Source organism: Sinohyriopsis cumingii, chromosome 13 (genome assembly GCF_028554795.1).
Source record: "Sinohyriopsis cumingii isolate HCF-2022 chromosome 13, ASM2855479v2, whole genome shotgun sequence".
Classification (NCBI taxonomy): Eukaryota; Metazoa; Mollusca; class Bivalvia; order Unionida; family Unionidae; genus Sinohyriopsis; species Sinohyriopsis cumingii.
The window spans coordinates 22,959,337-23,031,425 of NC_142973.1; the positions used below are offsets into that span (position 1 = coordinate 22,959,337).

At 36.1% G+C, this 72,089-nt stretch overlaps 1 protein-coding gene across 2 annotated transcripts; it reads left to right on the forward strand.

Moving 5' to 3' along the window:
- The first annotated feature begins 5,122 nt into the window (after positions 1–5,122).
- Positions 5,123–39,970, forward strand: LOC149785049 (uncharacterized). Of its 2 annotated transcripts, XM_089978761.1 has the most exons (4): positions 5,123–5,352; positions 19,908–20,073; positions 24,339–24,624; positions 30,268–39,970. In XM_089978761.1, the coding sequence occupies exons 2-4, from the start codon at positions 19,930–19,932 to the stop codon at positions 32,511–32,513; spliced, it is 2,676 nt and encodes an 891-aa protein (XP_089834887.1). In that variant the 5' UTR covers positions 5,123–5,352; positions 19,908–19,929; the 3' UTR covers positions 32,514–39,970. The 2 variants fall into 2 exon arrangements, with proteins under 2 accessions (XP_089834887.1, XP_089834888.1); XM_089978762.1 differs by lacking the exon at positions 19,908–20,073.
- The last annotated feature ends 32,119 nt before the right edge of the window (positions 39,971–72,089 follow it).

Genomic DNA, 72,089 nt, shown 5'->3' on the forward strand with positions numbered 1-72,089 from the left:
TATAAACTGAGTACTGGATAGTAGATAACAGGGTGCAGGTAGTAGCAGGGCTGGCCTTAGGCTGATTGGACCTATTTGGCCCAAATGGGCCCTCTGCTCACCCTGTGCATTAGTAATTTTTAAAAATATATCTTTTGAGAAAAAGTAATTTTAAAGTGATGGAAGAAAATTTAAAGTTCATTATCATATAAAACTTGTTTAAAAGTTTATTTCCAAATGCCATGGTCACAGGGGTCCCTGCCAAAATGATCCAGAATGGGCCACATATTTTTTAAAACCAGTACTGGGTAGTAGATACATGTAACAGGTTGGTGGATAGTAGATTGATAGCTGGTAAGCTCTGGATAGTAGATAACAAGGTGTTGGATAGTTGATAACTGGTTGGTTGATAGTCGATAAATGGGTGTTGATAGTAGATAATTGGTTAGCAGATAATAGATAACTAGGTGGTGGATAGTAGACAACTTGGTGGTGGATGGTAGTTAACTGGCAGTTAATATGTAGGGATTATAAGAATGGTAGTTTTGTTTTTCAAAAAAGATAACAAGGTGTTGGATAGTTGATAACTGGTTGGTTGATAGTCGATAAATGGGTGTTGATAGTAGATAATTGGTTAGCAGATAATATATAACTAGGTGGTGGATAGTAGACAACTAGGTGGTGGATGGTAGTTAACTGGCAATTAATATGTAGGGATTATAAGAATGGTAGTTTTGTTTCTCAAAAAAGAGGTTAAGAGATAGGGATAATATAGAATGAGGTGGAAATATTAACTTTATAAATGGAATAATAGGATGGTTAGGGGAAATAAGAAGTTTTGTTATCAAGCAAAACAAGATGTATCATTTCATTAAGAGTGCAGACAGACTTCCATTTTCTCCAGTCAACAAACTTGAACCAATTACATTTCCCACCAAAACAGAACCAACATGTTACAGACTTTTATATGAAACATTTTGTAATATGGCTTTTCATTTAGAATGCAAACTTGCATTTCCCTCCCAAATAGAACCAACATGTTACAAACAAACACACTGATACAGGCTAGATTGAGTTCCCACCTAAACAGTACCAGCAGACCAACCCCACATGTGAAACATGATATAATAATACCGGTAACATGGTATTTCATTTACAGTGCTGACAAACTCACATTACCTTCAAATAGAACAAACATGTTACAGACTGATTCAGGCTAGATTTAATTCCAGCCTAATTAGAACAAAAAGACCAACTTCTGATGTGAAATGTATGATAAATGTTATTTCAGTTTGATAGCAGACTATTACTTCATGCTACACTGTTGCAGAACCATTGTTTTCAAAATGGCAGCCTCCTGCTGATTTCACGTTGGTCCCCAGATATTTTCAGCCCTATTTAACATTATGACTCTCTTTCATCCTGTGAGTAACGTTATACTACTCATGAGTCTTAATATGGTATGGTTTGATGTTTGTATGCATGGTTTGCACATTAATTTCCTGCACATCTTATTTTCTTGTGTGTGAGTGTTTCATTAATATCTTAATTATTCTTTACTTAACTGCATACTATGCTATCTCTGTCTCTCTCTCTCTCCTCTTTCTCCCTCTCTCTCTCTCACACACACACACAGTTTTAGATGGTACTAATATGAATGGGGAAAAAGATATTTCCAATGTTAGGCTAAAATATACTATTACATACTGTTCTATTCCAATACATATTCATTTTTAGTGTGTTATTCCATAGATAATTTGTCCAGTGATTTTCTGAATGGTAAATCCAAAGAAGCCTGACCTTGGCAAGCACTGCCTACACTGTGTACAACAACACAATGGGCCCCAGGTGGCTGAGTAGTTTAAGGCACTCGCCTTTTCAGATCAATGAAATATTACATAATCCATGTGGGTTTGAGTCTCATTCACAGCCAACGGGGGCATGTGAGAAAGTTTGCTAGTAACTTTCCATGGGTTAATGGTTCTTCTGGGTTCTTCCTCCACCAAATATACTGTCTGCCATGTATAGCCTATCGTGCTGAAAAATGGCATTAAACCCATAATAAAAAACAACAATAACACAAAACTAGTCAGCTGTTCTCTAATTATTATTGATGATGACTCACAGAACTGAAGATCTCACATCTGCATGAACTTCATGTTCCCTCTAGATGCGAACTGTGAAAAAGAGTGTTATTTATATTTGTAAGTTGAGTAAACAATGATCTAAAAATAACGTTTCTGCTTCTATATAGATCGGTCTGGTGTTCCTAAACATACAATTTACTTAAACCATGACTAATTAAAAATATTTGCCCTTTCACAGTCTAGTTTCCCGCTTCTTATGCTCCCACAACATTGTATTCTGCTATGGTGGTGCCCTACAGCTCTGCATTTTGTGTAGGGTTAGATTTTTAAAGAAAAATTTTCCTGGGTTTTCCTCATTGGCTGTACTGGTTATTTAAAAAGGACCTTGTATATCTTAGGTACGTGTATTGTTAAAAGAACTTTTAATTGCCTTTTATTTGGTCTATGATTGATGGGTGTAATTTGAGTTATAGAGTATACAGCTTGACCTTACTTCAGACGTTCACCTATTTTTAAAAAAATTGCTAGCTCCACTTGGTCATTTTTGCTTCCTCAGTGTCTGAGGTAAATTGTAGAAAAAAAAGGAGTCAATAACCTTTTTACATTTTATATATTTTTAATTCCCTCCTTGCACTTTCAGAGGCTGTTATTGACTAGTGTAGCAAGATTCATTTTCCTTATTTTAATAACTGCTAAAGATAATCAGGCTGATTTTTCAAGCACATGGGATCAGTTACTTTAGTTAACTGTGTGCTTAGATCATGTACAATTTTCACAAGTACAATATCCCAAAATATTTCAGCCAGAGTATATGAAAGTTACTTAGAGGTACGCCAACATTCTCTCCACTGTGCATGTTGGAAATGGAAACAACTTCACCTTACGCTTGTCACTCTTTCAGAAGTTCATAATATCTGTAGAGCACCCCCATAAAAACTGCAGAGGTGGTATTATTGTATGATTTAATTTTGGTTGTATAACTGAAAGATTTAAGCTGCAAACATCAACACATTCCTTCTGAATAATTCTCATGGGTTTTTTCACCCACAGGACAGTATTCATGAGATCTAAGCAAAGCCCAGCTGCCACTCTCTAATGATGAAAAGTGAACTACTTTAAAACTCCACACTGCATTTTCTCAACATAGCAACCAATGTGCTGAAAAACATATAACTTGCCTCAATTATTCCAAAGACGTCACTAATAAATGTTACAGTTTGAAAAAGGATGGCACAGATCAGGTTCATGGAGGTCAGTGGGTAAAATGTTAACTTATTCATTTAACACCAGGATATGTGCATTATGGAAGAAAGAAAATTATTTATTTCTTAATTTCATTAAAAAGCAATTAAAAGAAACTTTTTCACTATATATTTCTCTACTTAATGCAACAGTTTTAAATTTAAGTTGACTTCACTTCTGTCTTCTAAGGTCTATTACATGTATTTCCCTATAATTAAGGTCATAGAGCACACAATACTGCCACAAGGCACATTATGTTTTTAGCAAGAGCAAAATTAGCACAATTTTTTTTCAAACTTCATACAAGACGATATGAAAATAACAAAAATAATTGCACATATTTTTATGTTTTCAAAGCATTTCACCTAAAAGGTATCACGGTACCAATTGTTTTTCCATAGACCTCAATGATAATGTTTTATAAAACAAATATATTTTCTATCCTACCTCAGCATGCATTTCACACTGTCATAGAGAACAATGCTTGATTGTCAGTTTGACAAGGACAGAACTAGGTACTCCACTGCATTTAAGAGAGATAACTCTGTTGGAACTAGATGGGTAAGATTTATCTAGTCACACCAGCCACATTTTCAGTCCTGTGTACCACATTAAAAAAAAATCATAAAACACACAATTTATGATCTAGATATGAATGAACATAATCTCACATGTTGCCAAGAGGCTCAACTTTTTTTAAAGTCTAACAGAAAGTACAGCTCTTACATAATGCACCAATCACAGCTAATTCTGTTGTTTATTTCTGAATACAGCTCTGCCCACAGTGGGTTGTACAATTCTAATCAGGCCACAATTAGTAATTCCAGTTCAGTATCCGATGAATGTAGTTATAGTCTACTTTTATAACATTTTTTCCTCTCTCATTTTGAAGGTGATAGAATAGTCATATTTATGCATTTTGTGTAGGGATTTAAAGGTAATTGTCTATTCTTGAGAATATAAGCTCAGGGTATGGTTTTCCATATGTATTTCGGCGACAGTGCACAGTGAGTAATAAGGCCTTGGTGATGATCCGGAAGTGAAATATGTGTTCTGTTTACATGTTGCTCTGTTAACAGCCCAGCCTCTCAAAAAAATGCAGGTCAACCTTTGACAAGAACTTCACCGTGAAGTCATCTCTGAAGGTATTTTAGATTAACATATTATATGTATTGATGTCACACAGCGGAAAGGTCAGTATTGAGAAACAAATGTAGAGAACATATAGTAAAATTAATTGTGTTCTATGTCCATTTGGTACTGTTATACCTACACCTGTCACCCTCTGAAGGTGACAGGGTCCAGTTTCGTAAATTGGCCCCTGCCGCAAATTTCTTAACTTAAGGCTATGGTGCGACTCTTTTAGGTACTATTGTTGACTATTTAAAGATATGAATATATCTGTGAATGAAACGACATGTTTCGAGCTTGTGTTGTTCTTGAAATTGATATCTGGAATGTACACCTTTCATAGCTACTATGCGGCATGTTGATGGTGAAATACCAATAGTCGGCTAGGAAGAAGAGCTAGCCTCCCATAACAGTAAACACTTGGGTTTGGGGAAAGTGGAATATCTACAAAATGGCTTGGATGACAACATTTTTATCTGCATCAGCCTGTTTAGTACACACTGTTTTGCAGAAATGTGATCTAGGAAATGAGCTTGTGTTTGCACTGTGAGCATCACATGGTGTCAAAAATGACCTTCTGACATGAAAATTCCGGTAGAAATTTGGGGTTGGGGTGCAGAAACTTCTGCTATGAACTGCCATTGACTTCTCTGGTCAAGTGGATACTATTCTGATGCTTTGTTTTAATATAGGTATCTAAAAATATGGACCTTATTGACCTAACTTTTGTATTTGATTTTTTATACTAGATGGCCTATTGTGGCATTAAATTTGTACATAAAATCTGGCTCCTGCCCACTAAAGATCCATAATATTTGTAGAGCGCCCCCTGTACCATAAGAACGAGGTAGAGAACCATACTGCCCCATACATTACAACGGGCGTCATAGATCTTAAGGAAATAATTCACAAGGTTTGTATGTTTACTTTTGTATACAGAAGAACATATCATCTGGTGACACTGTTTTTGGGCATATTTTTCCACTGTCTCAATGTAGATCATTTTGTTGTGTCGCATTCACTGGAAAGTAACGTAAATTCGTTTGACAGTTAGGTTGTCACAGAGTGATGTATTTTCGATTTCAAATAACATTGTTGTTTAAGATTTGTGTTACCACTTCGGTCATTATAACATGTTTTGTCCATATGACTTCAGAGGAGTACAAAATAAATTATACGACCACACCTGAATTGACTATATTTGTTTGTATTATGATACGGCTGATAGATTGCTAACGCAATCCCTTTTTGATCCATGTCAGAAAGGCGACATTACTTCTGGACTTGCTTGTAACGGCTGTCAGTGTATTACTAACACTCCAAGAATTTTTAAAAAATCCAAATTTAGGTAGAAATAACTTTTAACTGGATTTAATCCATGCTCGAATTAATAATTATTTTTATTATTAATATGTTGCTAACCACTTTATTTAATGAGGGTTATATATTTGACTAATGCTAATGTTTCATTTGGTTCTTATGGTATTCATTATGTCAAACCATTTTGTTTAGGGTCCTACTTAATACTGTTAAGCCTGACAAAGCCATGCAAAGTTAAATACAAATGTATATTTATATTGTTAATAATATTGATGAATAAATTAACCAAGCGGAAAGACTGGTTTTCAACATATTTATGCAGAATTATATGACCAAAAATTGGTCGACAGAGTACAAATTCAAAATCAAATAATGACAAAATAATAACAAAGTCTGACAAAATCACACGTAAACTGGTTTTTACTTTATAAATTGTTCATTTAACTTATTATCCAAAGAAAATACAATTTTTTCAACATATCTTAATCAAAGTCAGACAAAGTCATACAAAGCATTACAAATCCTCACAAAGCCTGACAAAGTCATATTAGACAAGTGTGATGTGATGTGATTTGGATTTTTAATGTAGCTTAAGAAATGTGTCAGTTATATTGCTACGATGTCTGCATAGTGGCAATTTGTAGTGATGTCTAGCACTGGGGAATCATGCCGCAGAGATGTAGCATGATGTTCCACCTAGTCACATTATCCTGACACCAGACTGACCAGTCCTAACAATAACCTCTTAATGCTGAATGCCAAGCGGGGCAGCTGTTAGTACCATTTTTATAAGTCTTTGGCATGACTCAGCTTGGGATCAAACCCATGACCTCCTCCATCCAAGGCAGGCGCTCTAACCACTAGGCCACCGGAGTGATATTAGACAAGTGTATTTATGTTGTAAATTGATGAATAAATTAACCAAACTGAAGGATTAGTTTTCAGTACAATTATGCCGAATTAAATAACCAATAAAATTTGGCGGCAGAGTTCGAATTCAGATAACAAAAAATTGTATGTAAAATGTTTATTATTTGATACATTTTTTTTATTTTTGAATGATTATTGAAAGAAAATGCAATATTTCATTCTGTCCTAATTATGCAATGCCTGACAAAATCATACAAAGCTCGACAAAGCCACACAAAGCCTGACAGTCGTGCGAAGTCATATTAAAAAAATGTATATTGTACATTATATTGATGAATAAATTAACCAAACAGAAGGACTAGTTTTCAACATAATTATAAATAATGATAAAGTACTAATAAAGTCTGAAAAAAAAATATTTGAAATGTTTTATACTGTTCATATGATTTATTATCGAAACATAGGTTAACAAACTCAACAAACCTTTTGATGTTTCATAAGAAAGGCATACAAAGCCTGACAAAATCATAGAAAGTGATAATAAAACTGTACTATTGTTGTATGCAGTTTTTGCCACATAAATTACAAAAGTAAAATGTTGGATTCACTACGCACACCATAATGAATGACAGGTAATTGGGAGACAAATTCCAAATTTACTGCATCTCCAAAAAGGCATACAGAGCCTGACAAAGTCTTAACTGGAATGTTTATTATTTTTAAAATCTCTGTATATGATAAACTATCAACATAAATGGTTATTTTTCACACAGGCACACAGTGTCAAAGAATGGCATAATAAAAATGTATTAATTGAGTTAAAGGTAGCACAGTCCTACTCACCTACTTGTGATTGTAACAAGTGTTGATGAAAGTTAATACATTAACCCCTAGCGACGACTTTACGGGGCATTAGGTAGTAGCCTACTGCCGAGCTCTGTAGCATCATGGTCATGCATGATACACTGAAGTGGGTGGTATCATAGAAAGGTAGACAGATGTAGCTCTACAATGATACCAAATAATCTGGAATATCTAGTTGCACTACAAAATACAGATAGAAAACCTCATTGTTTGGACCCGACTTTTTTTAATGCAAAATTTGCTCATGGTCGGAATCCGATCTTGTGTCTGGATTTTAGACTTTTTGGTCTCAGATCTAAGGCAAACTGGTATGAACTGCAAACAGACAGATGAGCTTTTGCAAAAAGTAAGATAAGATGGGCATTTGGAATAAAGAGTGGTCTCCATACAAAAATAATGGCTCCATTAAGCAAAAAATTTTTTTAAAAGCATTTCAACTTTTACCCTTCTGCTCATGCATGAGTCAAATAGCCAACTAAAAACGATGTTTCTAACACAACTAGGCAGTATGTTATTAAAAGATGACCGGGAATTTAGTGTTTTCAAGTCTATTCAGAAATACATGTAGCTTTCAATATGTTTCCTACTCGATTTTCAGGCAAAAATGACAAAAAGCTCCAGGGGTTAATGTGTTAATGGAATACAGTAGCATTTGTCTACCATAGATTTTATATCAACAGTAAATAATTTCCAGTATTGTAAGTTTAAAAACAGTTCTAACCTTGTACTGATAAATAATGATCATAGACAAAGCAAACATTTTCCAATCCTTTTCAGAGATCTCGGAAATGCTTAATTACGCATATTTGGATGACAATTTTTGATGTGAGACGCAGAAAATCACTGAGGCGGAAGTCCTCTGTACACATGTAATAGGTGTGCGGCACAATTCAAAGACTTGCCAGTCCTACTTCAGCCACCTGCTTTGTGGGAAAATGTGTTGATCAGTTAGAATGTAGTGATTGAAAGACCCTTCAATACATTCTTTGCCATTGTATAAGAGTACATAAAAAAGAACATGATGCAATAGCTGGGCGGCAAGTTCAAAGGCTTTGACTGGCGGCTGGGTGGGAAAATGTAGATATTTACAGTGATTGAATTCAGAGGCAGAAAGACCCAGAGATGTACATGTGATCATTTATAAAAGTACATCAAATAAACAACTTTATCTTTTGTTATTGTGTTCATTTCCGAATCTAGTGGAATAAGCAGTGCACGTGACCTCAGAATCAAGACATGTTGAGACTTAGACAAAATGCCATTCATAAATTGGGTGACAAGTCGCTTAAAAATGTAAACTCTGCCTTCTTCTGTTAGGAAAGCAAAAATTCTTTGCCCTGTGATTATTTAAGAGGTACATTGACTGTACCATATTATTTTAAAATGCCCCTCATCTTAGCCTGGTTAGTTCTAGTATTGTAGCAAAATGTATTCATCACAGCATCAGTAGTTAGGCCTAGTTTTTATATCAATTACATTGACAAACAAACTCTTGCCCATTCACAAGCTTTATGTTTTGATAGCTGACTGACCATTAACCCTTTACCAAGTAAGATAGCAACTATCAATTTCCTGCATGCTATCCTTTGATGACAAAACATACAGACTTGTGTTCTAAGATCAGAATCGGTGATCTGGATATATTTTAACTGCATCTTATACACTATTTTGTCATAAAATTAGTTTCAAACTGTAAGTGAACCAGTAGGCCTAACAGGAAAAAATGGTGGACTTCGCTAAGTCTGGGATGTACCAGTTTATTAGATTGTCTGTTAGCTTAAATCATCAGGCAAATATATTCAGAAAAAATATACAAATCATTGAAACCAAAGCCTAGGTATTATTTTATTAAAGATTTAACTTTAAAATGCAAATTATGTAGGTCAGAAACATGTGGGACAATGCTATGTTGTGGAATTTGTGAGATGCGCTTTAAAGTCTAAGCTGTTTTCTGACTTGACACAGGGAAAAAACAGCAAATCAGATACTATTTATTTGCCTAAAATTAATACAAGTACGTATACAAATAAATAAACCATAAATTTGTGATCCTGTCACTGGACTGTTGTAATGAAGCTATATTATAATGAGTGATTACATTATGAAAACCTCTCCATCTAAAAATAGATGCACTCACATCTGTATTGATTCTGTGGGAAAGAAGGGACTGCAACGTTTGATGGTGGGACTCTTATTTTTACCAAATTGGGAGTCCTGGACTCCTAGTTTTAAAATCATAGCGAGACCTCTGCTGTTATATTTATTGATATAAATTTTGTATCAACACTATATATTTTCGAATATTGTAAGTAATTGCCATGTATTTGCCCATCATGATCCCGTCATTTTTTTATCTTCCAACACTTAATGTAATTAATAATTTTTTTATAAACTGACATGAGGATGTTTCACTGTCTTGAGAAAAAGAAAAGAAAATATTTCATTTAAAAAGATCATCACGGTCAAGAGATAGAAAAATAAATTGTGCTAGATAAAAAGCATTGAAATTGAACCAAGTAATGTACAAAATATCATTCGTCATAATGGAATGTGTACACATCCTTGGGACCTATCTAAAGTGTTTATATAATCAATGATACAGAGTTGCAATTGCCAGTTGACACAGTAAATATCTTGGTTACAGGACACACATATGTAATGTATTTAAGACTTTGTTGTTGTTGTTGGATATTAAACCTATCATATGGTTATAAAAATCAATTATTGTTAATTAAATTTTACAATATCCAGAAGCTTCTCTCTCTCCCTCTGTTGACCAAACATGTCAAGATAAGGGCAAAAATCCATGAAAAGACGAGAATAGAAGATCTTTGCTTGTGAAATACCACACTGTCTCTGGACCTATGAAGAATGATGGTAAATGTTAAGTCAAACTGATCAAAGTAAAAGAGAGAGAGAGATAATTTTATGGTTGGTAGTAATGTTAATTAAGGCAGAACAATGATTTAGATCAACTTCAACTTTACATATATTAAAATGTTTTAATTACCTATTGTTGGCTCGTCATTTTGCTTAGATTCTATTCCACACTAGTATTAATGGGCCTGCACGTTAATGAATTGATGAGCATTCATTACTGAAGAATCTGTCTTTGTAGTCCGTTGCTTTCATAAATCATAAGTGTGACTTACATTGATTTAATCAATGGGAATAAAAATAGAAACTCAAAAATGTAAATATTCAATTTATCAATATGCAGAGGTGATTGTGAATAGTCATAAAAGGACATCACATTTTGTAGTGGACACACTCGGCTGGGATGTGAGTTCATTGTGATCATGTCAGTACACAATACACAGTTGCCTGTAGTCAGTCTAAACTCCATTCAGAAGGCAAATATGTGTATTTGTATGTGATATAAATAAAATATATTCATAGTATGTACGCTGTATCCACAATATACTACTCGTTGTGCAAGCCTCATTTCCATTTAGTGAAAAATTTATACATTTTGTGGTATATCATTGATACAGCATACATACTGTACATAGATTCTGCTGATACACTGTTATCCTGATGATCCTTTATAAATAATCAAAATAAAATATGTGATAAAACACAGCCTTGCCTTACCTTGGCTGGGCAGTTAAATATTTATATCAAAGCTATTTGGCGTTTTCACACATTCTTTAACATTTGCATATATTGGTTTCAGTATAATAAGCATTTTACTACTATTTTCATTTACTGATTAGTCTAATTTATGATATTGAGTTTCTGTCATGTTGATACGGACAAATGCTTTTTGATAATCAACATAATAATAATAGTAATAATAACCGTATTTGGACTGTTCATTGAGCTTTCATAGTTGTACACTCCACTGTCATATGTGCAAATGCACACATGATACTCATAAGGGTATTAAGTTGATGCTACCATCCAAGGTGTAGAGAGGTGCATTTCTGATGTGAAATCATGGATGACTTGTAACAAGCTGCAAATGAATGATGATAAAACTGAGGCCATTTTGATCACAACACAAAGACTTTCTCATTCACATCCTTTACCTAAAACAATAAATATCAGCAACACCAACATTAAATTCACACAAACAGTACGAAACCTTGGTGTTACTCTGGACAGTACTCTCACATTGCACCAACATGTCATGAACATATGCAAGGCTGCATATCTTGAGCTGAGACGCATCAGCTCAATTCACAAATATCTTTCAGTTGATGCCACTAAAACACTTGTGTGTTCATTAGTACTTTCAAAACTGGACTATTGTAACTCAATTCTGTCTGGTTCATCTCAATATCTACTCCAGAAACTTCAAAAAGTTCAAAACACAGCTGCTTGGATCATACTTAGAGTACCACGATCAGAGCACAGCTCCCCGCTGCTCTGTACCCTACACTGGCTATCCATTTGATCCAGAATCAAACACAAAATTTGTTCTCTGTGCTACGTTTCACTGTCGGACTCTAGTCCAACATACCTATCTGACCTCACCCATGTGTACACACCAGCAAGATACTTACGCTCCTCTTCTGACAACCGTATACTCATTATTCCAAGTATGAAAACAAAGTCATATGGACAGCGTTCTTTTGCATACCAGGGCCCAGCCACATGGAATGAATTGCCCACTGAACTTAGACACAAAGACACAGTGATCACATTCAAGAGGGCTCTCAAAACTCACTTATTTCGACAGCAAGAACAAACTTAAAGACCTAATAATGTTTCCTACCTGAAATATTCTCAGCATGTTTTTTATTTTATTTTTTTAATGTTTTTCTAATTTCATGTTGTTTGTTTTTGTAATAATATTATTATGTTTCTTATCTTATAGGTGTTGTCTAAAGTTGTAAAGCGCTTAGAGCTTCTAAAGATTAGGCGCTATACAAAGTCCTCATTATTATTATTGTTATTGTCCACAAATAGTTTTTGAATCATCAGATGTCAACCCGTCACACTTTGCATGCATCAAACACTTGCATTTATCACAACTAACAGCACGATTATGTCCACATACCGCACAAGGCCAATTAGTTTTTAGTCTTTTTTGAGCAGAAGCACTAGGCATTTTGGAATTTAAACTTAAATTGATGTTTGTTAAATATAAACAAGAAATGTAATTTAGAGCAATGTAAAAGATATCTCTTGAAACTAACACGGAGTAACTTTTTTTATATTGATATACATGTACCAATATTTATGTGTCCCCTAGTGTAAATAGGCATCATTTGGCATGTTGCATGCTTCTAATTGGTTAGTTATTCAAAGATATACAGGTGTTAAATTTTGGGGGTTTACTTTTCAAGTTAGGAATGATAACAATACTTTCTATGATGACTTTGCATGATTGTGTATGCCATTGTATGACATTGTGTGCCTGTGTGAAAAATAGCCATTTTCTGTCAATAATTTATGGAATATATATATATATATATATATATATATATATATATATATATATATATTTTAGTTAGACCTCTCCATTGGCCTAGTGGTTAGAGGTCATGGGTTCAATCCCCGGTCGAGTCATACTAAAGACTTACAAAAATGGTACTAACAGCTGCCTCGCTTGGCGCTCAGCATTAAGAGGTTAGTGTTAGGACTGGTCGGCCTGGCGTCAGGATAATGTGACTGGGTGGGACATCATCCTACATGTCTGCGGCAAGATGCCCTAGTACTAGACATCACTGTAAACTGTCACATTGTAGACATCATAGCGATATGACTGAAAAATTGTTAAAGCTACATTAAAAATCCAAATCACATAAACACACACATTTTAGTTATGATTTTGTCATGATTTGTGTGCCTTTGTTATGCTTTGTCAAACATCGACACATTTGTTGAGTTTGCCAAATATATGTTTGATAACTTAATAATACGTACTGAAAGATACAGCATTTTATTTCCATAGTTTATCCAAGTAACTCATAAAAATACAAAACATTTCAAATATGATTTTGTCTGACTTTGTTATTATTCAAATTAAATAATCTTGCAATTGGTGGTCTATTAATTGGGTATGTGTATAACCCTAGTCTTTCGGTTTGCTTGATTTATTCATCAATCTGATATTGTATCATAAATACACCTTCCTAATATGACCTTTGTTATGTTGTGTCAAAGATAGACAAAAGTAATGATAAAAATTGATAACTCGTTATAACATATTGGAAAATTGCATTTTCTGTCCATAATCAGTCAAAAGAGCAATTTATAAAATAATAACAAACATTTCAAATATGATCGTGTAAAAACTTTATCAATACTTAATCATTGTTTGAATTTCAACTCTATCACCCAGTTTTCGGTAATTATTTTGGCATAATTTTGTTGAAAACTAGTCTTTCAGTTTGGTTAATATATTCATTAATATAATTAACAATATAAATATCTTTTTTTAAATTTGACTTTGCATGGCTTTGTGAGGCTTTGTGTGGCTTTGTCAAGCTTAGCAGTATCTAGTTTTGCTTACAGTCTGATCCTAATATGACATTAAAAAGCACATTACGAAAATAAAATGTATATGAATACCATAAGAATCATATGAAACATTAGCATTAGTCAAATATGTTGCCTGGAATGCTGTATTATTGTGGTACTTAATGATGTAATCAGTACATATTAAACCTTTCTACTATTGTTGCTCACTTATAATTTGTGAAGTTTCTATGACTTTCCCTCGTTCTATTCCTATAAAAAATCTTTGTCAAAATAAAACAGCATTTGGTGGTTGACACAGATTAACATACCATGGGAGAACAACACTATATTATCACAGTATTTGCCTAACTTAGGTTTGATAGCATGTACATATTATAATAAACATATAATGCAACTTACCCAGGAGAAAGAATGTCTGTGCTTGCACTGGCAGAATATTTCCACAAAAAAAACACCAAAAGGATCCAGTGATCAAATTGAACACACAAATGTAATTAAAGTTTAAATCCATGAATAATAGCATTACAAATTAAAATCAAATATTATTTAACTTTATATGAATTTTAAACGCAATGTGGGCAAATAAATATAAATATATAAAAATTATTGTTATTATTGAAACATTACTGATTTCAAGAAAGGTTAACTGTTATTGTATTCTTATTTATGTACGAGAAGCATAAGCAACATTTTGTCAGTTTGGTCCATATTGGCTACCATGGAATGAATTTCCAAGCTAAACCTTGTAAGGACATGTACGTAACCATCTGGGTATTACCTGTAATCATCAAACATCAGACAATACACTGGATATTTAATAATCAAAGCCAATGCTGGTATAGCAAGTTCGATAGGAATTTTGTATATGATGGTCAGTGGAATTGCATGCTCTTTACAAAAAAGGGCTAACATTGTTTTTCAATGTAAACTTATAGAAAAATATTGACATTTTAGAGGAAATTGTGCAGTAAGATATTTATGTCCTTATTGGCTACAGCTTTACATTTGTAAACAACCACTAGATGGTGCATGTCCAAAACTAATCGGAAAATCCTATTTGCCGTGATAATATAGAGCCCACAATAATACAGAGTTGGAGTGTAACCCTCATTAAATATAAAGTGGTTAGCAGAATAATTATAATAATAATCATATATTATTATTATTATTATCATTATTATTATTATTATTATTATTATTATTATTATTATACAGTGTGACCCAGCAATAACATGGTAGTTGGAGTCCATAGAACCCAGCTGTGTTATAAACGAACTGTGTTACAAGCAACTGGGACAGTTGGCTGAAGAAAGTGATGCATGTAACAAAAAAAGATGGGGTGGGGTGGGATCATAAAAGCTAGTGTAATGCGTGATTTTGATTAAATGAAGACAAAACTAGTCTGAAATTCACTTGTGTGTGTGTGTATATATATATAGTAGGTAGTCCACATTTGATCCATATCCCATTGTCAGCAAGTGTCACTAAACAATTCACTATGATATTGACACCAGTAGTATGTGGCTGTAGTTGTTTACCTGCTACATGTACATGTACTTAAACTGGCCTAGATTTTGATCAACTCTAGAAGGTATCATCTTGCTGAAGCTACACAAGTGATGAGGCTGTTCATATGGAAATGAAAACATATATCCATTGTACCAGAATCTCTGTTATTGTTTTTAAAAAAATACTAAACATGAAAATGAAAATGTTTTAAATTGTTGCTTTGCATAACACTTCGATCGTAACATTTAATTGTTACACTGGGGCTAGAAATCTGTTATTTTGTTGGGGACTTCGAGGAATTTCCTTGGGACCTGACATTTGTGGAGCCAGGAGTCTGGACTCACTATTTTCAAAATCAGTGTAAATCCCAGAAAAAGTGATACAAGCGTTTTCATCAAAGTTGATATGGTTGGAGTAATTTTTAAATGCTGACCATTCAGAATGAGTCTTGTTTTTAGCATTTGGTTGGTTGAAGTTTAGTTCATTTTTGATAAAACCATTTCTGTCATTGACACTTTACTGGTGATCTTTGGCACATGAAAGTCACCCATAGGGTGCACAAAAAGACTCCAGGAAGTAAAGATAAAAGATCATAATGATCAGTGTTAGACTGACTGAATTGAAAACATACCAAGCTGTCATGCAGAGCATCACAGAGCATTCCATGCCAAAAATGTATAAGACAATCATTTTCATTAACTGACAGAAATGCCTTGATGACTTTGGTTAGCTGAAGCACTAATCAAGAATACACAGTCGATGATCATGGATAAAAAAGGTGAAGAATAGCAGATGAAATCTTCAGCAAAAAAACTGCTGTATTTGTTTCCAAAGGTGTATATATGAAGGAAAGAATGTATTGTAAATTTACAAAAAAAATTCTTTAGGAGAATTGTTACTTGAGCATGAGAGATTCAAATCTCAGTTCTGGAGTGTCAAAATGGGGAAGGCTAATAATAATTTGTGTTTTTATCAGCTTGAATAAATAATAAGCAGGAGGGGGTACTGGTAATTTGTGATCCATTGTTTCTAAATGATCTTTTTTTATTTGACCTGGTAAGGGTCTTGGGTCCCACTTTTTGTAATCATTTTAATGCAAATAGCTGCACCTCGTGTTAATTTGCAAATGAGAGAATGAGGAATGCAAATAGTGGAGCATATTTTTATTGGTTACATTTCTTCAGAAAAAAAGAAAACAAAAAGCACACATAAAAAATAGATACATAAATGAGAAAGGAGGAGGAGGAAAAATATAATACCAAAATGGTGACTAATTAGTTGACTGGTATTTAGACCTGAGAAAGGTATATATATAACATATGTACATTTACTGAACTTACTGACAATGTTTTGGTTGTACAGACTATTGATGTTGGTGCCTTGGCAGTTTATGTATAGGTCATGAGTTTCTCTTTGTTCAAAATAACATTGAAACAAATATTTTTATTAGGGTTATTGAAAAAGATCAAATGGCCAATAAATTTGGCAATGGTCAAAGGCTATTCCTCCTTGGCAGTCTCATATTTTCATGTGATCATGGAATCATTGTGATATATAAATAATAATAGTTATAATTCACGTAGAACACTAATTGAATAAAAACAAGTTTCATTTGTAATTATGTGTGAAACTTATCAAACACAAACACCCATAATAGCCTACAGGTCCAGTAACTTTGATAATCTGCTGGTCAGAGAAGCTACTGGTTCTGTACATAACTATCTGGTCCTGTTATTGAGCAGGTGTTACTGGACTGGATCAGTTGTGTAATAATGAGAACAGCATAATAAAAACTAAAATTGTATATAATATAAAATATAACAAAATGTTGCATAACATTTAAAAATAAAGCACTGCATAATTTGATAATATCAAACACACCATTCAGCCATTTCTTAATCATTTGACAATTAAGTCACACTTAGGACTAAATAGTTATTATTATTATTATTATTATTATTATTATTCTGTGGTCTTAAACTAAGTTACAGGTGAAGCAAACCCGAATATTTTAGTAAAATTCATCAAGTAATTTAATTGCCAATGCTATAAAATGAAAGAAGATCCTAACAGTATTGTGAATTCAGTCTGAAATATTCAAAAAGTTCTATCACAAGTCCTAAAGTATAGTGTTCCAAATGAATCCCAGTGGTGTTCCAAATTCCAGTCTTGAATATGCTGATGTGCCAGTAGTCTGAAATGTGCTGATATACACTTAATTTATCACTATAATATTATCCAGCAATTCTTTGAATGAGTCTTCAATAATCCTAGAGTAGTGTTTTGTCCAAAATCAATGAACACTCTGTAATTCTAATGAATAATTTTTAACTTAAAGAATCCTGTGAAGTTATATCTGTACACAACAGTAAATACTTGTACTGTACTTGCATACAAAAATTAAAGGAGGAGTGAATAGTCTTGTTGATCTCAACCTTATATCCATCCCCACTTGATGAATGTCATAATTTTTTTTAATAAACTCAATGATTCTAATGAAAAATTTCACTTCTAGAATCTTCTTGGATCCAAGTTAGGTCCTGAATTCAATTTCAAGTAAACAACCTATTTATAACTTATAAACAAGACAGACAGAGACTAGTCAGGTATTCTTCTATCTTCAAGTATAGACAAGTCACAAGGGTCAAGCACACAATACAAATTAAATATACATAACAATTGTAAATAAGATTGGTAGATTTATCAGCTCAGAAAATAGGAAAAATCAGGAGAAATTTATCAGCTGCCATTGTTTTGAAAACTTTTCTGACTGGTTCATTGGGGTAGATGTCCAACACTATGCTGACTCTGCAAATTACAGTTACTCATTTATATTTAAGTACTTGCTTTGCAAGAAAAGAAGTTGTTGTTGTTAATGTGGGGTTTAACGCCATTTTTCAGCACACTATAGGCTATATATGGCAGCCAGTATTAATGGTGGAGGAAGAACCCGGGAAAACCCCGGAAAGAACCACTGACCCATGAGAAGCTACTGGCAAGCTTTCTCACATACCTACATTGGCTGAATCTTAGACTTGAACCGCCGCAGACAGAGGTGAGATGGCAGTGATCCGTAGCGAAGAGTGCTTTAGACCACTTGGCCTCTCGGGACCCTCAGAAAAGAAGTATTTGGAACTCAAAGTAATAACCATGAAGGCTTGAAAGTGGATCCCGTATACAACTTAAAAAACTTTGATAGTCCAGTAGCCAGATTTTCGCAAGGGTTTAATGTCAGAATAACTGCCTTGAACTAATGGTATGGTGGTAATTCTCACATGGATTGCAAGTTTTGTTTTTATTCAATTTCTTGTTTTATACAAATGTCTCCCACTTGTTCCCCTCCCCTCTCATTTTTCTGGGGCAACTATATAAAGACTGGCTTAAATATTTCCTACATGTAAGAATAGTATTGTTATACATTTTAACATAGAATCAGATTCTGCAACTTTCCTATTTAATGCAATCACAGAATAACATAAATATATACCTACTAACCTTCCAGACATCATAGTGTACAGTTTGAGACCCAAAAGTGTCTTTTGTCGCCCCAAGGTGGAAGACGTGTGAGTGCACCTGATCCAAAATTCAGCAAGGTTGTACAATTGATGAAAAGTCATCTACTTGTATTAGCCAGTAGAAAATGAAAGGAATTCAAGCTTGAATAAAGTATAAAATATCAACTTCCAAACATAGCTGGTAGACTTGGAAAAATGTAGTATATCATCAGAAAGACAGAAACATGCAGGCACTCACATAATCATAACAACACACACTAAATTAAAGAAGAAAAAACAGTTTTCTGTTTTTCAAATCATTGGAATGGAATATAGTAATCTGTAGTTGCAGATTTGCTGCTCATTAGTTCACTGGAAGATTTAATGATGGGGCAAGTGTCATTTGTGTTCATCTTGGTACTGATAAGAGACTGGATGGTACTGTTCAGACTTCCCCAAAGATGTTATTGATTTTTTCTTAGCATTGACAATGCTCCACCGTTTTGATTAAGAGTCAAACACTGTGAACCAGGAGTTCTGAAACTCGGGTTTGGTGGGCTTTGTTTATTTCACAGATGGCTTATTTTTGATTTACCTGATTTCAGACAAATAGGGTTGTTCCCCTTTGTGTACATTAACAAAGCAAATTAGCCTAAAAAGGCTCTCCCACAGCAGTGCTGAAAGGATTTATACAAAAATATAAACTGTCACTGGTAATAATTTTCCTTGTGTATTAGGTTTAAATACATGCAAATCATATTTGTTTACTGTTTGAATGTGCTAGAGATGAGTGGCATATATTGTGGTGTCCATGAGATCTGTTGATAAATACAGCCTTGTTGTGGGGGGGGGTGTCAAAAATAATATTTTTAATGACAGCACCATGATATGGTAAGCATGTAAGTGTCCACCATATTTTTGCTTGATTGGAGCAGTAGTACCAATATTGAAACTTTTCTACGCTATTTTCTGTATGCAGCTCAAAGGATCCAAAATCAAAAATGTCTCACCTGGATGATGAAGAAGGGTCACTTAGGGATGACTCAGGCCTGCTACATGAAGATGAACCTGTAAGGTCAAGGTTATCACAGTGGTGGCACAAATTCTTCAAAACTCTTTGTTTGTCCTTCTCCTTTTTCGTCCTTGTAAGTATTAGTAAGGTCCCATTTCTTTATATGTAGCATAGATTAAATGTTGCAGGGAAATGACAGAGTAAATGTAATGTTTTTTTGTTTGTGTCTTGGTATCAGACAGAATGTTCTTAGATCTCTTATCAAGAGATTAATGTTATGTGTGATTCACTTCATCGCATTTCAGACTGTAAGTGTTCTGTCAGTACACTAATTGGAAACAACCTTCTCGATTTATATCCCAGCCTAGATCTGACTAAATAGTAGTACAGTATAACTGGATAAAACCAACTGATTTCTTTTCAATATTTAAAATTTTCAGAATAATGTTATGTATTCTAAGACTTATGTATCCTTTTCCATTAGATTTCAAATGTTTAGCTCAACTGGTCATAGACCAGCTTATGGGATGGTCTGTTGACTGTAGTCTGTCATCCAATGTCCATCCATCCATTAGCACAAGTTTCTTATTGCTAATTGTCCTAAACTACATGGAGGATTGCCAAAAAAACTACACATACATTCATGCCATGGTATAATTTGTCCTCAGTGAAAATGGTGTTACTCAGGCATACATTATGGCCACCACAACAGCTTTCTTGGAAATCTTGTTATTGCTAATACTCTTGAACATCAAGGCATATTGACATTGGGCTTTTACCAGAAGATTTCTTATGATGTCTAGTTTGTCCAAAATGAAAATGGTCTTTTCAGAGTACAAACATTTATTTGTAATATTTTTGGGGAGTACCGACTGTACAAAAAAAGGATTCGGACCCAAACAGTGAGTGACACACGATACCCCACAACATCACAGCACAAACAAAAAAATTAGCATACATTTTTTTCGGGGGTGGGATTCTCAACCTAATTACAATTTTAAAAAAGTTCTTGAAAAGACTTTTGTTGTTATTGATGAATATGTGTGTACATGTTGAGAGAAAACAAAAACATCTCAGCATGAAAGATAATATGCAGAGCATATTTCTTTGTATGGCTATTATGGTGTGTTATATTCACAAAGTTATTACATTGATCCAAGTCGCAGGGGCTCATAATTGCCCGCAGTTTATGTACCTTTAAACAATGCATGTACTGTCTATTATGTACCAATAAATAATGCATGTACTATCTATTATGTACCTATAAATAATGCATGTACAATCTATTATGTACCAATAAATAATGCATGTACTGTCTATTATGTATCTGCAAATAATGCATGTACTGTCTATTATGTACCAATAAATAATGCATGTACTGTATATTATGTACCTATAAATAATGCATATTCTGTCTATTATGTACCTTTAAACAATGCATGTACTGTCTATTATGTACCAATAAATAATGCATGTACTGTCTATTATGTACCAATAAATAACGCATGTACTGCCTATTATGTACCAATAAATAATGCATGTACTGTCTATTATGTACCAATAAATAATGCATGTACTGTCTATTATGTACCAATAAATAATGCATGTACTGTCTATTATGTACCAATAAATAATGCATGTACTGTCTATTATGTACCAATAAATAATGCATGTACTGTCTATTATGTACCAATAAATAATGCATGTACTGTCTAGTATGTACCTATAAATAATGCATGTACTGTCTAGTATGTACCTATAAATAATGCATGTACTGTCTATTATGTACCAATAAATAATGCATGTACTGTCTATTATGTACCAATAAATAATGCATGTACTGTCTATTATGTACCAATAAATAATGCATGTACTATCTATTATGTACCTATAAATAATGCATGTACTGTCTATTATGTACCAATAAATAATGCATGTACTGTCTATTATGTACCAATAAATAATGCATGTACTGTCTATTATGTACCAATAAATAATGCATGTACTGTCTATTATGTACCAATAAATAATGCATGTACTGTCTAGTATGTACCTATAAATAATGCATGTACTGTCTAGTATGTACCTATAAATAATGCATGTACTGTCTATTATGTACCAATAAATAATGCATGTACTGTCTATTATGTACCAATAAATAATGCATGTACTGTCTATTATGTACCAATAAATAATGCATGTACTATCTAGTGTGTACCTATAAATAATGCATGTACTATCTAGTATGTACCTATAAATAATGCATGTGCTGTCTATTGTCTTCTTACACAAAAAGTTTCAGTAACCTTATCAAATTACACACAAAAATATTAACTCCAACAGACTTTTGAGTTTTAGTGAATTTGTATATGAGAACGAGAGCTGACAGTGTTGAGTCTGTATGTAAGATTGTATGCATTCAGAGCTGTATTTTATTTTAGCTATTTATTGGAGATGGGGGGTGGAAACAAGGTAATTGTATTCTTGCTTGTTCAGCAGAGACATCATGGGGGGGGGGGGCAGTGGGGCATTTGCCTGCCCCTCCCCCCACGAATATGCATGTGCTGTAAAATTGCTGTAGCCTATATACAAAAATTAACAAGCCCGTCAAGTTTTGTCCCACTTGAATCAAGTTTTGTCCCCCCCCATCAAGTTTTGCCCCCCCCCCCCCAAAGTTGAAAAGACATCTCTGTTGTTCAATACCTGATGATTGAGTTCTTCCTCTTTAAACATGTGCAAGGGCACTGTTATATCCCATTGTTAGTTAACACCATAATAAATAGATCATTCTTGTTGTAATTACAACATCCATTGTCACAAGAACCACATGGCTATGCAAAGGTATTACTTGGTAATTAAATATGTATAGAGATTTATCTTGGTCATTTTTAATAAATACAGGATTGAGAACCAGGTTTGCATCGACTGATTACTGTTGTGTTGCATCGACTGATCACTGTTGTGGGGCTATCAGTGGGGAGTAGATGCTACCTATAGGGATCCAATGATGAATGAATAAAGAAATTGTTTTTTCTTCAAATCTCCTCATCAGTAATTCTAAAACCAATGCAAATGTAATGCTCTTTCTGATTTGTTGAATGTCAGAGTATCTATCAGTAAAATCTTCCATGTACAGTCAGAATTTGGACAACATTGTGGTAAAATACCTGCTGCAAGTGTTAAAACTCTATGGTCTTAAACAATGTAACAGATAAAAACCAAAACCAACAAGTTTTGTACAATTTAACAAATAATTTATTTCCATTGAACACAAACTGAAAATATAAGAGGAACTTATTGTTGTGAATTAAATCCCAAATAGTCCTAAAAGTTAAATCATGAGTCCAGAAGTATGGAGTATTCCAAATGAATTTCAATGGTGGCATAATGAGCTCCAATCTTGAATATGCTGATGTGTCAGTAACCTTGAATGTGATGATGTGCCAACAGTCTTGCTGTATAACTGTGATATAATCCAGAATATCCTTGAATGAATTCACAATAATACCAAAACAGTGATTTTGTCCTAAACTCAATGAGTATTTTGTAACTCCAATGAATAATTTAAATAAATCCTCTCACAATATTACTGAGCACAACTAGATGACAGATTCCACTAGACAGATGTTAAGCTGAGAATGAATAATTCTGAAGTAAACAGCTTTTATACGAAAACCTAAGACACAATAAGAGGACCTGGATGAGTGTCAGAAGTTCATAGCCAGAACATTCTAGTTGTAAACAAGGTCATGTCTTTTACTTAAATTTTAATAATGAACATGACAAATGTCATTTAGACTAGGAATTTGGAAGGAGAAAGCCAATGTCCTGAACTCAGATCCAGTGTTAAGAAATATTATCTTAAAGTTGTGTCTACAATTATGGGCAAAATTCAGCCATGTAATGTTGTAAATGTAATATTGTTTACAACATGACCATTACAATCTACAGTCATGGACTCACACAATATAGGTATAGAAAACACAAAGTGCTACACATTATTACATTTGCTTTTAAAACCAAATTTTCTTAAGTGTGTGTACTGTGTTTTCACTGTTTTCTAAATTGTGTCAAATAGAAACAATAGAGAAAAAATTTGATGAGGAGGAACTTTTTATTGGATTTATTCCTTACTATCCCATAGAACAGCACCAGATTAAAGAATACCTGCCTTCTTTTGCTGTTACAGAGCTTGTGGTGTCCAACTCTAAAAGAATGCCTGCCTTCTTTTGGTATCCAACTTATATTTTATCACTATTGGTACTTAGTAATGATACTAGTTTTGATATTCAGAGATAATGAGAATGTTTGATTATCAGGCATTGATGTCAAGAATTTAACAAAGTATTAGTAAGTTAACAGTAATTTACATCGACTTTTATTTTGGATATTTTTCAGGGCTTGTGCATTTCGATACCTGGTCCTACCCTTCTGGATTTAGGCGAACGAGTCCATGCTGATACAGGGCCAATGACTTTGGTCTTCACAGGGAGATCTTTGGGTTACCTTGTAGGGTCCATTTTGGGAGGATTTCTGTTTGATCACTTTAACAAGCAGCTTCTGTTATTTTTTACCCTCTTTGTGGCCTCATTTGCCACTGTAGCTGTTCCTTGGTCCCTTACCCTTACTGTTTTGTCATTGCTAATTGCCATCCAAGGTATAGCCATGGGAGTCCTAGATACAGGTAAGATATTAAAAAAAGAGGATTTTGTTAGCTCACCTGCATTTAAGATCAGTTGAGCTGATGGTATGGTCTTGCATCCATCATGCATCTGTCAACATTGCTATACTTAATTTTTTAACTTCATTTCAGACATCACCGGACCAATTTCAACTAGACTTGTCAAAAAACATCCTGGCATGGAAGAATTTTAAAGTTTGTACAAATCCCAATCCACACTCAATTATGGATACCATTACTATAAGATATAATTTGACTATATTTGAGAGAAAGCATCCTCACATAGTGGTCTTTTACATTTGCATAAATTATGCTTTTCTGACATCAAAAAATGATTTCAAATGACTTTATCTCAAAAACTGCTCAAACAGCATTTGCCCAAATTTGGTGGAAAAAACTCTAACATTAATACTTTTGGTTTTATACAAATGATGCTGATTTGCCTTCGTAATGGCCCCCATTACTAAAGCTAGAAAATCTTTAAAGGACATTTTAGCTCTACTGGTCACATACCAAAAGAGCTTATGAGATGGCCTGATATCAGTCATCTGTTGTTTATCGGTATGTTAGCACAAGTTTGTTATCACTATTCCTACTTGTAGGATTGCCATGAAATTGTACATGCTCATTCATCCCAAGATCCAGTTGGTCTTAAATGAAAATGGTGCTGCTCTGACTTCCAATATAGCAACCACAGCAGCCATCTTGAAAATCTAATTGCTACTAATCCTGAATGGATGCTCATATCAACCTTGGGGTTTTCACTTAAGACTTCTTATGATGTCTAGTTGGTCCTAAATGAAAATAGTGCCAGTCTGATGCTAAACTATTGCTGCTATGGAAGCCATCTTGAAATTTTTGATATCACAATGTCTGAATATAAAGTCCTGTTGACATGGGAGTTTCACCAGAAGACTTCTTATGGTGTATAGTTGGTCGTTAACAAAATTGATGGTGACCATCTAGTGTGGTCATTATGGAGTGGGGTACCATTGTGGTTTAAAGTATTGACATATATGGAATCTTTGTAAGCTTGAATTATGTAAGCAGTTAACCCACTAATAAAAACAAGTATTCTGAGGTATATTCACTAATAAATTTTAATAATCAGTGAGTTGCAGAAGTATAGAAATTCTCATGCAAGTTTTGTCTTTGACATCATTAATGAGGGAAACATTAAAGTTTCTATTCAGATGAAAGTATAGCTGTCCTGTAGAGCATTAGTCTCTTCAAAGGAACATTTTCGGACATTATTCTGTGAGGTCTGGCTAAATAGTCTGTAACACTGGGTTTTTTGTCGAGGGATTTTGTTTTTCTTCAGAATATTCCATGTACACCTCTCCCTTGACAACTCTGTACAATGGGGTCCAAACTGCAGTTTAGATGAGGGCACTACTCATTAAGGGACCTCTGAGAAATTAAGAAAGGGGCTGAACATTGACAGAGAGAAGATGGGGGGAGCAGTATTTAATGATTTAATACCTATTTTATAATTGTGCTGGTAATACTTGTCCATAGAAAGCTTTTTGAAATTAAATTGTTTGGCTTTTCTATCTAAATTACTTTTATTTTTGAGATATCCAACCTCTGATTACTGAAAACACTATTCCATGAGGTTTCAGCATATGTACCTGAAAAAACATTGTGTATTGTGTCACTGCTTTTTGCCTATGCATGCAGATATGTTTGAAAGTTATTGCTGATCCACAACAAAACAAGATTTCCTTTTTTCAAAAACTATGGACATTTATTTTGTGAAACAAAAACTGCCAGCATCAAAATGCCATTTTTTTTCAAAATTATTCTATTTGTAAAATACTGATGCCATGGTTTCATTTGAAGTAACTGTGAACATTCTTGGTCATCTTTGAGCAAACCTTTTAGTGTCAGTTTAGGAAATTTAAGTTTACTACAAAATTTAGAACTTGCTTCTCCATTATGAACCATATCTATGAAGCAATGCTTTTCGTTCAGCAAGCACACATTTCACTTTCTTCCCGTGCTGTCCTTGTTCACATTTATGAATTAGCATGATAAACCACTGATTAATATTAGATACTTTATTTTACTTGCATTATAATATATGTAATCGTGTTTGATTGGTCAGTTGAAATGAGTTGACCTTTTAACCTCTTTATTCTGCCACTTTATGCCAATTTATTTGATTTAATATAAAAGACATAATGTGATTATTCAAAGGCAGTAAAGTTTTAATTGATTTTAACAATACAACAAACACTTCTGCAATTCAAAACAGTCTGCTCTTAATTAGGTTCTCACTTGCAGACATAGCCATTATGGTAGATTTATACTTTTTAGATTTGAGGATTTCAGTAAACCAAATTAAAGATAGGAATTTAACTTGACAAATTTATTTAATTGTTGTTTATTTTTAAGTGATACCACCAGTAGGCATTACTGACATATTCACGGATTGACATTTTATTGAATATCGTTATTTTCAATGCACTGATTATTCATTTTTGTTTTTTTGTAGAGAAAATTTAACAGAATGTTGACTTCTTAAAACAGTTGTGAAATAACCACTGTTTTGACAGTAAACTGAGTTGTTTATCAAGGTTTCATTTACCAGGTTTGATCACAATTTTTTTCACGTTCAACATATAGGGGCTGATTTTGTGTGTATTTTCTGGGGAAAATAAATCCACACATAACCCTACATTATAACCAGGTTTTAGAGGTATGTGGGTGTGAGTTATCGAGGGAGAGGTGAATATTAATCCAGATTTTGACAAAATGTTATTTAAATCAATTTTATAAGATGAGGACATGTTACATACTGCTTGGTGTCTGCAAATAAATCTTACCAAAATTATGCTATCTTCATGTTTGGCTTGAATGTATCCTTCAGGCCTGTGGCATGCTCTGTATTCCTCCGTAACTCAGTTGGTAGAGCTTTGGTCTTGTAACTGATGTAGGTTTAGTAACCACCCATGTCACCTATGCTTAGCAGCCATTAGAACCATGAAAGCAAGGAATAATAATAATGGGTACTTCTCTATTGATAGGACTTTTTGCCTTTTGACACTAAAAAGTTAGAGCAGGTTTGTAAAAGGACAGACCCCACATTCTAATCCTAAGAGGAAATGATTTAAGTAAGAGTGGTTACCTCCCTTGATTTAGTTTTACGTTTTCTGTTTTGTACTTAACCAATGCATTATGTAAATAGTCTATGCTAATAAATAGGTAATTCGTTAAATATTTTATCCCAAAATATTTTATGATTTTTGTAATCAGGTCTCAACTGAGACAAAGAGAAACAAAAACACATTTGGTTCAGATTACATGCATTGAGGGGAATATTGCTTGAGCTTATGATCATGAAAAGGTACATGATTATCACAAGATTTATCTTCATTCCTTTGATCCTGTTTAATGACCACATTATCCAAACCTCCTACCTTTTGTTTTCCAAATACTTTGACTTTACAAGTTACATTAATATTGGTAAAGCTGCATATTGTTGCAAATACACATTCAAGTATTTGCTTAGATGTATGTACTCAGTCTATTTACTGTATGTATCCATAAATATATTGAGAAGGAAACATAGCATAATAACTTTATTTTTTTCAAAAGATCAAACTCCAAGTGTGGGACTGAGATTTTAACTAACTCAGAGATTTTACAGGTACGCATTTGCACCATGTAAGACTACACATTTCTAAATAAAGACCTTTTAAGATTAACCAGGTTGCTTCATAAGAAAATCACATTTAACTTAAAATAAAACTAGGCTCAGCCTTGGCTCAAGCCATTTTTTCTAAACATTCATTCCTGGGACAGGTCAGTTGCAATAGGTACTGGTCACTGTCTTCACTTTACCGAACACAGTACACTTATTCACTACAGTACTTACTACAAAACCACAGGCATCTTACTACACTGCTTACTGCAAAACCACAAGCACCAAGTGCAAGCTTGATACTTAAATGGGCCTAAACCTTGAAAATATGTCCTGTGTATAGATAGATAGTATAAAACCCTTCTAATACATGTCCCACTTCAATAAAAAATATTCATCAAGCTTTCTTACATCTTGTAATATGTCTGCACATGAGATGTAGTTTATTATGTGTGGGAAGCTTAAAGCCAGAAAATGTCAAAATGGCCAAATGGTGCAGCATTCTACACAGTTACCAATATTTTCAAGACTGTGAAGTTTGCTTGGTACATTTTCACAACAAAATTGAATTTGCAAGCAGATATGTTAGTGTTTAATTATTTTCACATGGAACAAATGTTGCTAACCCACATTTGAAAGAATAATTCCAGACATCTCTGCAGTTATCACTAATTTTTATACTGTTTAATTGTTGTTGTTGTTGTTGTAGGGTTTAACGCCATTTTTCAGCACAAGATAGGCTGTACATGGCAGCCAGTATAAATGGTGGAGGAAGAACCCGGGAAACCCCCGGAAAGAACCACTGACCTACGAGAAGCTACTGGCAAGCTTTCTCACATAACCACATTAGCCGAATCCGAGACTCGAACTCACGAAGACAGAGGTGAGATGGCAGTGATCCATAATGGTGAGCGCTTTAGACCACTCGGCCACTCGGGGCCCCTATACTGTTTATTCAGTTTTAGTAAAATCTCCATTTCTACATAACTACTATAGGGTACCTATCAAACTTGATATTTCTGATTGGCCAAAAGTGTTGGAAGTGTATTACATCATGACCCCTCTTAAATTAAGACCAAACAGTTCTTGTCTCAACATTGTTTTTTTCTAATTACTTCATGAAACCTGGTGGAAATCAGTGGAGACACTTAAAATGCTTCTTTCATATGTAACTCCACACCATTTTTCTTGTGAAAATTAATTAAATACTTATAGAAATAATTGCAGGTGTTTTCACTTTACTCTGGCAATGTACCAATAAAACTGTGATCATGATAATTCCAGTGACCTAGAGTGCATGTAACTACTGTCTTACAAAATGAAATATAAAGTATTCTGACATTCTCTGGTTCTTATCTTATCACAGGTGTAAGTCAACAGGATCTGTGATGGATCATTGAAAAGGAAAATTTCACCATATTAGAATAAAAGAGTACCTAAAATTGCCAGTGTTAGCATTAATAACATTAAAAACTCAGGGCTTGGTTTGAAACTGATTTCTCAATTTAGTATACAAATCTTGTGCTATCTTATATAGTTAAATGGGGGGCTGTGTTTGAGAAGTTTTTTTCTTCTTCATGATTTGGACCATTTTAGTATCAAGTTTGCAAAAGGTAAATGTGTTAAAAAACAAAGTCATGGTGACATGTTCTGGACGGTTGACAGCGGGTAAGCAAGGTAGGAATAAGAAATTGATAATTGATATATGTTAGATTTTTAGCAATGTTGAACTTCAGTGCTCGTTAATGGCATCAGATGCATACAGATTTGTTCTCAGGGTACAAATCTGCATCATCTTCACCCTGGGAGGAATAAATAGTAACGTTTTCCTTGGTTTTCCTGAGCTCTGCTCAATGATGTGTTAAAACATTATAAGACAAACATACTTTTCTAGGCAAGGTACTTTACTCCCGTCTTCCTCTCATGTGTAGTTCAAAGCAGGAAAATCAATCAATCAATCATTTTAAGTAAACCATGCTCTTTATGATTTCTCTTTTCAGGAGGAAATGTGTTTTGTATCCGGATCTGGGGAAAAAAGAATGCCCCCTACATGCAGACCCTCCATTTTGCCTTTGGAGTGGGAGCCTTTATAGCTCCCCTTCTTGCAAAGCCATTCCTCTCTAACCAAGGGTTTTTGGAAGGGGACAACTCTACAAGGGTTATCAAGGGATTCATACCAGTTGTAACTGATATATCACACTTAGTGAACCATTCCAAAAGATTTGCGGACTTGGAGTTGTATCCATTCAATATTAATTCAGATGTAAGTTTTCGTTATGACAATGCACTTAATAGTAAACTGACACTGCACAGAAGAGAGGAAATATCAGTGCCGGGCAATAGTAGCTCAGAGCTTTACTTGAGTGGTACAAATTCATCTTCACCATTAACACCCATTCCAGGTAATAGCTCAGGTTCAAATGAAACATTGTTGTCAACTAACTCAGGATTAACAGCCTCTACTAACAGCGTTCCTGGCTTTAATTCAACTTCTGTTTCTCTAACATCTTCAACATCACCAACAAAGACCACACTTGCTAAAAAACCAGTCCATTCCTCTGATCAGTATTTAAACAAGGTACATGCTGATGGTGGGAACATACCTGGTCATCTCAACAATAATAAGCCTGGAGCAGTCATCCATGAGCCATCAACACCAAAAGAGCCAACAGAGAAGAATAGATTAAGGGATGTAACTCTTTCCCCTGGAGTTAATGAGACAAGTAGTCTTTCCAGAAATGAAAGTCTTCACACCAGTGTAGTTCTAGAATCAAGTAAAGTGAGTAATGGTTCCACTGAGAATAATTCCAGTAAATCAGAAGAAACTGGTGTTAATGCTACTGACTCATCAGAAGTTAGTAGAATAACCCAGAAAGTGACAGCAGATCCGACAAAATTGAATGGCACTCCAACAACAAAAACCACTACTCCAGTGACAATAACGAAAAGTTATGTGAAAGAAGAGACAAGCAAATCAATACAGACTACTCAGAAAACACTACCATCCACTAAATTACTTTCACATACAAGTGGAATATTACCAGTTACAAGCATGACATCACAACCAACAACAAAAATAACACCATCACCAGTAAAGAAAGGAACAACAACAACTGAAACTATTTTAGCGACATCCTCAGAAGTTGCACAAAACAATAAGCCAGGTGACATAGCACCAAATCCTTTGCCATCCACTGATGCAGAGGATAAAACAAATTGGTCAGAGAAGGTAAAACCTAAGAAAAATATGGATACGGGAGGAGAAGGTGAGGATACAAATAGTACAAAGGAGTCAGCTGTTGGTCCACAAAAACCCAAGCAAACAGGGATAATGGACCATGCTATAGAGGCAGTGAAGAACATATCCAAAATTCAGTTTGCTTACCTAATAATAGGGTTGCTGCTTCTGTTAAATTCGATGATGTACTTGGTCATGTTTTGTCGAGACAGGAACCGATACCAATATGATGATTTACATGACATTTTAGGACCAGTCTGCAAAAGCAGACCATTCTACAGAATTTTTCTGCTGACCCTCCTTTTCTTTTTCTTTTTTGCTTATGTTGGAATGGAAGTTACGTATGGAGGTCTCATTGCAACATTTGCTGTTGAATTCAGTCATTGGTCAAAAGATCAAGGCACAGTGGTGACGGCAATATTTTGGGGTGCTCTAGCCACTGGAAGAGGATTCTCTATTTTCGTATCAAAATATTTTCACCCACCATGTATGCTTGTCGTTGATCTAGTGCTTATGATTTTTGGTTCACTAGTTCTGTGTACAGCACTGTATGCATATGAACCTCTCTTATGGGTTGGAACTCTAATTCTCGGTCTGGGAATGTCATCTGTATTTCCAACCGGAATTTCCTGGGCTGAAAGCAGAATGCACTTGACAGGAAAAGCTACTGCTGTTTTTATTGTTGGATCAGCTCTTGGAGAGATGGTGATACCAGCCACTACAGGGTATTTGTACGACAAGTATGATTATATCAAACTCATGCAAGTCATGTTGTCATTAAGTATTTTCAGCACAGTTATTTTCACAGTACTACAGTGTGTTGCACCACAAACAGTGAAAACAATATTTTTAAAAGATGAGGCTGTTTCTTTCCCACTGGAAGATAGAAATGAAGAAACATGTGAACTGGAAGAAGTTACGCTTGGTAGAAGGAATGAAAATGTTAGGTTTAAATCAAAGAAGGGGAAAGAATATCAGAGATTGATTGAGGATTTAGATGATGATTAGTGTGTACATTTTCAGGAGGATGAAATTTTGTTGAAGATTAGTCAAAAGAAAAATCATTTTATATTCTGCTGTAGTGGTTGTGGGATAATGGGACAGTGTATCAACAGCAAGATGAAAATAATGATTTAGAGAAAAGGGGATTGGTGTTTTTAGGCAACGGAAATCATTATCATGTCATTTATAATAGTAGTTCTGCTATTATCCCTTAGCCCAGCCCACCTTCATTGGCACAGGAAAATCTTTACTAATCACACTGAAATTTTAAAATTTGACAATTCCTAACATTTTAATCTACTTTGTGTGACTTTGCTTGTTTATGTCTCCTTATGTTGTATTGTATAATATATATAGATACTCATGTGAGGAAACAGCTGGTTACCTGGCTGTTGGTCCGAGCTAAACAGATTAGAAGGGTCTAAGTAAGGTTGGTTTGCATGGTGGAACTATTAATTGTATTTTACCATCATTTTATACTTTGTTGTTGTCAGAACTGCTTGATTGTTAATATTGTGTACCTAATTCAGTTTAAAAGGAATAACATTTGCAGATTTATGAATTAATTATTCATTATTATTTTAAGTCTGTAAGACTCAAAGTACATGTGATATTGTTGTGTTTTTGTACCTATTTTGCTTATTTAAAAGATCAAAGTACATGCTCAATCATACAATCCATCGACTGCATATTTTATATATATTTGAACAAAGTTTGAAGTTTTGAGATGATACATTGAATGTTTTTGTGTGTACATTTTTAAAATGTGCTTTTTATCATACTGATGTACATTAATGATATTTTACATTATAAATTTTATGTATGTTAAGTTTGATTCCTGTGTACCAAGTACAGATCAGCTAATGCTATACTGATGATGTTAATGTCTGGTCATTAACTGTCAAAGAAGATCCATCAAAAGTTCTATAAATTCAGAAAATGTGAAATTTCAAGCTTCATTCTAACTGACTGACTGACTGGCTGGCTGACTGAGTGAGTGTGTGAGTGAGTGAGTGAATGAGTGGGTGAGTGAGTGAGTGAGACATAGAAATAACTTGTCCAGTGTCATTTCTGTTGTTGTCATCATTGTTGTAGTTAAGTTTTTGCATTTAGCTCAGTTACTCTGACACTGTTGTATGTATAGTTTTGCTTTTAATAGATAGGCATCTTGATCTTAGATGGTTATACTTTCCATGGGCAGGTTACAGTGACCTACTTTTTAAGCTCCAACATTTATCCTTTCTATTTAGATTTTCACTTGCATGTCTTGAAAGAATTGCAGATGTTGCTATTCATTTTGTAAATGCTTCCAAACTGATATTTGAACAATACAGTAAAACATAATTGGAATATCAGTAACATTTTAACAATACAGAAAACATAATTGGAATATCAATAACATTTGAACAATGCAGTAAAACATAATTGGATATCAATAACATTTGAACAATACAGTAAAACATAATTGGAATATCAGTAACATTTTAACAATACAGTAAGACATAATTGGAATATCAATAACATTTGAACAATGCAGTAAAACATAATTGGATATCAATAACATTTGAACAATACAGTAAAACATAATTGGAATATCAGTAACATTTTAACAATACAGTAAAACATAATTGGAATATCAGTAACATTTTAACAATACAGTAAAACATAATTGGATATCAATAACATTTTAACAATACAGTAAGACATAATTGGAATATCAATAACATTTTAACAGTACAGTAAAACATAATTGGAATATCAGTAACATTTTAACAATACAGTAAAACATAATTGGATATCAATAACATTTGAACAATACAGTAAAACATAATTGGAATATCAGTAACATTTTAACAATACAGTAAGACATAATTGGAATATCAATAACATTTTAACAATACAGTAAAACATAATTGGAATATCAATAACATTTTAACAATACAGTAAAACATAATTGGAATATCAGTAACATTTTAACATTATGATTAATTGCATCAGTCACTTTATCATGCCATGATTGACAGAAAATATGACAACTAGTACCCCATTTATAAATTTTGTTAAATGTTTTCCTCTTGCAACATGAATGTTATATTAATTTTTCAAGTTTTCATGACAAGATAAAGAATTTTTATTTAAATAATTGAGTGAAATTGTAAGTTGAGTCAACTCCAAACAACATTAGATCCTGATCTGCCATAGCATATTGCACCAGCAGATCAAAGTCGGTGTTATTTGTTTTACTGAGTAATTTATGCAAATTGTGCAGAACTTGGTCTTCCAGTGCATTAGGCATCAGTGGATCTAGGTCTTTGCAGTTTGCAATTGGACTCAACTTGTAAGGGAGTATATATGGTATATAGAAATTAGTACAAGGTATGTATTGTTAAATGTACTGTTGGAAACTTTGCATTGTAATTTGTATTGCATTGTGATATAAGTTGTTATTATGCACTATTTGTATTGTTCATACATTGCCTTAGGCTTTGCACTCAGTAGTTGTAATGTATGAAGTATTTTGCTTTAAATTAATTTATAACTTAGTTTTATGATTATCGTCATAATTTTTCATTTTTCATGGTGTAACTTTCTGATGCAGCCAATATTTCTACCAGTAATGTTATCTGCTATAAATAAGAAACATTTTCTTCAACTTCAATTTTTAGAGAGCAAATGTACAATTTTGGATTTAAAGGTAATACAAAACATCTCTCATATAATGTGATAAATCTAAAATATGTGTGAAGTATGCAGATATTCAGTTAATTCATTACATGAGTAATTGACCTGAATGCATATCCCCGACAAGAAATTAACCTAAATGCTTATCCCCCATGAGCAATTGACCAAAATGCATATCCCCCATGAGAAATTGACCTAAATGCATATCCCCCCATGAGAAATTGACCTAAATGCATATCCCCATGAGAAATTGACCTAAATGCTTATGCCTCATGAGAAATTGACCTAAATGCATATCCCCTAAAAATCCCATATACATACTTGTATATAAAAAATCCCATATACATATTTGTACTGTAGCTGCTGCATTTTGAAGAGGTCAGAGAATTTATATATATGATTAAAACGGACTTTTCATTGAATGATATGTCAAGTTATTTGGCATTTTCATTAATTTGTAATTAGTTTATCTCTGATAAAAATATGAAGATGCACCAACCTTATGAGACTGAAAACTAATTAAATATTAAAAACAGTACTGTTGTACATTAAGGATGTCTCAGGAAATGAAACCAAAATTTTTATGTCTCTTATGAAATGTTTATGAAACTCATTTTATACACTATGCAAACAAAGTAGATTGGAGTGTGGGTAAATACTGAAGTCAGCTTCTTTATTCATCCATCCATCAGACTTTTGTTTACTTTTTATCTCCTGAACCCTTTGGGATATCTGAGATATCTTCATGAAACATGGTATGCATTTGTTTCATGCCTATGTTGAAATATGGAGTCTGTCTGATTCGCATTTAAGAGTTACTCATATTTTTTTGTGATTTTTTTTTCTCCATCCACCCCCACTTTTATTAAGTGATATCTTAGAACCATTGGCATATTTGCATGAAACTTGGTACGGGTTTATATTTTGACACCATGAGTTGTGCCCCTTTTGTGCTTTTTGTCAGATTTTTACTTCTAGAGTTGTCTCACAATGTTGGAACAAATTAGTTTGTATTTACACTTAGTATCATGCAGGGAGAATAGTGGTTGGATAGGGTATTCTGGATTTACTTGTTTGCTTACAGATCTACTTTAATATGGCAAATAATGCCAATGTCCTTTCAAAAAGTTGCAGAATGTCACCGCAGATTATCGCTGGCTTAAAAACAAGATTTTTTAATAAGTACATCTGAAATGCACCTTATGTTCATATTCTGCTGATCTTTGGGATTTCTGGCCACTTAGTTTTTTATTAACCAATATGATAAAGTTTGCATTTCATGTTCAAGAAATTTATTGTCTTTAATTATTTGTTTTGAGTGAAGTTTTCCACTTTTGTCAAATGTAAAAGATGTGGATCAAAAGGTCAACATAACATGACCTGATATAGGCGTCCATCAGATCTCATTATGCCAGAGATGTTAGATGTCTGATATGTCAGAGATCTTGATTCTAATATGATTGGTAATTTTCTTTAAAAGTCTTTGAAATTTGTAAAGTACTTCAACTAATATGGCCTTATTTTCCTTTAATTTATAATATGCTTAAAAGATCTGAATCACACTCAAATGCATGTACTGGTACTTGCAGAAGATGTGTCACCTATAAATTACTCTGAGACAGCAATCTAATAAAAACAATTTCTGACAATCAATTTTTAATGTGGAAAATTGTACAAATATAATTTAACTAGCTAAAGTGCTTAAATTGTTAATTACATCATCATTCTTTTAAGGGATAGTCACAATAATACCACAGAATTATTTCTCTTGGATAATACAGAAGTGTTTTATATATATGCATGTCAGTAATGATTATCTTGCATCAGTGCCATCCATATTGTATGTTTATTGTTTATGAGAATTTTAAAGTTTAGTAATTATGCTTTGAGTTAACCTCTAAAAAATTAAAAAAATTGTTTGCTGTAATATTGTATGGAGATATTTTATCATTTGAATACAATAAAAAAGCTGATCTTGACATTTCTATTCATTTATGAATGTGCTGAGAAGTGAAGGTATTACAGTTCCAGGTATTTCTCTGTGTGTGTATGTGTGTGTGTGATTTGGATTTTTAATGTAGCTTTAACAATTGTTCAGTCTTATCGCTATGATGTCTGCAGTATGGCAGTTTATAATGATGTCTAGCACTAGTGCATCATGCTGCAGACATGTAGCATGATGTCCCATCCAGTCACATTTTCCTGACACCAGGCCAACCAGTCCTAACACTGATCTCTAAATGCTAAGTGTCAAGTGAAGCAGCTGTCAGTACCATTTTTATAATTCTTTGGTATGACTCGACTGGGGTTCGAACCTGCAACCTACTGCATCGGAGGCAGATGCTCTTGCCACTAGGCCACCGTAGTGGTCAAGTATTTCTTGTACAGATGCTGAAAGCATAGCCTTCCATTATGTGATACTTTGGACTAAGCCATTCTGAAATAATCACCTATGTGAGTCATAACTAGTTAGCCATTCCCATAATTCTGATTTCAGAGTGAAGAAATTCCCATGAAATTCATAACTGCTCTTGGGCATTATTATAAGATTTTTTGAAAAAAACTTCTTGATAATAATATGACATTAAAAAGGGTTCATTTCACTGAGCTATGTGTAATGTGATAGCTATATAGAGAAAATTATTAGAGGATATTTAACTACCTAGTATTTTTCATCATTCTCTTACTGACTCATTGGAAGCCACCAACACTGGCTGAGTGACCATGAAGCTGAGGGACCATGAACCTTGCAAGTTTTTCAACTGGAGTGCAAGCACTTGACTGCAGCAAACTGAGAGACAGACAGCACACACAACCATTTTTACACCAAATCTGGACTGCTCCGGTGGCCTAATGGTTAGAGCATCTGTCTCATATGCAGGAGGCCACAGGTTCAAACCCTGGCTGAGTCATACCAAAGACTTTTAAAAATGGTACTAACAGCTGCCTCGCTTGGTGCTCAGCATTAAGAGGTTAATGTTAGGACTGGTCAGCATGGTGTGAGGATAATGTAACTGGGTGGGACATCATGCTACATGCCTGAGACATGATGCCCCAGTGCTAGACCTCACTTTAATAAACTGCCACACTGCAAACATCGTAGCAATATGACTGAAAGTTTTTCAAAAATCCAAATCACACATCACAATAATACCACAAAATTATTCCTCTTGGATAATACAAAATTGTTTTATATATATGCATGTCAGTAATGATTATCTTGCATTAGTACCATCCATATTGTATGTTTATTGTTTATAAGAATTACAAAGTTTAGTAATTATGCTTTGAGTTAACCTCTAAAAAATAAAAAATTGTTTGCTGTAATATTGTGTGGAGATATTTTATCATTTGAATACAATAAAAAAAGCTGATCTTGACATTTCTATTCATTTATGAATGTGCTGAGAAGTGAAGGTATTACAGTACCAGGTATTTCTCTGTGTGTGTATGTGTGTGTGTGATTTGGATTTTTAACGTAGCTTTAACAATTGTTCAGTCTTGTCGCTATGATGTCTGCAGTATGGCAGTTTATATTGATGTCTAGCACTAGGGCATCATGCCACAGACATGTAGCATGATGTCCCATCCAGTCACATTTTCCTGACACCAGGCCAACCAGTCCTAACACTGACCTGTTAATGCTAAGTGTCAAGTGAAGCAGCTCTCAGTACCATTTTTATAATTCTTTGGTATGACTCTACTGGGGTTCGAACTTGTAACCTACTGCATTGGAGGCGGATGCTCTAACAACTAGGCCATCGAAGTGGTCAAATATTTCTTGTACAGATGCTGAAAGCATAGCCTTCCATTATGTGATACTTTGGACTAAGCCATTCTGAAATAATCACCTATGTGAGTCATAACTAGTTAGCCATTCCCATAATTCTAATTTCAAATTGCAGAAATTCCCATGAAATTCATAACTGCTCTTGGGCATTATTATAAGATTTTTTGAAAAAAACTTCTTGATAATAATATGACATTAAAAAGGGTTCATTTCACTGAGCTATGTGTAATGTGATAGCTATATAGAGAAAATTATTAGAGGATATTTAACTACCTAGTATTTTTCATCATTCTCTTACTGACTCAGTGGAAGCCACCAACACTGGCTGAGTGACCATGAAGCTGAGGGACCATGAACCTTGCAAGTTTTTCAACTGGAGTGCAAGCACATGACTGCAGCAAACTGAGAGACAGACAGCACACACAACCATTTTTACACCAAATCTGGACTGCTCCGGTGGCCTAATGGTTAGAGCATCTGTCTCATATGCAGGAGGCCACAGGTTCAAACCCTGGATGAGTCATACCAAAGACTTTTAAAAATGGTACTAACAGCTGCCTCGCTTGGTGCTCAGCATTAAGAGGTTAATGTTAGGACTGGTCAGCATGGTGTGAGGATAATGTAACTGGGTGGGACATCATGCTACATGCCTGAGACATGATGCCCCAGTGCTAGACCTCACTTTAATAAACTGCCACACTGCAAACATCGTAGCAATATGACTGAAATTTTTTCAAAAATCCAAATCACACATCACAATAATACCACAAAATTATTCCTCTTGGATAATACAAAATTGTTTTATATATATGCATGTCAGTAATGATTATCTTGCATTAGTACCATCCATATTGTATGTTTATTGTTTATAAGAATTACAAAGTTTAGTAATTATGCTTTGAGTTAACCTCTAAAAAATAAAAAATTGTTTGCTGTAATATTGTGTGGAGATATTTTATCATTTGAATACAATAAAAAAAGCTGATCTTGACATTTCTATTCATTTATGAATGTGCTGAGAAGTGAAGGTATTACAGTACCAGGTATTTCTCTGTGTGTGTATGTGTGTGTGTGATTTGGATTTTTAACGTAGCTTTAACAATTGTTCAGTCTTGTCGCTATGATGTCTGCAGTATGGCAGTTTATATTGATGTCTAGCACTAGGGCATCATGCCACAGACATGTAGCATGATGTCCCATCCAGTCACATTTTCCTGACACCAGGCCAACCAGTCCTAACACTGACCTGTTAATGCTAAGTGTCAAGTGGAGCAGCTCTCAGTACCATTTTTATAATTCTTTGGTATGACTCTACTGGGGTTCGAACTTGTAACCTACTGCATTGGAGGCGGATGCTCTAACAACTAGGCCATCGAAGTGGTCAAATATTTCTTGTACAGATGCTGAAAGCATAGCCTTCCATTATGTGATACTTTGGACAAAGCCATTCTGAAATAATCACCTATGTGAGTCATAACTAGTTAGCCATTCCCATAATTCTAATTTCAAATTGCAGAAATTCCCATGAAATTCATAACTGCTCTTGGGCATTATTATAAGATTTTTTGAAAAAAACTTTTTGATAATAATATGACATTAAAAAGGGTTCATTTCACTGAACTATGTGTAACGGTGATGGTTATATAGAAAAAATTATTAGAGGATATTTAACTACCTAGTATTTTTCATCATTCTCTTAATGACTCAGTGGAAGCCGCCAACACTGGCTGAGTGACCATGAACCTTGCAAGTTTTTCAACTGGTGTGCAAGCACGTGACTGCAGCAAACTGAGAGACAGACAGCACACACAACCATTTTTACACCAAATCTGGACTGCTCCGGTGGCCTAATGGTTAGAGCATCTGTCTCATATGCAGGAGGCCACAGGTTCAAACCCTGGATGAGTCATACCAAAGACTTTTAAAAATGGTACTAACAGCTGCCTCGCTTGGTGCTCAGCATTAAGAGGTTAATGTTAGGACTGGTCAGCATGGTGTGAGGATAATGTAACTGGGTGGGACATCATGCTACATGCCTGAGACATGATGCCCCACTGCTCGACCTCTTATAAACTGACACACTGCAAACATCATAGCAATATGATTTTTAAAAATCCAAATCACACACACATCACCAAATCCCAGGCATGTTTGTGGGATACTCAGGCCAATTGGTAACATTAGCTAAGAGCTAAATTTGTTATCCAATCTAATGTAAATGAAACTTTGTGAATGTGTTTTTAAATCTGGGGTGACCTACAGCTGTTGCATAACTTGATTTTAATACAAATTGAGAAGATGCAATCTTGGGCCACAGTGAAGATAAGTGATGGATTACTTTTTATTTCCTTGAAAATAGAGACTAGATAATCATTTGTGCCAAACGTAGGTAAGGTAATTTATATTGTATTATTATGTTGTCTGTCCATTCATCTTTCACTCCATCCATCTGTTGCCTATTTCTTTTCCACACAACTTCAATCATCCAGCATCTATGATTAAAACTTTGTGGATAGCTTACATTTGGGGTAAGGAAGAACTCAATCAATTTCAGGGTCAGAAACTTAGTGGACATGATAACTATAACTGTAAAATGGTTTTGGATAATAACTTGAGTTTTTCACAAGCTAGTTAGCAAACTTTGCAGATGGCTTTGTACCTGGGATAAGGAAAATCTCTTTGATTTTAGACTCAAAAGGTCAGAGGTCAAGGATGCTAACTGAATTAAGAAATATGGTTTCTCCACATTAGCTTGAGTTATGCATTATCTACAATTCCTAAAATTGTTACATGGATTGCATTGGGTATAAGGGAAAACCATATCTGGAAATCATAAGGTCAAATGTCAATGTCAGCCACTGAAAGAATAAAAATTATTTCATCACAATAATATTAGTTCTACATAACAAACCTTAACAAACTTTGTGTATCAGTTGCTCTTTTGATATTGAAGAATGCTGCTGATTTAGGGATCAGAGGTCAAGGTCACTGACTGAAAGAAGAAAAATTGTTTCCACTCAATAACATTAGTTCAAACCTGACTTAAATCTTGTGGATGGCTTGCACCTAAAGCAAGGAAAAAGCCTATCAATTTATGGGTAAAAGGGTCCAGGTAACACTTGCTACAAGAAGATCAACGATTTCTGCGCAAAAGTTTCAGTTATCTACATTGATGTCTGAGACACATGGTGGACATATAATGTGCTGTTCCCAGTAAAGAGAAGTTGCTACCCTTTGATAGCAATTCATTCTTGTACTGAAACAATTTTAACAGCATTTGAAACTATGTTGTGTTTCAAAGACCTGATACTGAAGTACAGAATGCTTGTATTCTATCCAAGCATTCATCCTTCTGTCAGTTTGTATGTTTTCTACCAAATGTGTTTCTAGAGGGATTAAACAGCATCTTTGGGGGAATTATTACCTATTTTTTTCTATAAATTTTAGATCACTATTTCAGTAGTTGCTTTTTAAATCATAGTAAACCATTCAGTGTCAAACCATGCAACTATTCAAGTAAACTGCTGTTAAATGATACAGACTGTAACCAGTGAAAAATTCTGCAACCTGTTTTCATTACTTGAGACCAAACCAGATGCAAAATCTATAAAAGATTATGGTATACTTTGTTATTTTGTCTTTATTTTGGTCAGTGATGGTCCAGAACTTTAACTTGTTCATTTTATGTTGATTATTTCTGGTCAACACAAAAACTAGTATAATGACTAAAATATTCTTTGTTCTTTTTCACAATTGAAGAAACTATGTTTTAGTCTCAGCTTGAATAACTCAATTTCTTGCCCCCTATGTGCATTTCTCAGTGGATTAACATTATGCTGATCACCTGGTGACTTCTGTCCACTTTATATACATCCACCATAAGGCAGAGCATATTCTGTGTTATGATGCTCATCTTTTCCGTTGTTTCTGTCTGTAAAACAACCTGAGTTTTCACCATCTGCCTTAACCAGACATTGTAAATGACTTGCATTTTGCATATTAAAGAAACCTATCAATTTGGTGGTAAAAAAGGGTCAAAGGTAAGGTCATTAACTAAAGAAGAAAAATGGTTCTTCATATTCACATTTTACATAACATACATAGACCAAACTTTATGAGTAACTAGTACTGAGATAAGGCCTCTTGTTTTGGGGTCAAGGATACTGACTGAAGGAATAAAATGTTTTTCTGCAAAATGTCTTTAGTGCTACATCACATACCTGGACTAAACTTGGTGAATGGTTTGCATGTGGAATCAGGAAGAAACCTATCAATTCTAGGGCAAAAAGGTCAAATGTCAAGATAATTTCAACTCCAAGAAAAATGGACGAAAGTTGTGGACTTCACATTTAAATTAAGGAAGAAGCCAATTGATTTGGGTGTCAAATGTCAGGGTCACTGTAACTGAAAGAAGAAAATGTGTTCCTGGACAGTGAAATTCATTCTACATCACAGGCCAGAACCAAACTTTGTTCATGGCTTATATTTTGGTATCCATGGTTAAGGTCACTGACTGACAGAACAAAAATAGTTTCTTCACAGTAATTTTCGTGCTAAATCACAGATCAGGATTAATATTTGTGGATGGCTTACACTTGGATTAGCTTTTGGTTTTGGTTCAAAATGTCCAAGTTCATCACTGCAGTTGAAGAAAGAAAAGTGGTTAAACAAAGTTTGTGGACGACTTGCACTTCAAATATAGAAGAGGCGTATTGACTCTGGGGTGAAAGGTAAAAGCCACTGAATAAATGAATATAGTGTTTGCTCAATAATATTAGTTATACACCCAGACCGCTCATGTGGCCTAGTGTTTAGAGCGTCCGCCTCGGATGCGGGAGGTCGTGGGTTCGATCCCCAGCCGAGTCATACCAAAGACTTACAAAAATGATACTGAAAGATTCCTCGCTTGGCACTCAGCATTAAGAGGTTAGTGTTAGGACTGGTCGGCCTGATGCTACATATTTGCAGCATGATGCCCCAGTGCTAGACATCACTATAAACTGCCACACTGCAGACATCGTAGCAATATGACTGAAAAATTGTTAAATCTTCATTAAAAATCCAAATCACACACACACACACACACACACATACTGCACCCAGACCTGGATCAATTTTTGTGGATGGCTTACACTTGGTGAGGAAGAAGCCAATCAATTTTAGGTCAAAACGTCAAAGGCCGTGGTCATTGTAGCTGAAAGAAGAATGGTTTTCAGTACAATAACTTTACTGCTAAAGCACAAACTAGATTTAATATTTGAAGACAGTTTGCACTTAGAGAAATGTGGAAGCTTACAAATTTTGAGAAAAACAAAAGGTCACTGCGCCTGGTTGCAAAAGAGACAAATGGTGTTTGCATAGTACCTTCAGTTCTAGATCACATACACTGACCACATTTTGTGAAAGTCTTGTATCTAGTCTATGGAAGAGACCTATTGATACTGATACTGGGGTATAAAGGTCAAAGGTCATTGTGACTGAAAGAAGAAAGAATTTCCACATAATAACAAGAGTTTTACAATGCAGACCAGGACCAAACTTTGTGAATGATTTGAGGTCAAGAGGTCAAAGGTCATGTAACTAACTGAAAAAAAGAAAAATGATTTTCTGCACAATAAATGGAGTGCTTTATTAGAGGCCTGAATTAAACTTTATATGTGACTTGCACATTGAGTACGGTAGATGCCTGCCTATATTGGAGTAAAATGTCAGTGTGGCTGGCTGAAATAAGAAAATAGTTTTTGGCTTCATAACGTTAGTTCTGGACTGAGTCTAGTGATCAAAATTTATACAAGGCTTTCACTTAATGCATGGAAAAGACGTATCGATTTTAGGATCAGAAAGACATAGTTATGGAGCATTGCAAGTCAAAGAAAAAATTGTTTCTGGACAATAATTTTTGTTCTAGAGTAATTTCTTTGGTCACGCTTTGTTTTCTAAAGGTCATGCTTATGGTAAGTCAAATTTCAAAAGATGGTTTCTGCACAGCAAGTTTAGTTGAAGACCGCATACATTGACCGAAGATATAATGTACCGTTCACGGAACTCGTGTTTTTATTATGAGCTTATGAAGTTTTAACAGTGTGCACTTTGTCCATACTCATAATCATAAGAATAAGACTTTTAAATAATAGCTAGAATATCGATTTTTTAATGCAAATGAAATCTAACAATCGGGCGGTTAATCATTCAGTCATGGAAAGGTGGTTTTGTAAATATCTTTGTGTCCCTCCCTTGTGAAGATAAAGGGTTTTTTTTTCATCAACGATAGCTTGTACGTAAATTATTTTAAATGTTAATTGCTCATTGACGTAATTTCCATCCGTTGCCAGGTTGCCTTTCCCAGAACTAATAAGTCTACGATAGATATTGAAACTATACATTTTATCTACCTGCCTACCTTCTAATCAAACAGTCATCTTTAGAAGACCAGTCTATCTACCAGCCAGTTTGTCTACCCACATACATGTACACCTCTCTCCCTCCTTCCCGACCTTCCTAATAAATTTTTAATTTACCCACCTACGAACCCACCCACTCATCTTTCCCCTCTGCTGTTGTGATTAAGTTTCGTGCTCCACAAGAACTAACCACAGTAATTTTAACTTTCAAATTCATCCTGACATGGTCTTTAAAATCGCATTTGTATTTACATTTGAATCATTTAAAAAAAGAAGATATTTTAGAATATTTTTATCAAATACGAGGAATTTCACTTTCATCTAGGTTCATCGTAACAAAATATAGATTTAAAAACAATAGCATGTTTATCGCACAAGTTCGATTGTTTTCGTAACGTAATCCTCTGCGCTAGCAAGCGTGTGCCTCGGAATGATTATACATTGAGTAGATCTCTGAATCCTTGTACGCTAATGCACACGGAGAGAATGGATGATTCAAAATACATGTACACAAGCAATTTCAATTTACATCGATTTAACATTGCGAGCCAGGCTTCATAAATGACTTTTTTTTTCAGTCAGAAGGATGATTGTGTGAATGGATAAAGCAGCGCATAAACTGATTACAATATCAGTTAAAAGTTTATAGAATAAGAATTTTTAAAGAAAATATTTATCATTAAAATTGTTGTGTTGTCAGATTTGTATTTGGATGCAACGTCATCCTAATGGAGAACAGACAGACTGATTGGTACATGCTATGCACTAGCACCTTCCTATCTGATCTCGATTTAACTCGTTGGGCTTTGTTCTTTTGTCGGCAGAAAGGATGGACGACTGGATGAAGCACGGCAATAATCTGTTATAAAACGCATATAGAACAAGTAATGTTAAAGAACGCATTTCTTTTCATTATTAAACTTATTGTACAGTCAAATGCATAAGTAGGTTACCAACGTCGACCTCCGAGTTAACATTGTCAGGAAGGAAATGAATGGCACATGTACTCAAATAAATCGAATTCGGCGTTAATATGTATGAGGACTTCAACATTAATTAAGGTGTTTCAGGTCAGTGTTAAAGGAATTACAGCCAAAGGCACGCGACTAGAACTAATTAACGTGTTTCAGCACAGTGTTAAAGGCATAGCACCTAAAGACTCGTGACTAAAACTGTCAGTTCATTATGCCAAACCTGGCTCTGAATTCACTAAGCTTCTCGGCTTAAATTGAAACTCGGACTGGAACAAAGTAATTAAAATACAAGAGATTATAGGATTCACATCTTGGCTGACTTGCCATTTCTTGAAAGTAACAATTTTATTTTGGAAGGCATTATTAGTAAGAGATGAAAACAATGAGGAATTTGCTTAATTTTTCTAATTGTTTGTGACCGAGAATGCAGAAAAAGTCATGTACCTTTTGTTAGTGGTAGACTTAAAAAGATTTCAAAGGCTGTCTCTATAATTTAACTAATTATAATAACTTAATTATTCCCCAAGTTTCATGATTGCAATAAAGGTGATATTATTAAAAGTTTGAGTCGAAAATTTAAATCCTTTACGAAGAGTATTCATCTTCAGTTTGGCCCATTTGCCATTGGAAGGTTGAATTTAGAGGCCGTTACGTGGTGGTGGTTTGGTTTGGTTATCGTTATCTAGAGGATGTTCGAACATGGTATTGTTTCCACCTTCCTCATCAGCGTTCATGGCAGAATCCACTTTGAAAGGAATGACACAGTAACGGTAAAGAGGTGTGTCCCACTACGTTGTACTCCACCACATCGAAGTACACAAAGATCAAATTCAGTCCTCGGTTCAGTTCTACTGGGAATCAAAAATATTTTGCAAGATCCATGTGGTTGGTAATGGTTGGTATGGGTAGATCCTGGAGTATCTTGACGTCTCCACCCAAAATGTCAGGACAAAATCTAATACCTACCACTTTGTCCTCCTTAAATTTCATCAGTAGGTGATAAGCTGTTTCATGGTACTCAATGGTAACATTTTTTTCTCCAAAAAAGGTTTGTCATTAAACTTGGTAGCAATCGTGCTCACCAAATGTTGACTGCTAAAATAATAGCCTGCATTAATTTTAAACAGATAGGTGTACCATTTAAATTTGGGGGTTGGTGGATTTATCATAGTGTCAGTAGCAGTTACAGCAACTGGGTGATTGTTCAAGTACTCTTGGACTTGCGGGTCATAAACTTTGACCACAAAAGTGTCTTGCTTTTCAGCGATGTTTAGGATTTGTGTAGGGTGAATAATTTCCACCAAAGCCACTTCCCAATGTGCATCGTGATTCAATTGGATGGCCCGAGTTAATTTGGCCGTGTAACTATACAAAGTGTCATTGGGAAACACCTCCTTGGAACTGTCACTGGGTATGGTTAAGTAAAATTGGTTGTTGTTGTTCATAATTCCAGAGTTCTGCTTCTGTCCAAAGGGCCACTCTAAGTAGGAGAAGTGTCTAAAAGAGGATTCCTATGGTGGTTGTTGTTGGGGTGGTGACTGATGTTGGGCACAAGGCTCCTGTTGTTCCCGTTTGAGGAGTATTTCAGGGAAGTATTGGGAAGAAGGTAACCGATGCAACTGCTCAATAAAATGGTCCACATTTGTTTGTCTCTTTGCTGCAAACACAAATTGGCAATAGCCTCACTGATGACACAATACACCACAAAGATTTGGCAGGCATACATTCTCCACATCATGGTCACTTCTTTATATAGGCGATGACTCGTGGAGCGTCGATCCAAGAATAAAAACTGGGAGGATATTCTTTCCAACGCTCTTTGACTTCTTTGACACGGCGTTTTCCCACTTAACGGGTTCTTCAAGAGTGCTTTCGATGTCGTACACTTCGTCTTCTTTTTTTGGTCAGGCGTTGTAACTCGGGTAAGTAAAAGGTTCCTTTTAACACTTCCTTGTTCATGTCTTCCAATTCATTGATGGCAGGATAACGGTCATGCTCTTGTCCAGTGACATGAAATAATTCAGTGGTCCAGTTGAGTGAGTAACCTTTGTCAAAAGTACGTTTGGTCTTGCCAATGCGCACCCAATCTCCCCTGCTGCCAACACTCCACTTTTCTTGGGGACATTTACCGTTGGGGACATACCAAACAGGCGCTCAAAAACGGTCACTTCGTTGTCGAGAGTCACTTCTTGGCTTGGGAGGCACGTCCGATACTTCAGTGGTAAGATTGGTTGTACGCTTGAACTAAGTGCGTTAAGACGTCGATGTACTTGAGAGTTTGTTGATGCGCAAAATATTTCCACATGCGTTCTTTCAAGGTGTTTTACGTGTCCGATGTGCCACGAGAGTAGACGTCGAGGGAAGTGGAGGTGGCAATGGGATGGATTTGGTCTTGTTTTCTATTTTCACTTCTGGTTTCCCTTCTTTCTTTTTTACTTCTGTCAAAGGAGGAGTGGACGTCATCTTTTTAACCCAAGCTTTAAGTTCTTCTCGTTGGGGAGTGGGGGAAGGGCTCAACGAGTACACTACAATCTTAATAGGAATGGAAGCTGCTGATGGTGTTTGAACGACTTCTCGTACCTCTTCTTCCTCAGGAATTTGTGGGGCAGCGTCTGTCCTAACCGATGGGGGTGGTGGTGGTGATGGACTTTTCATTAGGGTCTTAAAATCTTTCAGAGTGGGCAAAGCTGTTTTGTCTAAAGTTTTCTGGTGAAAGAGTTGCAGTCGTTGCAAGAGTTGACTGTACTTTTGTGATTTTTCTCTTTCGGACAAATCGTTGTGATCCATCAACGACTGCAATTCGTGTTGTAACTGGGACATCTCAGTCAAATGAGGATTGGGAGGCAAATGCGGGGTCCGTTGTTCTTGCCAACGATGGTATTCCATCCATCGTTTGTAAGGCACTAAAGCCAGTTTTTGTCCTTCCACCGGAATTCAATGGTCACGTCTGAAATTTTTGGACCCAAAAAGTCCCTTTTATCCTCTTGGTCCCATGAGTCCTTCCAGCATTGTTCCCAATACTCCTTTCAGCAAGGGTCCTAACAACATGAGCAAAATTCACCCGCATTGCACCAACATCTTTTTCTTTTGACGAATGGGTATTTTCTTTTGAACCATTTGGCGAAGAACGTGACAATGTTTGGCTAAGCGTTTTGTCTGGTGTTTAGACAAAGGTATCGTGCCTTTCAAGACGTTCAAACAACATTCGCACACGGTATTGATGACGTCTTTGGAGGCTGTTTGAATGAGTTGTTTTCGCATGGGTGGAGAAGCTTTGGACAGGACGGACAATATCTCCCCATGTTTGACTAAACGAGGAGGCAGTCATTTCCTTTTCTTTCTTTTGGGGTTAGAAGAGGGTTGGCTTCTGGGGGTGACATCTTTGGGTGTTCAGGATCACAAAAACACTGATTCCCCTTCTTTTCCTCATGACTTTTTTATATACTGGAATGCGTCGCCACTGATTGTCTTTACGTCGTATTAACTTGATGACAGGCATCACACGTCGTGGAGGGGTTCGCAACGGACAAAATCGGGACAGTTCTTGTTTGGACAAACCCAGTAAACTCTGTAATATGCTCGATCTCTCTTGGACTTTGATTTTGGGAGCAGGTACTTTGTGAGCAGCTGCAACTGCAGCTAAAGAGGTGGATGGTGTCACTGATGCAAGAGAAGTCTTTGGAGACGCGGGTTTCCACTGTTTCATCAAATGAGGAAGAACGGGTGTCAACTTGGTTTTGGCAGGCATCACCAACAACGGAGAAGTGGAAGAACCTGAGGCTACAGGAGACGCTGTCACCGTTGCTGCAGGTCGTGGTTTGCAAATAAAAGGTAGCGTCCTGGCCGAAGTGTCTTTCTTGCGGGTAGAAGCTGTTTTCTGTGGGTTTGAGTGGCGTCGTCTTCTTCGTCTTCTAACATGTCGTCGAGAATGACCAGATGGGTTTGCCTGGGGTCAGGCACGATCCCGTCGTCTTCGTCAGCAATGCCTTCCACAAACATGATGGAATCGCCTTGACTTTCTCGCAAGAGACTGTACGCCGATTGCCACTCTTTGTAACACAACGCAATCGGTCGAGGTGGACGATCGACAAATGATGTTTATATTCGATCAAACGTTTGACAAATTCGGTTTTGCCTGGACCGCTAGGCCCAGCAATGAACATGTTAAAGGGATGGCGAAGATACAATGCCTCCCAACTGGCACGATCTAAGTGTTCGTCAATGACAATGAAAGTGGAGGAAGAGGGAGTAGAGACAACAAAGGTAGCCACAGTGCAAGGAATGTCACTTTTGACACGAAGACAGAGAAGACAAGACGTTTTATATTATTTTTTTCAGGACACGTTTATTTTTTTTAAATGGAATAACACGAAAGACAAAAATACATAAAAGCCAAATGGTTAAGTACAGCGATAAAATACACATCAAAACGACCAAAGTGGAATATAAACAGGTGATTGTACAACATGTTTTTGGTAACAAAGGTGTCCTAGGGACAGTGTGTAATGTTCTTAAAGTTACTACAATAAAACCCCAATTTTTATAGTCACGTACATTTGTCCAGTGAGGATGTAAGTCACAAGCTACACACGCATCGTCGTACACATCTTCAGTACCTATAAGTTGACGGTTCTTTTTTCCCCGTAGACGTCGAGAAGTATCCAGATGAACGCAAGGCTTTTAACAAAATGAGTTTCTTGTGCTCATTTAAAAGGACCACTTTCATGTTTTATTTAGTGGTAAGTACTGTTCGTAAAGAGTCCACAAGGAATAGACTGGTAAACGAAATCCCAGAAAGCAAGTCACTAAGACACACACCACACGTCCACTTCAATTCATGGGACAAAGTTCTCGTAATAAGTGTTGGTAATCCTCCAACGTTTGAATACTCTCATTTATTTCCTTCCACGGAATCTGTTGTATCACCACTGATAAAGGTCGTGGCATGGTAGGTCGTTTTTATACCTCTTTTTGTCATAGGCAATAAGTGTACTTTCTGCTAAGAGATGATCGTACTTCAGAGACGAATCTAAATGGTTTAGCCACTAACTTGCACATCACAATACACCGTTCAGAAGTTTCGTCTTGAGCTAAGTTTACGTTGTGTAAAAGACTTCGGTAACCCTCTAACTCTTCCTCTGGAATTCGTTGCAGTAAGTATGTCTTGTAGTACACACAATCAGTAACAAACCAATCTTTCTCGCCCACGAGTACTTGATCAATGTCTTACCTTTGGAACACTTTCATCTGAATCAGTCCTCTTATAGGACTCATGTACCAGTGGTTTAAACATCGGTGACAAGACGTATGCAATTGTTCTTTGCGTTTCACTTGTATTTTGACCAGCTCAGGGTAAATGCATTCTCTCAATTCCACATGGAAACCACGAATGTTCTCTTGTAAAGTATCCATGATCATGTCAGTCAGTATTATTTTATTTAAAATCTTCTCCTAGAGCGAAAGTAATGGACATAATTTCTGACCACTGCCATTCAGGGTAACTGTCAAGAACGTCAATAAAATCTTCTGATGTAAACGGTCTAAAGCGGAAAAATCAGATGAACGCAGACTTGATCCAGAGAAATCTGACGAGTTTGTTGACTTTTGGCACTTTCCTCTTCTGAATTTCTCGACACAAAAGTTCTACAGTTACCATTTGAGATTTTGCTCTGGCAAGTCCCTGCCAAACATCCTTGTATATCTTCTGTTGCAGTTCGTCTGGTAATCTTTGAATATTGTTTTTTAAATGGAGTTTAAATACTTGTCTCGGTGTTGTCCAACGTTTGATTCCTAGCCAAGCTGGTATCTTAACCGACATGGTATGTCACGTCAATGACTAGGGTCCCACTAAAGTTAGGCAGTGACAATCCGGAGACCATTGAGCATGATCCAGGTAAGCCGAATCTTTCTGCTCCCACTCATGAAGTGACACACCGCAACTGAAGCACTTGACTTTATCCCATTTACCCAAGTAGATAAATCCGCCTCTGGCTAATTCTTCGGGGATAAGTCCTCTCAGATATTTAGGCCATTTTCATTGGAACGTTTGGAGTCGACTTTCAATTTTTCAGTATTCAGGCAAACGCACAGGGAACGAATATTCGTCTTTCACGGGCTCACTTCTATGAGGGCACGGTGGTAGCTGCATTGTGTCACGTAGAGAATGACATCCACCATAAAAACCAGTAAATTGAAAACGTGTTCTGTAACGAGTGACATCGCTTTCGCATCCATCAGGTTTGACACGCACATCATCACTTTCCATGGTTGGTGTAGTGGTAGTAGTAGTCATAGTAAAGTTCCCATGATTCTTTACTGCATCGCTGAGGTCACAGTGGACGTCATCGCTCTTATCGCAAGGCACAGCATCGCACTGCACTTTGAGAATCTCCGAGCTTGATTGATGTCTGTTTAAAAGGATTCATCTTTCTCGCTTGGTCTTGGTAGTTACAATGAACTATCAGTCTTAGACGTTATCTCTTTTTATAAGCTGACCAATATCGACGTGTCCGAACGGCAAAGTGAAGTGCTTGGGAAGCCGAACTCTCTTCTGGTACACAATATGATACACTTTTTTTCAAAGGCCGAATGACGATTTGGTGAGTGAGTAAATGTACAATCTTGTGCGGTTCGTCGGTGGTCACTTTAAAGTTTCCATCCTGTCCAAACTACAACGCTTCTTTCAGCACGCTAAAGTTCACCTCTCGACTGGTGCGATAAATAAGAGTCAGTCCTTTCACTTTACACTCGGTGTGCCCTTCTCCTTGATTGCCCTGGTATTCGTAGGCGTAATTTTGAGGACCACCACTAGGAAAACTTAGAATCTTTTCGTCGATGTGCTCGTCCGTTCAGGCTCCTAAATGGTCTCCTTCGATGTCAGGATGACGTTGACCAAGGCGATCGATGTAGATGCAACTGTCCGTGTCAAAGTACAGGACGCGATCTCCTATTCTAAAGCTTCGTACAATTTTAAGCGACCATGGGCTGTCACGTAATCCGCAATGATGACATTTCCAGATTCGTCGGCTTCTACAAAGTCCAGTTCTTCTTCATAATTGACTAAGATCAAGTCTTCGCGAACGACGTTTACGTGTTTCATGTATTTGGTTTTGTCGTGAATTATCTGAAAGTAGCGGGAAGGTTCTTTCAAATATTCCGTCTTGGGTAAATACGGTTGTTGTACCTTTTTGCTCCACAAGCAATTTAACATCACTTTGACAAACGATCACCTTCCATTGTTTTTCTCCATGTCGTCTAAAGCGATGCCTTCCTGCTCCCAGTATTTCTCTTTGAATTTATTTTGGTCTTCGGGAGTGTGGCAACAGGAAGGATAGTCACTAGCTTCTTGTTTCAGTTTCAAAAAGCCATCCACGTAGTCTTCGAAAATGCCTTTCTGAGTCTCGTCGCCCTTGTGGTATTTTTCTGTCTTGGGAAAGTGGTAAATTTCATACACTTCTAGTAGCTGGTATCTTAGGTCTAGAGCTTTGAACAATTCAACGCTGACCCACATTCCTGTCAAGGCGCGTTATTCCTGTGTCGGTCTTTGTTGCACGTTTCGGCACAAGTACGGCACAAGGGAAACATCAGTTTTCCTTGGCAATGGTGAGGTAAAACGGAATGGTACAAGTCTTGACCAATCCTTCGTATTGTTGAATGTTGTCCAGGTCGATGTGTTCCGTCAGCAAATGTGGGTGACCTACGGCAAAGGGACAATATTTGCACACGTAATGATACAGCGAACACACGTCCAAGTATTTAATTTCTTCTCCTTTCTCCTCGTCGGTTTGGTACATCAAACAGATGGCGCTTGTCCGTCCTCCATACAAACTATCCCGCGAGTTCATTGGGTCCATCAACTTGTAACTTTCCTCGATGCGTTTAAACTCAGGATATTGTTCTAACGGTGATCGTACTCGTGTTCCCAAATTTCCACCACTTGGTATCCTCGCTGTTCTAACTTCAAGCGCCGCTGACAAGTGGCCTGTTACAAGGCTTCCATGGTCCGTTGTAAAAATTGACTTTTAGGGTCAAGTTCATGGAAGCAGAGGGGACATCCGTGAAATAGGCAGCCGTTAAACTCGTACACGATCTTAGAGTTTTCTAAGTCCGAAGCATCCACTGAATACGTTCCGATGGTCTTTTCGCCTCCCCCGTTGCGGGCATGCTGGATCCATTTGTCTTCTTTGTCACACTAGTAATGTAGCCAACGTTGGGCTTTGACCGAGCACTGACGTTTGATAAAGTTTGTCGTTTGAGGGCTGATGACAGCCAGGGTGTTTTCGGGCACGAATCGTTGGCGGTACACTAAGGAACACGCTTTTGCAATGGTGCAGACTTCTTTCAAAGGAACAATCCCTCCGTGTTCCATGAACAGTTCTCGAAATTTTCACAGCAACGCCGTAAAATGTCCACGTCGGAACAACAATACTTTAGCTTTTCTTCCTGTAAGCCGAAGGGGTCCGAGGCGTGAGCCTGGTACCAGGCCTAGAAAGCTTCTCGTTGTTCAGTACGCATGTTGTCGGGGTCGTAGTCGTGAACCTCAGGCAAATGGGGTAGAACGTGTGTTGACTGGCTTCGGTATGGAAAAAGTGTGACGAATAACTTTTGGCCATTTCTGTCATTCCAAACGTTTTAGGCATTCGACTCAAAGGCATGGCCCTGTATCTCATTGAATCTTTAAACTGCACTTGTCCCACTTGCATGGAAATGACTTTAGCTCCATTCAAAGTCACTTTAGGACGTTAGGTACTTTGTTCCGTATAGTATCTGAGAAGAAACTGTCCACCGTATCCCGAGAAATTGTGAGCCATCACCGTGGCATGGCGATGACAATCTTCGTAACATTCGATGTCATCTTGGCTCCTCGTCTCGTCGATGGGGTATAAGATCCATTGGGTGAAATCGGACAGCGTATTCGGTCCCCGAAAGATTTTTTCAGGTCCTCCAGGAATCTTACTGCAGTGAGCGCAATGACTAAAGATAGGATCTTGGGTGCACTTCTCGCACTCACGATGAGCCACGCAAAAATTAGGAATGTGAACGCCAGTCTCTTGCATGCATTCGAAATCGAAAAAGATGAAATTGCCCTTCTTCTGGTCATCGTCTTCCTCTTGATGTTTGGAAAGGTGTTTTTTTTAATGTAGCATTCGTGTTCGAAGTCTACGATTTGGTGACAAATGTGACATCGTTTCTTTCTTGGACATACGTGTGCCTTGACATTATTGGTACGCATGCCTTGTCCACAAAAAAGGCACAATCTCAGGGTATACAAGCACTGCTGTGAACCTTGCGTTTTTAGATGTTGTTGGTAACAGGTTGGACTGACAAAAGTGAGCTGATAAGCAGGGCAATGCACTCGTTCTTGTCCTTCGTCTAGACAGGGTTGAGAGGCCAAACATCCCTCACATTTCTGTCCACAATGCTTGTGTTGCTCTCGATTGTTATAGCTATAGTCACATTTCTCACAAGATGAAGAGAGGGGATCAGAACAGGAAGGAGAAGAGATACTCTCCCCAAGGGAAGAACTCAGACACGTGCAGATAGAGAAAAAAGATAAGAAAAAAGACGAGTAGAAAATAAAGAAGAGGAGGAAAAACCTGTGAAAGTGAATAAATTTAACAAAAAAGAGAGAGTGAACAAAGACACAGAAGAAGTCTATGAACTTTTAAAGTGTTGTGCTGTGAATTCGATTGTAAAACTTGTACCAGAATAGACCAAACAGAAAATGTAGGTGTCTCTTGGTTTTGATTTTTTAGAATAAGAACCTACACTCACGCATTCACACACGTACATCATGGTGCAAAAATGGGATTTTGAGTTTTAATTGATTTTGGCACAATTAATGATATCTCTTTCCGAGAGAAGTGTGTCGCCCTGAAAAGGACCGTTGGGTGTCTATTTTTTTTAAAAAGTAACTCAGGAACGGGACGTAATCAGCTTCAACTGCTGTAAGCCTCTGGCGCGGCCAAGACATGAATCTGGACTTGTTCCTGTCGATGATGATTTGGTAGAAATTACTTGGGGTGGTATCGCAGGCGTAGTAACAGTGCTGTGTTGTTGGCTCGGGAGGTCTTTTTCTCTTGGGTCGTATTAAAGAAGTCTGATACATTTGTTTCAGGCTCCTTTACTCTGCTAAAATGTCTAAGAGTACCGTCTCTGCCCTCCTTCTCTCCTAGACCTTGTTTCTTCTCTGCTGCTTCTTCCTGTCATTTCCGTCTTGCTTCTACTTCTTCTCGCTGTTGCTGTTGAAGGAGAAAAGCCTGTTCTGCCTCTTTCTTCCGTTTTTTAAAAAAAATCGACTTCTTCATTCTGTCACTGTTTAAAATCCTCCACGAGTGGTAAAGAAGGAGAAGGTGGCGCAGGTACTGGTACCGGAATAAATTCTTGCAAAGAAAAAAGAAATTGGACTAAATCACAATTAAAATCGACCTCTTCTGGAAGTAGGATTGTGTTGACTTTGGTAGCCGATGCTATTCCATGGCTTATCGTCTCCACTGCCGGTGAACCCCAATTCATTGTTTTCTTAGTTTGAAAAACTGTCGCATGGATTCACTGCACACAGACGTTAGATCATCTATGTAGGAAATGTGACGTCACAGACCACTGTCTTTGGATTGGAATACACACTCAGCACTGTGACTGAATTTTGTATCGCGTGTTGGGATTGGTGAAAGAACTCAATCCGTTTCGATCAGCTCTTCCACTATAAATAACCGCAGTTCACTGGATTCCCTTCGCCTGTTCTCGTCACATGATGTGGACTAATGTTGAATCATTTACTCTCGTATCGTCGATGCTGTTCCGTACGAACTAACCCATGTATGTCAAATCATCATGGACAATTATCCGGATTACCGATACGAGCGTTTGGAGAAGAAGAATCTATGTGGAGAGACAAGGCTGTTTAAAGAGAGTCCTCATTTACGGTCCAGAAGTCAGAAGAAGATTGAGGAAAAGAAAAAGACATATGCGATGCCCTCTGTGTTAACGGAACGATGTTATGATAAAACCAAAGGCCCTTTTAAAGGCCACTGATATGCCTCGAAAGATTTGCTTTCTTGCCACAATTTTTTGTGTGTGGGTTGAATAGTTGTTGGTATGATATATTAATGTTCATCCATCTACGTCTGTATGTTGTATGTGTTATATGTGTCTATGTCCCGCCAGTCCCGTTCCTGCCATGCGTTCTAGGTTTTCCCCCGCTGTTTGTTCCGATTGAGGTCAGCTCCTTGCAACATTGTTACCAAACTTCAGTACCGTGACGTCACCCCACCTGTTCCACTCCTATTGTCCCTATATTAATGGTAAATCCCATTGTCCCTATACAGGCCCAATACCTTTTTGACTGGGGTTTCTATTGTCCCTATAAATATTGTCCCTGTACAGGCACACGACCTTTTTGACTAGACTTTCCATTGTCCCAAATCGCCCCACTATACTACTGTCTCCGTATTCCTTATCATCTCCTCTCTCTCTCTCTCTGTCTCTCTCTCTCTGTCTCTCTTTGTCTGTCTCTCTGTCTCTCTCTCTCTCTCTCTCTCTCTCTCTCTCTATTTCACTCTCTCTCTCTCCAGCCTCTTTCGGGTTATCAACCGTAACATGGTTGGTTGCTCTCTTTTCCCACTTTATGGTGCATATATGGAGCTATTTCCCCCTTTAAGATCAATACATAAATAATCAATCTAAATATTTGTCAGGCTTCTTTTCTTCGGAGATCGAACAATAATATCCTCTCTTGTTACGCCAGATATCGTCTTATCGTAATTCAACAGAAACTATGGTTAATATGGATCAGTTCGCAGCCTGACAGCTAATACATAAAACCCAATTTCAAGAAAATTAACGTCTCTCCCTAGCAACAGGAAACCGTACCACACCATACCGTGGGCTATGAATCGCTAACTGGACTAAAGGTCGGTCGGTAGGCTCCGATTTCTCGGTTAAAAGAATTCACAACTTAATTACACAAATGAATTAATGGAATTCACTGTTTTTCTTAATCACAATATTTGCTAACTTGCAATTCATTGACATAACATTTCAAGACATTTAATATAAATTACTAGCCCACATCATTCACATCATTTAAAATAGATACCTCCAAATAATTCGTACCAGAGGCCATTCATGAAATTCTTAGAATACACGAGTCTTATTACATAGGAACGAGTAAATTCGAACGCCCTTGTCAAGAGAATAATTAATGACATTCTTTGAATAAATGAGTCATATAACATTCAAGACGAATGAATGCAAACGATCAACCTCCGAACTCAAGGAACATTGATGTATGAATTTAAAATAAATTCAATCAAATATTAACAAACTTGTATCAATGAATAAACTGTATACGACTGAGACACAACCTTGTGCCTTCTCGAGACTAGCTCTTTCTATGCTGCCGAATTTCTTTTGTTCCTTTAAGTTCCGTGTCCCTCAACTTCCGGACACCCGTCTCTTCGACAATTTTATAGAGAAAATATATTTGCTATTTTTTCCCGGAGTCAACGTCTTGCCTTTACGCAGAAACTTTGACTCAACTTTCGAGGGAGAATACTTAAAACATTGAATTTCGTCTGGGAAAAGACACATCCCTTAATTAGCTTAGCCAATCAGGAACTTTATCTAACCGCCGATATTTAACCCACGCCTATCCTGGTTTGAGTAACACGTCCTATTTGTGGGCTTTCTTAATAACTATTTCTAGAAGATCTAATTTATGACACTTATTTCTTATGGCACAAATTTGTTTAAGGATTATTTCAACTTTGATATTTTTTGCGCTACTTAACCCGCATTAACCTGGCTTCGTCTATGTCCCCAACCGGTATTTCAATTAAAAATCAATCATGCTCCATCAGGAATATCAAATCCATTGCAGGATAGTGATTTATTGCGGGCTTAGCCCATACGTTCATGTTAATTGTTACGTGTCACGCTGACTGCGATAAGATTCGCTCAGTGATGTGTAGCCATCTTCAAAATTCACTCTGTTACAGAAGAGACAGACCCCGTATCATCCTAAAACAATGTACCAATTAAACAAACGTTTAATATTGGGGATTAAAACAGGACATTATCATAATGAACGACCAATAACAGGAGAGGGCGAGAAATTGTCACATATAATTTGGAGAATGTCTGAAAAAGGAGCATACATTTATTTACATGGTTTGATTTCAAATGCATCATGTCTACAAGAGCTGCAGTAAAACCACTTTTCAATCAGCCAAAATTTCTATTTTAAACGTTAAGTAAGGAAGACAAATGGGCTTCCGTGATAACGTAATGATGGAAATTCAATTTCTTTTCCTTAAAAATATTATGCAGATAACGATAATTGTAAAGTTCACTGAAGTCCATGATCGTTTCCCTGCGAGTACTCGATCGATTTTATGCCAGTTCCTGGCCACAGAAAAAATGACACATTTGTTAGGAAGATTGTTTTTTAAAAATTCAAAATATAGCTTCATATTTTGCGCCGACAGTATCAATAACAATTCTAAGAAGTTCTTTTAATTATTATTCAGCATCAGTTGTGCAAATACTTGAAGAACAACTTAAACATTTATTTCATCTTTTGACCTCATAATATTTGAAATAACTAAATGAAAGTTAATCATAATGACCACACGAATCTTGTTCTGTAACCAGCATGGTTACCTTTTTCCTGGTTCCCGAGTGTACACTAGTCCGGGGTGCTTTGTGCTATGGTTTGTGGCATCGGGTTCTCTTCTATAATTTTTGCATATTTCACAGCCTTTTCTGGAGATGGAAATGAGAACAAACTCTTGTATACAAATATTACACATTCCATTCAGCTGTGCTTGAAGAATGTTAGTGTACTACTGTTGTTGATCCAAAACATACCAGATTACGTGTAGTGTGCTTGTGGTAACAATAATGGACTACTTGGGTATTTTCATTTGGTTGTCGGTGTAAACATTTCACTCTGGTTCCCAGCAAATATGTCATACAGAACTGTAATTGCTAGATATTAAGTTCTATTTTTGATGTAAAGACAGGTGTTGTTTGCTGCAGCAAAAACGAGCTAATATTTTTTTTATTGTTATCAACGTTTTCTCTCGACGTAATGGACCTGTATGGGTCAATAAGTTTCAGATTTGCACACAAAAAATACACGAAAACACACGAAGTAAATCACAAAATATTTTTACATTACGTTTGCAATTTCACGAATTTTCACCACAAAATAAAATATCTGCATTTTCCAGATAACCTAATGTTTCCTTATGTGGAAATATATCTAGCCACTAAATTGAGTATTATCACCTACCTGTACGATTGCATCTATTGTTGCCTTTCGTGACCAGCTAGAACGATATATTATAGCCTCCCAATAGAGAATTTTATAATTGTGTCCAGAAATAACGTGTACATGTTTTGTTCGATGTATATAAATGTGACTTCTGACTTGCTAAAATGTGTATTCCTGTGTATAGCATATTGTTCATATCTTTATCTGTTTACCAATATAGTTGCACGTATTAATTCATTTTAAATCTGTATGATTGCGTGTACGAGATATTTTAGTGTATTTAAGTGACATTTTTAAATTTGCGTTTTTATATATATAACAAACCCTTTAACAATAATTGAGGACCACATAGTAGATGGGTTTTCATGACTAAATGTGTTATTCTCGTTAAATAAAGACTATTATTATTATTATTATTATTAATGGTTTTTGAATATCAAGAGTATGAGCAAGTTGGATACAACTATACGAATTGTTTTAAGTTGAGCTTTTATGTGAATACTTTTGAAAATATATACCTCTGAATGTGTATATTATATACGTAGGTCGATAGATCCGTAGGTAGGTATGGCAGGTAGGTAGGTATGAATGGACAGAGGAGTGGAGGGAGGAAAGTATACATGATAATGACGATGACTAATTTTTGTGTGGCTTGACAGGGTATGACGGACAGATTTGTTCAGAGTCTTGATAAATCTATGTCAACAGCGGAAGAATATTTTAACATTTTTTTGGAAATCGTCCCGCTTACTCGATTATCTCTTGGCAAAAATATGGTTTCCATCAGAAAACTTCTTACGTAACTCTTTACAGGTAATAGATGATGAATCATGGCAATGGAATTTCCGGTTTATACTCAATTATCTGATTCTAAACACCATCATTCAAAACACCGTCGTTGTGTTCGATTTAGTATCAAGAGTGCTGCGTTCTTACACCGAACAGCAAGGTCTATCTATCTATCTATCCGAATATAGATTTAGATATATTTGTCTATCTATCTCATATGAGTGTACGACCTAATTTCTGGGAACAAGAGTGATAAACATTCTAAGAACTACTTTTATCTGGCGGTGTACTACTTAGAGCCCATGAGGTGTACGAATTGTTTCGTTTTCGTGCTCTTCATATATGTACCGGAACACACTTTAAATTTAATGAACCGTACATGATCCCCAGGAGAAACATCAAGCAAGTGAACAATAATGAACATAATAGCCACATCAGCTCTCAAAAATAGCAGTTCACAAGCTTGTACAAAGTACTTTCTATTCAGGCAAAAAGCAGGTGCTACAAAATAAAGTTTTTCAATGCACTTGAGACCTATGTTGTAGAAAAGCCTGTTCAGCCCAGTTTTACAGGCTAGTATTTGAACTGTTATGATAGGGTGGCTCCCAATGTAACCAACCCAACTGCTTTATCTAACATGGGTTGGAGAAGTTCTGTGGCAACGCGTACCAAATTGATCTATTGCAATCAATGGATGATCTTATCACTTAGAATACTGCACACAAGAGATTAAATTACATGTTTTTTAATCAAACATCTCGTTACAGGCATTGAACATGTTAATGATAGGTAGGATTTGTTTTTCTCTTTTTTCGCATTATGCACATGGTTACATTCTTTTAAAATTATGCCTATAATCCGAGATGGAGAATTTATGGTACGTTATAAACAGAGAAGATAAGATTTCTTACGTAGTAGCAGAAGGGTGTTTTTTCTTCCATCCATGTGAGCCCGGGTGAGGAGCCGGTTGGAAGGCCAGCGGACAGCCGTTTAGGCACCACAGTACGCCTGGACGGAGCCCGTTTTGGGTCAGTGATTTGTCCTGTCGGAACACCATAGGAAAACGCTTGGTTGTTAGGCAGGCCCAGACCCCCACCCCAACCCACTCTCTATTTAGCGGTTCAACACGGGGTTTTAAACAGACAAACAGGCCACGGAGTGTTATAGAAATGTCGACGAAAAAATTATTTTAAGGAAATATTGACAAAAGGACATAATGTGTTGTGGAGCATTTTATACCTTCAGATATTTTATTCCGCTGCAAAGCACGTGGGTTTGGTTGATCTAGAGAAAACAGGTATGTGTTGATAAAACTGTATGCATATTTACTGAAAAATACGCACTACTCTGAGCAGGCTTGGATGTAAAATATTGTAGTACTAGAAATGAGGTGCTAGTATTACTGCCGATCGGATTTCCGCTCGATCTGGAGGTCGTTTGAGGAAGCATAAATTATAACGAATAGAGAAAAAGACAAAGAAGCAGTTTAGCAGGGTCTTTCACAACTAAAAGACACACAAATCTCAAAAGTGAGGGTTGTGTGTGATTGTCTGAAAATGTTGAAAGTAGTAACACAGTCTAATATCAAACGTTTGGATAAGTTGCTGTGCAGATCGATAACAGCCCAAAATGAATGTATGATGCGCTGGATACACTATTGGTGAGTACTGCTCATAAACTTGTTCCTGCTTCTACACGGTCTGTTTGACTTATTGGACAGGCTCATAGATATCGGAGACGCCTGTCTGAGCCTCACGCTACAACAAATGAGCCTATATTGACACCAAGCATTGATGTCGAAAGGCGTATTCCACGGAATACATTTAATTGTTTGATAGGCTACCTGCTCAACGAGCACTATGTTCCCAAAGGTAAATGTAACGATTTGATAGATGAGCAGGTTTATGAGCAGTAAGTAAATACAAATTCAGGTATGAACGTGACGGCAATTTCATAAAGAAACACAACAAATGACCAGACTTTGTAAACCGAGGTACTAGTACGGCTATTATAAAAAACTATCGCACTACCGTGCCAGAGAAGCACTGACTTGAATCCAACGCTAACGCATTTTTTTTAACGCAATGATGCCAGTGATTAAAGCTTCCAGTAAAGATCGAACTCAGGGAACTGAATGGTTTGAAGTGTATCCTCATGTTGATGGCACAGATGTAAAAGATGTAACAGGTCTTCAAAACGAAAGCTGAGCTAACAGACGCCATTAAAGTAACGACCTATTTTTGGAACGCTGCCACCAACGCACTGCGCATTGATGAGATTGAGCAGCTAGTTGCCCATGATATTGCCACCACGGCAAGGCACTTTGTTATGCCTGGATGGGTATTTGCCCACAATCAAGTGCTTGATATAAAAGAGCCGCAGTATCGCCTGTTTCGCAGCCGGAGCTACATTCCAACACCAAAATGCTGACCACCATGGTCAGTTATTAACGTGAAAGAACAAGTACAACCACCGCTGCTTGAGTGGAGAGTTCAGTCAGTGCGTTTCCCGGCAGACGATAGAATCATTAGTAATCCATGTAAATACCGGCAACACCTGGGCAAACTGAACTTTGTTAACATGGACTTTTACGTAAGTACTAGTGCCATGAAAATGTTTGAGTGCTGCAACGGGGAAATCGCAGTAGTGTCTTTGCTTGAAACAATGGCATATACACGCTGTGCATTATCCAGTCACAAAATACGAGGCATTATTTCATAACCTGTTATTGCTTATTTGTGGAATACAGAGTACACGTGCAGCTGGAACGCGGAGAGTCACTATGTCTGGAATAAAACCATGGGCGTCTGGTGAGACATCGCAATAAACACAATGAAAAGAAGCACGTCTACCGGTAATATCTCCAGCGGGACCGACCAATTGGAAGTCATGCGAAAAACTGACGACGGCGTTTCCAAGGAGCCATTGGAATGTTGACGGAGAATTTTTCATGACAAAAGGCATCACTTTATACTGATAAAGTCCATCTGGAGTTGCAAATGCCAACATTTCGTTTACCCTTTTCTTGAGTGTAACATGCCAGAATCCTTTTAAAAGGTCAAATCTGGTGACATATTTTGCACTTCAAATTTTGTCAATAGTCATCGATTCTTGGCAATGGAAAATAAATGTTTTGGTAACGCTGCTGACTTTTCTATAGTCATAATACATACGGAAAGTATTATTTGGTTTAGTCAAAAAATATATTGTGAGCTACAGTTACCTTTACTTGGTTCTATGAAATTATTTTCAAACATTTCTGTTTGAGAGGAATAATCTTGTTAGGATGTTGATTCACAATTGTAGAATTTGCAATTTCAGCGTCATGGTAGATTTTATTTGTTTGTGTTGGGTGGAACGGAGTGTCAGTTTTGTGTTTCAGGAGATGAGATGGAAGTTATAGGGGAATATATTTTTTCTTTGTTTTTAAATCGATATCAGGTAACTTATGTCGAGATCTGTAAAATGGTTTTCTTTATACTTCATTTAAGTTCTTACTTTATATCCCATATTTTAGATTCCAATATGTTTAGTCAGTAAGTGGGTAGGCATTGGTCGCTCAAAGACGATTTGCTGGATAGTAAATGTGGGGTGTTGATTGTAAATATGGGGGTGATAGATAACACATGACGATGTTGGTCAGTCAAAGATATAAATTTTTAACAGAGAATATCACATCCTGTCCTCAGAGAGTCCCATCCCCCCCCCCCTCGCCATGTTAAACCTATGTACATTTTAAACATTACATTTTCCATTGTCCTTATAAATCCTAAATATGGCGGACTATTACCAATATACTATCCCCCGTGGGGTGTAAGTAGAGAAAACGGTAGAATGTTCGCATTTACATACGAACATAGTATCATATTTAAATACTATAACACACTAGAAGCGAATATTGCGAAATCAAAAGGGGCGCACATTCGTTGCTTTCGAAAACTTTGCTACACTGTTGCAGATTAGCCTTCCTAGTGATCTATAAAAAAATAGAATCGGAATAACTTTTCTACTTTCCATGTTCTAAAACTACATCCTAAAAATATAATCATTAATTGGAATTTGGTGACGCAGGGAACATATACGTTTTAATCTGTCGTGATAGTGTCATTTTTTAACCCAAAAATATTTAATGCTACATGGAGAAGTTTAACGGGCATTTTTAACGTTATCATTCCTCGTGTACATAAAGTGTCATTTTTCAACAATTTTACAAACGGAAATCTAATGTTAATTATAACGTTACAATTCCCCTTGTACCCAGACAGTCCCGTCATATAAACTGCTACAGACATTTTTAACATTATTGTTTCCTTTGTGGCAAGAGGGTCACGCTAATGCTAAATTCCCGTTGCACCTAGAATGTCATTTTTTTAAAACCCAAAGTGACCCATTTCAAACTGGTTTATTGGGTCAAAATGACTTAAATGACCTCAATGTTAAGTTCCCGTTATACCCCATACAGGCTCACACATGTTAAACTTATGGACATTATTAATAATGTATATCCTCTAGTCCCTATAAATCTTCAAGCGTGGTCTATTGTTATATTCCCATTGACCCCAGGGCGAAACTCTGTACTACGCACACGTGCGGTCTAAATTACCGTAAAAGCTTTAAATACCCGTTTTCATTCCTTGTTATTAACACTGATTTTAGCATAACATAATCAATCAGGTGTTTGAAAATACCATTGCAACGGTTTTGTGAGACATTTCATATTCGTAGTAGATGGATATACACAGAAGTAATCTGTATGGTTTTTAATTTAGATTTTGGAAATGCATTTGATCTGGTAAATCACATTATTTTTTACGACAGTAATTAAGAATATAGAAGACCTTTATTTATTGACAAGCAAACAACTTAACTCATCATGTTTGTTAATGGTTTTTAAGTGATCCATTTAAGGTTACTGTATGTGAGAGGGCAAATTTATGTCGATCTATGAAGAACACATTAGTCTGAGACCAGAGAACAATACATTAGATTTATGGAGACAGGCGCTTGTTAAATCGCTATGCTGCAAGAATTTCTAAATGTCTGGTCGGGAACGGTAGTGAGGCTAATTACACTTGTGTTTATATAGCAGCCAGACGGACTATTAGGGACGCGGTTAAGCTTCGATTTCATAGAGGAACTGTCCAAAAATGAAAATTTCCATAAACCGTTAGTCGCAACGTAGAAGGTCAAACTGACACCAGATTTGGCGCCTAGTTATAAACGGCGGTAAATACATTTAATCCTGATTGGTTACGCTAAATAAGGGGCGTGTTTCCCACACTAAATTTCCAAGTTTTAAATATCGCCACATCGAAAAAATCTAATTAGTCTAAGCTTTGCTGCAAGAGTAAACGTACGTGGATTCCGAAAGGAATCTGAAAGATATTCTCTCTCATAAAACACTTGTCCAAGGGACCGGAGGTCTGAAGGTTCAACGGTCACAATATTTGGGGTAAGAGCGAGAAAACGTTGAAAGCACTGGTATGTGCGTCAAAATTTCCTGAAATTCGTTTATGCGAATATAATATTTTGCTTGAAATTATTTGATAATATGTGCATGAATTTAGTTGTTTAAATTCGTAAATCAATTCTCTTGATTTGAGAATAACTGTGTTGAGTTTATATATATGGGAATTCGTACAAGAATCTTCTTTATATAAGATTGTCGAATTGTTCGAATTTGTCGTCTTGTTTGTATAGGAATTGGGTATTCTAAGAATTCATGTATAACCTTTATTGATATGAGTTACGGGAATCCGTTTGAATTCACCGATCTTAAATGATTTTACGTATGATAAAGACTTGAATGTGTGTCTTCGCTGAAATAGCGTAATTACGACCTGTAATGAAGTTCATTCATTCATTTGTGTAATTGAGACGAGAGTGGAATCGTTATAGCCATTAGGAAGTACATTAATTTATGAAACAAGGATTGTTTTGGTCTGCCATGTTTGGCCCGACTAAACTGCCTTTGGTATTTGTTTGAATGACGATAGTAAGATATGATAACGAAAAGGAGAGAAATGATCTATTCCCGGAAGGAGAGCCGATGGAAACTTAAGGTCGCATTTTGTTTATTTTAAAAGGGGAAAATAGCTCTTCCGACATATCATCAGATGTACCTACATACTGACGCAATCAAGTTACATAACCAACTACCCACACAAAGAAAGAGGACCGAAGGGAGGCGAAGCAGTAGAAAAGTTGGAGAGGAGAAAGAAAAAGGAAGGAAAGAACGGGCGAAAGGACAGAGAACAGTTACAGTGAAATTGGAGAGAACCAGAGCTAAGCAGGTCATTCATTTGTACAAGGCAACGACTTCGATTGTTCACTCGAGCGTGTGATAACTAATTCTATCTGTAAAACAGATCGGCTATTTTTATAAATATATTTGTGTTTTGAAATCGGTGAAAGATTTATTTCGAAGAAGTATCTTCCTAATGTTGTTGTTGTTCTAGGGTTTAACGCCATTTTTCAGCACAAGATAGGCTATACTTGGCGGCCAGTATAACTGGTGGAGGAAGAACCCTGGAAAACCCAGGGAAGAACCACCGACCCACGAAAAGCTACTGGCAGGCTTTCCCACATACCCATGCTAGCCGAGCCTTGGACTCGAACCCACGCAGACAGAGGTGAGATGGCAGTGGTCCGGAAAGGTGAGCGCTTTAGACCACTCGGCCACTCGGGGCCCCCTCTTCCTAATGTATTGTATTATCTCCAGTGTTTATGTAATTGATTAAATTTTGATTCTTTTCGTACGGGAGCTCGTGTCATTCTGTTCTATATATCTGCTTTGATCTCTATTTATTCCACCTATAAGTTTACTTGATCCGGGCAATAACACCGAGGGCGATCATCTCCTAGATAACGAGAGCCGAATAAAGCGGACACCTTGAAAAAAGGTACAATCCGCCAATCAACCCACACCCCTTGCAAGTGAGGCGCGTACCTTTACACTAAGTTCCACATGGTTCTATTTTAGGACTATAATTCGTTTTGCTTTCATCAACGACTTTCCCTTAATAACTTAGAATACTGATAAGTCTTACGTAATGTTACGTGTTTAGGTTCGAATAAACAGTAACACAGAAAGAGTGACAAGTTTTTTAAAAATTTAACAAATAATTTATTTTCCTGGAAAAATTCTGTAAAAATGAAAAAATGAGAAGAACTTATGGTTTCAAGAATCAAATGCAGAAATGATCGAAGAATAATCCACGAATTATTTTGCAAAAGTCCTAGTAAAAAATGTTCTAATAATTTCAAGTTCGAATCCTGATGAAAATCCATGATGGATGACATGACGTATGCTGTAGTCAGTACTGTGCTTATCTACTGTTCCTTGTAGAAATACAAATAATGGCACTACGGTGTTGGAAATCCAAATTAAATTTGTAAGCAGTGTCTTTCCAAAATTTCTGTGTGAGCATTCCTAGAAATATCTCCAGAAAAAAAAAAATTAATTCTTTTGAAATCCAACTGTTCTGAAGAAAATTATAACTCAGAATCTGGCTACAACAAAATAACTTGACATCAGTATGAAAAGCCCCAAACTGAGAGATCTCTCTCTAAAACAAAGGTTATATTGTATTATAAGACGCAATTTCGAAATTCCCCCAAGTTGCGAAATCAGAGGGGGTCACGTGATCATGTTTATATCACTTACACAGAATATGGCCTTGATTAGACCAATAATTTTCTCTAAGAAATAAAAAAAAAAAAAGTTTTTTGCATCTTAAACCCAAAGCCCCATCATGACCTTGAAAACAACCAATCATTTTAAAATAAAAATAGAACTTTGTTTACTAATTTTAAATCAAGGTCAGCATCCAGGCCAACACCTGGTGTTTATGAAAAGAATGATTCAGGTCAACCAATTTTCTGGAAAAATATCTCCAGTGAATAAATTTGCATTATAATAGCATATAATAGAATAAAAAATTTAAAACTGACAAACAATGAAAATAAAATAAATATGAATTAAATCAAATATACGTAACAGGAACAAGACCATACAGGAATTTTGTGACTCAGGATACCAATACCTTTCCCTTGTCGCCATAGTGCCACTATTTTTTACCCATTTATAGCGACAAGAGAAACTGTATAGGACATTTTAAATATTACGTTGTTTTTAACATAACCTGTTCAAGCTTTAAGTCCAGATATTGACGATAAGGAAAAAAAGGCTGACATATCGAATGTTTCAACTCGTTCTAACAACAATGCCAAAGTGTATAGATCATTTTCAGATACTATTTTTAGCTGGCCAAACCTATCCCATAGCCGCATCCTTTAAGGTCATGCGCATTTGACGTAGGGCAACTCGAGTGACCTACACTACACTTCTTACATGAATAGAACTTTCATCCGTGAAGACGACGAATGCCTCGAATAGTTCGATCAAATATTCAATTTAAAAAAGTAAAATTAAAAAAAATTATTATTAAAGAATACAATAATTGAAGCAGGGAAAAAAAAGAAACAAAAAATTAATACAAAAATAAAAGAAAAATTACATCATATATATATATATATATATATATATATATATATATATATATATATATATATATATATATATATATATATATATATATATATATATATATATATATATATATATATATATATATATATATATATATATATATATATATATATATATATATATATATATATATATCCAATTATACATGTACAGAAGATGGTAAAACATAAAATAAATAAAAAGAATACAGCACAACATAACCATTTAGGGCAGGAGGGCCTCCCCAAATGGTCTGAAAAGATCAACCGGGGAGAGCACACACACCCCAAAAAAGAATAGAACATTTGTCATTATAGATCGCCGCAGATAGTAGTAAACACAAGTATAATAGTTGAAATGTACGTTTTCATCAAGTATTTTTAACAATAAATTAGTATATATTGCTTTATGTTACTGCATCGTGACTTTCATCTTAACTCCGCCTGAACTCCCCCGCCCTCATGACTGCATGGTAATGAATACTCTGAAAATAAACACGTTAACTTTTCTAATTAGCAGCAAACAATGAACACCAAAGGCGGAACGTCACGTATTAAGCAGATTCCTCAAAGATTTTCCATTTAGATAATAAATTAAATGGGAAAGAATGTGAATACCAAAACTGCTTATGATACATTGGATTGGCTAAGGAATTTACTCTCTCTCTCTCTCTCTCTCTCTCTCTCTCTCCTTAGTTTGCTAACTCCATGAAAAAATATGGATAATAATGACTAATGATGAGTTAACTCATCCTGCGATACATTTGCAACGGAAAGTTGCTACAGTACTAGCAGCTACGTGTAACTCATGTGGCTTCTTGGATTGGGCATGGGATCTGATTACGCTGGCATTGATAATGCTGTGTTCACCTGTATGCATCCATCCACTATGAAATTAATTATATTCAACAAAGAGATTTGTAAGTCCTCATGTTTTCTTGAGTATATAGTCTTGAAGAGTCATCTAAATACATGTAAATTTGTACAAATTGTAATTCTGGTCACATACGAAAATCGTCCACCCACCCATTTCCTTTCAGAAATGGATCATACAACTTTTTAAGTCATATCCAGGACCGCGGACAGAGTAGGACAAATTCCTCGGGACCACAACGGTCAGGGGGTCCACCCTTGTTTCAATTTTGATTCACTGGAGCCTATTAGATAATTTGTCCTAGGGCCCACTATTCCTGTCCGCTGCCCTGGTTCTCTCTGATGCTTTTTGTGCTCATATCTACTTTTCTGTTTTAGGCAGGTTACTGAACTATGTACTCATGATTTTTAAACACTGTGGGGGTGTAGTGGTTGTCTAGGGGTGGGGTTCTTCTTATAGACTTTAACGAATTATGAGAAGTTCCCCTGGTCCTTATTCAGAAGGTTAATTCTGGACACTATATTATTTATTGACTAAATATATTTATGGCTACGAGCCCCCAGTCAGCAATGCCGACAGTTAAATTAAAAGAAATACAAAGATGAAATTTAAACAATAACAATTTAATAAATGAAATTTAAAAGAATTTAAAGTAATCAATGTCTCTCTTTCACCCAGTGATCCCTTTGATCATCATTTGAGTTCACAGTGTGAGGAGATTTTTCCCTTCTTGAGTGCTACTCATCTAAATCTCTTCGTTCCCTTGTCTTTCTCTCCTTTCGTGATCTCCACTTCCGCTTCCTCTTCTATAATCCTTGTTCCTTGCCGTTATCTTGACTTCCGGTTCCTCTTCTAGTATCCGGAACCCTTGACGGTATCCCTTGAGGTCACCCGAAATTCACTCGGTATCTCTCACCGTCACCCGAAATTCGCTGAACTTCTCTCGTCCCCCGAAATTCTCTGAAATTCTTTCGTCCCCCGAAAGCTTCCTGATCGAAGCTATTTCATGAATTTCCTAAATTCCGCCAATTTTTACGAATGGCTAACGGAGTGTGTGTCACTACGACTCTTAAACACCAACTGACGAATTTCAGGCTTGTACAAGTCTTATGCCAGTTTCTCGAATCAAGTCCCACCTACAACGCATCCCGATTGGATGGCGACGGACTCTGGTCATTTGATCGAACTGTCAATCATAAAAATGTCAGTCTGTGTGTCCCCATGTACTGTCCAGCCTACCATTGTCGGCTTCCGGCTCTTTGAAG

Coding starts and splice junctions, on each gene's coding strand:
- LOC149785049 (XM_089978761.1), top strand. CDS start 19,930: ATGTCTCACCTGGATGATGAAGAAGGGTCACTTAGGGATGACTCAGGC. Junction 20,074..24,338: donor CCTTCTCCTTTTTCGTCCTT/GTAAGTATTAGT, acceptor GATATTTTTCAG/GGCTTGTGCATTTCGATACC. Junction 24,625..30,267: donor CATGGGAGTCCTAGATACAG/GTAAGATATTAA, acceptor TTCTCTTTTCAG/GAGGAAATGTGTTTTGTATC.